Below are 72,089 nucleotides of genomic sequence, written 5' to 3'. Positions count from 1 at the left end.
TGCTTTCTGTTCAAGGACAGTGTGGGGTTTTCCTTTCCTTTAAAAAAAAAAAACTCAATAGGCAAATAATTCAAAGAAACTGAAATTGTAGAAGATGTAATAGGTGAAGGAAACACTTGGTCTCTTCCTGAGATCCAGCAAAACCTGGTATTTACCAGGCAACTGATTTTTATTTTAAATCAAAATAATACTTCACATTTCAGCAATTTTCCCCTCTGAAAAATTTTCCATTTCTTTGATCTGAGTAAAAAGAAAGCTTTCCAACCAGAGTTCAGTAGAAGCATACCTAAAATATCTAAATAGACAAGAAACATCTAATTTAACGAATGCTTTGACTCTATTAGGTGGCCTCTTCCTAGGAGACACAAAACAACCCAAAAAGATATACACTCACTAAGTGTGCAGATAAATAATCTATCCACTTACTCATTTAACATGAATTTACTTACCATCCACTGTTAAGTGTCCAGGATAAAAAAAAAAATAAAGACCAGTGCTGCACTACGGGAATTTCCTTCTGTTGTTCCAGAGCACTGGAAGAGAATAGATAGAGCCGTTGAAAAAGAAGATTTGTTAAAGTAAAGCAGATAAGGAAATCCTGTTTTCAACACAATGTATTAAATGCTTTAATAGATTAATGCACAGCATGAATGCTATAGAAGACCAGGGGACAGCTACTTTTAAAATACCCAACAGAAAGAGGCATTAGTGAGGCTTCCAGAGGAAGAAAGACTTGCTGAATCTTGAAAGGATGGAAAATTAACCCAAGAGATAAGTGGGGCACACTTCTAAGGGCTCACTGGCAAGGATCATTAGCTAGATTTGGAAGTTGTAAATGATATGGCAGTAAAAATGGGCAGAAGTCAATAATATTAGGAGATAGGCTCAGCTGTTCTAACAATGACATCAAAATATCAGTGGCTTTAACATGATAGACATTCATTTTCCCTCTTGTAACTCAAGTCATAAATCATCCAGGGAGATAAGACAGATTTACAGTGTGGGATACCCAGGCCCTTTCCATCTTGTTACTCTGTAATCTCCAACCCATGGCTTCCATCTCGTGATCTGAATGGCCACTCCAACTCCCACCAGCCTGTCTGTATTCCAGGAAGAGTGTAGAAGGCATGCTCCTTTCCTTTAATGTGAATGAACCAGATATTTCACTCATCACTTCTGCTCATACCCTTTTGGCCGGCACCAAGTAATATGACTCCAAGAGAGAATGGAAATGCAGTCTTTATCTGGTCAGTCATGTGCACAGCAAAAACTCAGGGATATTATTACTAAAGTTCAAAGGGAAGAATGGATAGTGGGGGAATTAGCAGTTTCAGACACAATTATCCAGTTGGTAAATGAGTTGGATTGTGGGATCTGGCTGGAAAGTAGGAGGAATGGCATTATCACATTTATATTTTTGAAAAATCACTTAAGGTATGAAATTTGGATTTGAGGGGATCAAGTCAGGAATTATGGCGGAGAAGGCCATGGCACCCCACTCCAGTACTCTTGCCTGGAAAATCCCATGGACGGAGGAGCCTGGTAGGCTGCAGTCCATGAAGTCGCGAAGAGTCAGACACAACTGAGCAACTTCACTTTCATGCACTGGGGAAGGAAATGGCAGCCCACTCCAGTGTTCTTGCCTGGAGAATCCCAGGGACGGTGGAGCCTGATGGGCTGCTGTCTATGGGGTCGCACAGAGTCGGACACAACTGAAGCGACTTAGCAGCAGCAGCAGCAGCAGTCAGGAATTATGGAGATTAGGAGGCAAGTGCAATAGACAGATGAAAAATGAGGGAAGCCTGAACTCTGAAAAGAAGTGGTCTGATTTGAGGGAATTTTAGGAGCAATAATCCATAGCACCTGGGGATTGATTGAGTATAAGGAGTGACTGAAAGAAGGAAATAATCGTCAAGAATGTTTCCTAGACTTCTGCTTGGAGATTTGGATGGACCATTCTCAGAGACTGGGGAGAGTAGGGAGGGAGTCGTTTTGGTCAGCTTGGAGTTGTGGTGAACTGATGCTGTAAGAATGGACAAGACTAATACAGTGAATTCTGGACTCATAAGAGAGCATGTTACTCTCTTGTGAAGTGTGGCCTGGATAAGTATGACAAAAGAATTCTTAGGGCAGCATAAACATACCTGTTAATTTCTGTTGTTTGACTGAAACAGAATGTGATTATATGTTGACAGTTAACAAACCAATATGGTTTAAGAACTTGTAAGATTTCCCAACTGTGGTGTATGAAGTTATTGGGTTGTTTTTTTTTAATTTATTTATTTATTGGCTGTACTGTGTCTTTGTTGTTGCGTGTGGACTTTCTCTAGTTACACCGAGCGGGGACTCCTCTTCACTGCAGAGTGTGGGCTTCTCGTTGCGGTGGCTGCTCTTGTTGCAGAGCACAGGCTTTAGGGCGCGTGGGCTTCAGCAGTTGCAGCTCCCAGGCTCTAGAGCTCAGGCTTTGTAGTTGTGGCACACACACAACTACAGGAGTTTAGTTGCTTCTCAGCATGTGGGATCTTCCTGGACCAGGGATTGAACTTGTGTCCCCTTGCATTGCAAGGTGGATTCTTAACCACTGGACCACCAGGGAAGCCCTGAAGTTATTATTAAAAATTATTTACTGACCCCTTCTCCATTTTTATGAGTGGAGTACACTTGCCCATCCCTTGACTAGGGGTTTGTCCATTTACTTGCATTAGACAGTGGGATGTCAGAAGACATGAGACCTAAAAACAAGTGAGAGGCTGGGCTCTCTCAATTGCACCTCTGCTATCACCATGAGAAGAACTTACTATCTGCTTGTTCCTGGGAAGAAAATAAGCCACAGAGAGCACAATCTCCCCATCCCAGTCCTTCCCAGATCAGTCATCCTGAAGTTCCTCTTCAAATTTGTGTGGTTATTGCTGTTTGCATCTGAGATTTCATGGTTGTTTGTTATGCAGCAGTACTGTGATCATAGTTACTGATACATCAATTAAAAATATTTCCTGATATCGTGCCTACAATTTCAAACATAGCTAATATTTCTTAAATGAAAAACTTATCACAGTTTTATATTGTGTTACTGTGTGATATGTGAGTTTTGATTGGAGAGAATTAATACAGAGTTTAGTTAAGATGAATGCCCAGACACCTTAAAGAAATTCACGAAATTCCTGGGCTTTGGGTGGTATGAAAGGAGAGATAAGACAAAAAAAGAGAGAGAGAGTAGGAATGCAACATATTTACCTTCCTTACATATTTTTTTCAGGATATATCTGGCATTCAACTAAGTGTTTGGTTTAGCAGAGGAGGGGGTAGACAGATTTTTTGAACTTTAATCCTGTTCCTATATACTATATATACTATATTCATGGATTAGAAGACTCAGTACTGTAAAGGTAGTATTTATCTCCAAATGGATGCAAAGATTTGATGCCATTTCAGTCATTGTGAAAATCCACAAACCGACTATAACATTTATATGGAAATGCAAAGGCCAGGATATCTGTGGCAATTATCTTCTCATAATTTTATTTATTTATTTGTGGCTATGCTGGGTCTTCTGTGGTGGCTTCTCTCGTTTCAGAGTGTGGGCTCTAGGGCTCATGGGCTCAGTAGTTGTGGCCCACAGGCTTAATTGCTCTGCAACATATGGGATCTTCCTGGACCAGGGATTGAACCCATGTCTCCCGTGTTAGCAGGCAGACTGTCCACCGGGGAGCCACCAGGAAAGCCCTGTGGCAATCTTGAAGAAGTACAGAGCTGGAAAACATTGCCAGATGTCAAGATTTGTTAAAAAGCTAAAGGGATGAAGCCCATGTGCTGTTGGTGCAGAGAAAGACAAATAGACCTATTGGACCAAAATAGAGAGTCAAAAAACAGACCCATCCATATACAGTCACATGATTTATGACAAAGTTGACTCTGCTGTGCAATGGGAGAAAGGATATTGTCGATAAGTGGTCCTGGATTATTTAAATACCCAAATGGAAAAAAACAGTGAATCTTGATCACTATCCCACATCATCCCCCAAATTAATTTCAGACAGAAGATAGACGTAAATGTAAAACTAGAGGAATGAAGAAAATATAGGACACTATTTTCCTGACTTATGAATAGGCAAAAAGTTCTTGTATAGGATCATAAACAAAATAAATGACAATTTGGATTATAATTCTAATCATCCAATTTTGAAGTGACTCTACCAGTACCATTTCAAAGGTGAAATGTGGACCAGAAGGCATTACTTCATTTATGAAATAGTAAATGTATTATTAAATGTATTAAATGTATTAAATGTATTATTGCCACTTCAGGCCTCACTGTATAATATCCCCAATCTCTGATAGAAAAGATAAAAACTTTCCTTACTAGTGATACGGATGGTGAGTATGAAATGGAATGAGTGTCCTTTCTAGTATCAGATATTATTCACTGGTATGCAGGAGCAATCCTAAAGAACTCATTTTTTTTCCTTCTCCAGTATTAGTATGCTCACCACAGAGAGACATCACAAAGAGATAATGCCTCCTAACCCCCAGAGTATTGCATTAAAGGCCCGTGTGAATAGCAGACTTCCTTAGTGCATTGAGGGTCTGCAGATCACTGACTACTTGACTGACTGGTGGTGGCAAATCACAAGTGTTGGATCAATCTGAAATGAAAAGAAAACATCACACATGACGATCTGAGTCAAGGGGAAAGAAGATTAAACCTGTATAAGCAATACTTAAGAGCATCCATCAGATACAAGAAGGTAAACATATTCAGTTTCAGGCATTTCAAGAGCTGAGAGGTTCTTTGGAAAGGGAGACTCAAAAGATTAACTGCCAAAGAAGCATGGAAATGAGCCCAGGAGAGAACAGCTAGCGCGGGAGCCTGGTGCTCTCTGTGCTCTGTGATGTTCCCAACAGGCAGGGTGCAGACCTCACCTGAAGTGGCCCAGAGGCTGCGAGAAAAGGCTGTGCCTGAGTGAATGCAACGGTGAGCTATTTTTTTCCCCTGCAGATGTGTGTCACGATGGATCTGTAGTCCCAACGGGGGAAGTCAGAGCATCAGCACTGAAGTCATTCCATAGCAAGACGTCAGCACACCCCACACGCATGCTCACTGGCGTCACACAGCCGACCTTGATGATTCCAAATGAGGCCTGGCAGAATCCAAAAGTTCTGATTGCAAAGGGGTGTGTGTGTGTGTGTGTGTGTGTGTGTGTGTGTGTGTGTGTGTGTGTGTGTGTGTGTGTGTGTGTGTGTGTGTGTGTGTGTGTGTGTGTGTGTGTGTGTGTGTGTGTGTGTTTCTATCACTTACAACAGGACAGGAGGTGTTTTACAGACTACTGCATGGCAGTACTCAGACACAACAGTATTTTTTTTACTGAAATATGGTTGGTTTACAGTGTTGTGTTCATTTCTGCTGTACAGCCAGATGTTTCAGTCATACATGTATGCACATTCTTTTTTATATTCTTTTATGATTTATTATAGGATATGGAATATAGTTCCCTGTGCTATACAGTAGGATCTTATTGTTTATCCATCCTATATATAATAGTTTACAGCTTCTCACCGCAAACTCTCACTCCATGCCTCCCCCAGCCCCTCCAGCTTGGCAACCACAAGTTTGTCCTCGATGACTGCAGATACAACAGTACTGAGAAACATAACCAAAAGCTACCTATCAACGATTGCTCTTTTATTTCTATGGGAAAAGAAAGAGACATAGACCTCCCAGGAGAGAAAGCAATATATATTATCAACATTAAAGAAATACTGTCAAGAGGTCATTTTTAAAACATCATTCCCCCCTCGCCTGCCCCAATTAAGCCACTACACTGACAGGTACCACCAAACAGTAGCTTCTCCCCTGTCCATTTAACCTGCTCAGATCTTGGGTTAAATTAGTTAACCTCTTCTGGATTTCTTTACCTGAAAAATTAAAATATAAAGTATTTGTTAATTGCCTGCCTCAAGGTCTCCCCCCAAATTAAGAACCTATGAACATTTAAACTTGGCCGATGGCTTTCTGTTCTGCCAACTCACTGTATTATGCAATAACGTGCTAATACTCAAATGTACTTAACCTTGGCAAAGACTAATTGAGGGACTTAAATGACTTCAGATTTTATTGTAAAAGTGCACAGGTGCAAAATATTTACAACGTTTTCTGAGAGAGCCTTGGTGATTTATTTCTGTATAGCAGAACCAAAAGAAATTTCATTTAAAAAGGAACTGCTTCTTAATCAGAAAATGACTTTTCTTTTTAATAAAAAAAATCAGCCTCTCATAGGAGACTCATGCATAAGTGGCTATGTGTTAAATACACTAAATAAACTTAGAGGATGAATAATATATTTAGAGATTTTAGCACAATTAAAAGGACCTCCCATTCCCTTTAAACATTTCCTGCAACTCAAATCCCAAATGGACTCAGAAATAGGCATTTTGTCAGTTCTGAAATATTGTGTAATATGGATAATCTTCAGAAACAGAGACTCTGTGAAGCTAACATGTCAATCTGTGTGTCTAGAAGACAACCCTGCAATGGATTTAGCAAAACACGTTGATTCTAGCATTGCTAGTTCTAAAACGATGTGAGCAGAACATGGCTTTTTGTTTTGTCTGATCGGAGTAAGTTACAGTGGTCATCAGCCTTCCAATCTCTCCCCGCAGTCACTGTCTCTGTCCTGCTTCTTCTCTTGATCAAATGGAGTTGGCTGCATTCTGATGGGCCATGGAGATTAATTCCGGATATGTGCAGAATCCACCTGGCAAACCCGATAAAGGCAGCTTCCAAGAGTAGAAACAGAACAAAGGCATGAATAATAACACAGGGGATTTACAAAGGACAAAAATATGGGTCACCATTTGAAAGTGACAGTAGTTATTGAAGTAAATGTCAAAACTCTTGAAAGAAACAAGAGGAAGACAAGTCATGAATATTTAAAGTTGAAACATGCCATTCTATTGATGTGCTATTTAGAAAGAGATCCTTTTTCTTACATTAGCTCAGGTAGTGTTTTTTGGAAGTGGTGTACAGCCTATCTGTCTTTATAATGGGCAAACTGACTCATAAATGATACAAAATCCACAGACATTTTATCCAGTCCCTTAGTGCCTTGCTACACAAAAGGCTAGCAGCCTTGGCCCCAGCTGGGAGCTTGCTAGAAATGCAGAATCTCGTATCCCATCACAGACCTACTGATTCAGAACATGCATCTTAACAAGATCCCCAGGTGGTTTGTGTGTGGTAAAGATTGAAATGCCCAGTCTCAGAACATTTTGAAATGGCATCTTTTCAGTGAGGTGTTGTTCCAGGCTTCTGCATTTAGAATACCTTAGTGGACAGTAAAAGGGTTGCAGTTGCCTCAGAGAATAAAAGGATAAATAATTTGCTAACCTACCTGATCTGGTCATGAATAGGTTCCTAACTGTCCAAACGTGGTAATTAAGAAGAGACCCCCTAAAGAATATGTAATCCCATAGAGGTTCACAGATAGCTTTCAAGAAGAAAAAGCTGCCAACTATTAATTCATTAAGGATAAAATTCCTGCTACATAAAGACAGTCCTTCATCTCCTTGTTTTCTTAAAACATTAGTGTAACATTTTCTTAAATTTAGATTCCAAATACTGATGGAAGGTTATCAAAATATTTATGACCTCAAACAGCAGACCAAGACAAAACAGTACCGAGAAAAGTAGTGTGCCCGGAATCATCAACTGTTTGACCTGGCAATCACTTTAGGAATCAGCTAGCACACCACCACCCTATTTTGACCATGCAGAAAATAATTTCCCACATGGGGAAATGACATGTTCAGGACTTCACAAATAATTGATGACAGAGCCAGAATTACAGGTCCAGTCTTATGAATCAAATCAGGGCTGTTTCTCTGCTCAACATGCGTGGATGTGATCTGCATCATGACTGAGTCCTGCAAGTGGAAAAAAGCCCCAGTTTTTCTTTCTCCAATCACATCACCCAGGGCTTCAACAGTGCCTTTACCTGCTCATTTGGAAAGAGTTATTTTTAAGTGAATTTCAAAAGCAGCGTCCAAAAATAAAAAAGAGGGTGTAGCCCTTAAAAAATAGAACTGTTTCAAAAGGAGCCAGGTGCCTGTTTGAATGGTTAATGGATAATCTTGAGCATCTGATTGAAGTTAGCATTTATAACAATTATGTGTGCCGACATAAGCTTCTTTGAAGAAAAGAAGAGGTGGTATGAGTGAAGTACTTTCTCAACCTGTGACCTGAAAAGTCACAACGAGTTCTGTGATTTCTCCCCTTGCTTTTGCCACATGGATAAGAGGACCCAAGGAAGTTAGAAGGGCAGGCAAGTTCTCCTCCCTGAGCAGGGGAGAGTCTCTGTACAGAATGCTCAGCTAGCAGAGTGAGATGAGAAAGCCAACGTGCCGCTCCTCTGAGACCTCCAGAGGCCTGGGCTGGTCCCAGAAACACTGACTGTCACAAAAGGATCATGGTAAACCGCTTTTTTCAACTTCGATTAATTACTTTATTCAACTTTAGAAGACTCCTTAATTTAGGAGTTGGATTAAGCCATAGTTACATTTGGTGATAGATTTGGTTTTGCATTTATTTCCCTAATCACCAGTGAGTGTTTCATTAGTATGTCTCATTCCTTTCAAATATTTTATGTCCTTTACACAAGTAAATAAATTAAGTGCTAGTTTATAATACCCGGTATCTTCCACAAGTGTGAGTCCTAATCACATCAGCCAGTCACTGTTTTTATCACTTCCATAGGGTTGGTACTCTTGCCTGGAAAATCCCATGGACGGAGGAGCCTGGTAGGCTTCAGTCCATGGGGTCGCAAAGAGTCAGACACGACTGAGCGACTTCACTTTTACTTTTCACTTTCATGCCTTGGAGAAGGAAATGGCAACCCACTCCAGTGTTCTTGCCTGGAGAATCCCGGGACAGCAGAGCCTGGTGGGCTGCTGTCTATAGGGTCACACAGAGTCGGACACGACTGATGCGACTTAGCAGCAGCAGCATAGGGTTGCAAAGAGTCGGACACAGCTAAGCAAGAGAGCATAAAGGAATATGTAACTTCCTAAGTATTAGTCACTTAATTTTTTTGTATCAGGATATTAAAATGAAACGCTCTCTCAGTTTTGATTGAGAGACTGGAGAACAAAACAATCATTGGCAACAATTCCCACATTCCAGACTGAGGAGCTTTACCATTTCCTCAGGACTTGGAAAGGAGGGATCTGAAAACATCAATGAGTTACCTTCTCACCCAGCACTCCTTGGGAACCGATACTTCACTTTTGCTTTGGTCTCCCACAAGTAAATCCATCATTACTGGAAATGGAATTTGCCACACAGCCCAGTCTTAATCAGGTGGAGTGATTTGATTGTATTGCTCTATGTAGGGAACCAAGCATCTATCTGATTTTGAGAAAATGCCACAATAGTCCTGAAATGAACTCTAGAGAACCACTGCCTTAATCTGATAGAATGAAACTCTGAGCATAGTTTTTCTGGTTAAGTAACAAAGAGATATTTTACAGAGAATGTCTTCATGAAAAGTGAAAGTGAAGTCGCTCAGTCTATCAGGCTCCTCCATCCACGGGATTTTCCAGGCAATAGTACTGGAGAATGTCTTCATAGCACTCCTGAAATCACAGTGTTCTCTCCCACTTTCATCAAATAGACAAGGATTTGTGGTAGATGGTTAAATAATGGTTCCCAATTCATCATACCTCCCAGAGGTCTTGCCCTGTTTCGTCCTCTCCCTCTTGGACTCTGGACTTGGCCATGTGCCTTGCTTTGGCCATCAGAACAATACATGTGATTCAGGCAGAGATTTGATACACGCTTATGCAGTGAGTTTTGCTCTCCTGGAACCCTGAGACCATGGTGGAGAAGCTGACATTGAAAGGCCACATGAAGAGAGAGGCCCGGCCATCCAAGCAGAGTCACCGGCTGACTGCAGTGAGCTCTAGTGAGAGCATAGAACTTCCCAGTCAACCCACAGAACTGTGAGGAGTAATACATTCTTGCTGTTCTAAGCCACTATATCTTGGGATAGCTTATATTGCAGAAATAGATAATTGAAACACAATCTAAGGAAATTGTTTACTACATCCATTTAAAAAAGCAACTAATCAGCAAATGCATGAAATATAAGTTCTAAAGTTGATCTTAGAGGTGAAAATAAGATATCTAAACTTGAGTAAATGTATGCCTCTGCATAATGGATTCAGGGCTTCCCAGGGGACTCCGTGGTAAAGAATCCACCTGCCAATGCAGGAGACACAAGATATGCAGGTTCAACCCCTGGGTTGGAAAGATTCTCTGGAGGAAAAAATGGCAGCCCACTCTAGTATTCTTGCCTGGAGAATCCCCTGGACAGAGGAGCCTAATGGGCTACAGTCCACAGGGTCCCAAAGAGTTGGACATGACTGAGCAACTGAGTGTGTGCCCACACACACATAAACACACACACCTCTCATTCAAGGATTTTCTTATTTCAACCCTTTAGTACCTAAACAAGTCTCTGACTTCCAGTTCCTTTTAAGATTTCAAAATTATACAAAATTTCCATCCTGAATGTTTTTTATAATTTTATACTCTTTTTTTGGCTGTGCTGAGTCTTCATTGCCATGGGGGCTGTTCTCCAGTTGCGGTGCAAAAGCTTTTCATAGTTGTGGCTCCCGGGCTCCAGAGCACAGGCTCAACAGTCACGGTGCACAGGCTGCATTGCTCCACGGCATGTGGGATCTTCCCGGGCCAGGGATCGAACCTGTGTCTCCTGCATTGGCAGGTGGATTCTTTACCACTGAGACACCAGGAAGCCCCATCTTGAATGATTTTAATATGAAAGGTCCCCCAGATATCATTTAGTATGTGTGTGTGTGTGAGCCAGAAAGGTCAAATTATTTACTAAGACAACTTAATTAGTAGCAGAATTATATAAGTCTCAAGTCTGATAATCTTGAGTCAAACCTTTTCTATGCTCATCATGCTTCTTAAACTACTATACTTTTATTCTTGAGGTGTCAGGCAGAGTACCAAAGGACTTGGGAAGCTACAGGAAAGCCATGGTGCATCTTTCTGGCATGTTATTTTTACCTGATAGAATTTAGTTTTATGCTATTTTTTTAAAATAAGAAAGTATTAACATTATATAAATGTAATGTTCACAAAAGACTTAGCTCAAAAAAAATAATAAGCCAGCTAGTTCCTTGAGAATAGATTCTTTTTTTTTTTACCTTAATGAATATTTTGGTGGAATATTTCAGAAGCACTACACTAGGCTGATACTCCTATGCTTCTTGTGATCTCTCATTATCATCATGGTAAAGGAAAGAATTCCATGCTGAGAGGCTTTGGAATTGTGAACTTTTCCTTGATAAGTCACTTCTCTACAAAGCATTCATGTAGAGAAGGGAGCTGAAGACTCATATCAATTAGATGGTCTTTGTTCAACACTGTGTATGCTGCTGCTAAGTCGCTTCAGTCGTGTCCGACTCTGTGCAACCCCATAGATGGCAGCCCACCAGGCTCCCCCGTCCCTGGGATTCTCCAGGCAAGAACACTGGAGTGGGTTGCCATTTCCTTCTCCAATGCAGGAAAGTGAAAAGTGAAAGTGAAGTCGCTCAGTCGTGTCCGACTTAGCAACCCCATGGGCTGCAGCCCACCAGGCTCCTCTGTCCATGGGATTTTCCAGGCAAGAGTACTGGAGTGGGGTGCCATTGCCTTCTCCAAACACTGTGTATAGATTATCACAAATAATAAGTCAAATTGCTATTTCTTTAGAGGACAATCATTTATTTCATACATTCACAGAATATTTACAAAGGACTGGCATGCACTTGGCCACCAAAGTCACTGGTTATTAAATATCCAAATTTGTACCAAACACCTGACAGATATCAGTGGTTTTCAGACTCAGAAATTCTGATGTAATTAGACTTAGATGGGACATAGGCATTGGTATTTTTAAAGTTTCCCAGGCTTGTCTGTTATCAAAGGACAAATTTTTTATGATTATACTAGATACTGGAAACAAGAGCTCTTCAATTTGTTTATTGTCCTAACTAGGGTTGGCAGTATTTTCCAGATCTATTTTTCATACTTCTTCAAGTCTTAAGAATTCCCAGGGTAAAAAGGGAGGCTGAATAGAGTTCATAGTCTCTGACATAATCTCTTTTATGTCAAGAATGTCTTTGTACTAATAGGGGGTGAGGCTTGAAAGTCAAGAAGTTAATTTTTCTTGACCCATCTTAAATTCCAGCCCTATCTTGAAACTGCCCAGATGGTTACCATCTTAATTTTGTTTTCTACAATGCCTTCAATATTATCATTCTAAAAAACACATGCCGTATTGTGATTGCCCTTTTCACCAATGAGGAACGGTTGTCCATTTAAGAAAGCCTCAGATTTCTTCATCTAATATTCAAGACCCTTACTGAGAACCAAACAATTCTTTAAGCCAAATTCCAATGACCCAAGACACCAATCTCTTCTATTGTTATTACTAGACTATATATGACACTTCCGCTATAAATGACTTTGCCAAGAATTTTCTTCTTTCATCTCTCTCCCTTTTCATGCTTCAAAGCCCTAGGCAGATGCTAGCACCTCCATTAAAACATCTCTAACCCAAATCAGAATGAATAGTTCTTCTGCCTGCCCAGAATTGATTTGCATCACAACTAGTATTTGTTGCACAGTGGGTTTTCATTATTAGTATTTATGTGTCTGCCTTTCTCCCTAGATGACAACAGTAGAAAGAAAAAAAAGACAGTAAAAAAGAATATTTATCAACCACTTATTTTTTTGCCAGCTGCTAAGCTAAATGCTGTCTATATTTCATACTTTAATTGTCACAACAATGCCTTCATTGACACCATTATATAGATGTAGACACTGTGGCTTAGAGAGTTTAAGTAGATCACTTCAAAGTCATATAGGCTAGGAAGCTGTAGCTCTCACTTAGCTTTATCTCAGACTGGGATCTAAACTTTTAGCCACTGTGCTATTTTACTTGTAGTCAGGGGCAGTATATAATCCTTTGTGTATCCTTTGCCATCTCCCAATATCTGGGATAATTCCTTAGTCATAGAGACTCCCAAAGGTTTATTAAATTGTAGATTTTGAAAGAGATAAGATTTACTCCATTGGCAATGTAAACAAAGGCAAAATTTTTCCCACAGACAAGTGAATCATTTGTATCTTGTGCTTCAAAATATAATCTTAGTTATCTTGGCTGGCATGGGAATGGCAGAGGGGTAGATTTTCAATAAAGGTATATCATGGACACAAAGAAGTCTAGTGGGGAGAGGAGGCTTGGGAGAGAGTATTCGGTGGCTTTATAAACTCCCCACAGGGCATATTTACGTAGGAGTTTAGTTAAATAGGCTAAGGGACCATGAGTATTTGTGAAGGGCAAACAGTGAGGTCATCCTCTGTTTGGGAAACTCAGTTATCCATGTTTGATGTGACTCCTCTGAGTGCAGCAAGCTAACCCTAATTGGAATTACTAGAATTTACACATTGGCATTCAAAACATGTTGGGCATGCATAACACCTACCATCTCTCTGAGGGAATCAAACTTGGAAGAGAAAATTTCCTAGATACTAGGCAGCTCGTGGTCCCTTCGGCATGTAGAGTTTGAATAATCCATCTGTCGTTTGCAGTCATGACAATGAACCATGACACCTATCCGTGCCAGCTGTGCTAATTCACAAATGGAGGTATAATTACTACTGGAAACTGCCAGGAGGAGGGAAGGAGGGCTTTTGAATAAGTTTTGAGAGGAGAAAATTATCTAAAATCTAGCTGTTTAATCAGTTTGTGGAATCTGTACGTGTGATTATAAACAAATCACCTGAAAACAGGGAGAGACATTTAGCTTTATGGCTTCTCAGTACCTTTGAGCTAAATTCCCCTAAAACCACAGAAATAAACCTTCAAGGTTAGTGCTATCCAGTACATAGCCACCTGTCACATGTAACTTTTGACTATGTGGAAAGTGATTAGCCTGAATGGCGATAAGTTACAAGTGTGAAATACTGATGTCAAAGGCCTTGTATGGAAAAATAATATAAAACAACTCATTAACAATGTTTTATATTGGTTAAAGGTTGAAGTAATAATATTTTGTCTATATTGGGTTAAATGAAAAATTATTTAAATCAATTTCACCTGTTTTCTTTCTTGCTTTTTTACTTTTTTTCATGTGGCTATAGAAAATGTTTAATTTTTTATGGGGTTCACATTATATTTCTATCGGACAGCTGTGGTCTACATAAAGGATCTGACATTGCCTAGGTTTTAATCCTGGCTTCATCACATGCTAGTTGTATGTCCTTGGGAAGATTAATGACCTTCTCCATGCCTCACATTTCTTCATATGGAAATAGCAATAATAATGCTACCTCATAAGGCTTCCTAGGTGGCGCTGGTGGTAAAGAACCTGCCTGGCAATGCAGGAGACGTGAGTTTAATCCCTGGGTCAGGAAGCTCCCCTGCAGTATTGTTACCTGGAGAATTCCACGGACGGAGGCGCCTGGTGGGCTACAGTCCATAGGGTCGCAGAGAGTTAGACATGACTGAAGCAACTTAGCACGCATAAGATTTCTGAGAGGATGAAAGAAGTTCATGACCACAAAATGCTCCACTTGGCACTTGGCTCATGGTTGAAAGTTCAGTAAGGTTAGGAATTTTTTAAGCTTCAAGAGGAGCTTGAACACTGATCATCTCCCTTCCAAGAACTCTTCAGGTGTTTTCCTTCGCCCACAGGACCCTAAGCACCTCAGCATGTCTAAAAGGAAGCACCTACAAAGGCTGACCCAGCCCAGCTCTGCAGCCTCCTGTTCTCAATCCCACCTTGAAATGACCTTCTGCATTCCACTGTTACTTCTTTAACACACCACATTCTTGGTTGCTTTTTGCAGTTTTGACATTATTAGCTCTTCCTCCTAGGTTTAATCATCTTTCCTCTTTTCTCTGCCTGTAGAAGTTAGCTACTTTGTCAAGCTCTCCGTAATTCTCACCCTTACATTGCAATCTCGAAGAGTTGCACAGCATACAAATGTAATCTATATAACTATTATTGTAAATGTCATGCTGCATTATAGCTAGGGGTTTACCTGTTAACCTTCCTCACTCAAGTGGTGTTCATGAAGATAACAACCACATTCTACTTTTGTGTGTGCCCAGCATTTAACACAACTCTTGGCTCATGATAGATTCACAAGAAAGGTTTGCTAAAATTGACACAAACTTGAGCTAATCTATTGGTGGAGGGGGTAATTCTCTGCTAATATGATTTGTAGATTCCTGAAATTCCCTCTGTCTCCCAAACATACTACACTTTGTTCTCTACATCCTGCTTCTTTGCGAGTTATCCTGACCAATGCACCTTGAGTAGAAGTGTTGGGTCACATTCAGTCCCAGGAAATTAAGAATGGGTTACCTCTTCCAGTCTTTCTCACTCTTATGTCCACACAACTAGAAGCAAAAGACTCTATGATGGCAGAGTCGCAAATTAAGTCACTAGTCCCTGCGCGGGTATTTGGAAGAAAGGCATGCAAGAGAAGCCCCCAATCCACGTGAATCTGTGCTCTAAATGTCTTTACTGTGTCAATCCATTGAAATTTGGAGGTCTGTTACTACAGCAGAGCTTTCCCTATCCTAATAAACTCACCATGGTAAATAGAGTTAGAAAATCTCATCTGCATGATAGTCTCTTAATTGCCAGTGCTCTTGGGAAGTGGAATAACACATGAACATTATCTACTCTGATAACCACAGATTTTTCCTCCTTCCGAGGGAAATCCAAGAAACAGAAGATGTCTTAGGGTCTTAGGGAGCTTATGAGGGGATCTGTGAAAGGAGAAGATTGAGCAGAGAACTTAGGAAGCAGTATTTTGGGGTTTCAGGACACCAGAGACAGTCCTCGTCTTTAGATAATTAAAAATGATACCAAAGGAAAATAAATTAAAAAGGAATTATTATGTACTACCCAGCTCACTCATGCCACTGCTTCCTTTTATTTTATTTTATGCTAGGTAAAACTGAGCGGTTGTATAAATAGAAATGACTGGAGCCTTTACGTCTAATAGCAGAACTCATTTTTATTTCTTTTTTGGCCTCTTGATAAAGCTAAAGGATAAAGTCTTTTTTAGAAAGCTTTTATTTTGGATCTGTTAGGCTGTTCTGTTCTAAAATGTCATCAATATTCTTTAAGGTATCAAAACTAATTTTAGCAAAAAGCCCCAGGAGTTGACTGTTGCTGGTCTGATAATGGATGTCAATTTTTAAAACTTAAAACAACTAAGAGCTCCTAAAAAAAAACCTCCATAAACCAAGCAGACTTTCCTCCTCAAACAATGAGCTCTGTGCTTTTATCACTTTCCACAGTTGCACCTCTTCCTATAAGCTACAGGAGCCATATCTGAACCATGACAATGATATAATCCCTTTCATCTTGGACTTTTCACATTTCCCAGTTCATTTGATTTTCTGGCCAGAGGAGACTGACCAAACCAAGATTCCAATTTTTATTTCAACAAGCCATATTGTCGTATGTTTAGATACACATACAGTTACCAGCTGTCTTCATTTTCTACATGTTTTTATTCTGTTCCCAGCTCTTTCCCCAACATGGTTGTGTAGTGAAGAATTTGACCCAAAGAGAATATTTGGCATTTGCCCTGTTTCTGAGTGGTAATCTCTGAGCTCTTGTAATGTTCTGCCTGATAGGAGTGTCCTTGTATTCCTGGGTGCCTTGAGTCATACTAGGTAGTCTAACAAAGTGGTTTAGGGTGGGATATGGCCACTCCCATAGACTCTTTTTTTTTTTAGATAAGAAAGTTAGTGGCATCTTTATTCACAAGAGCAAACGATTATAAACCACTCAAATTTTCAAAAAATTAACAGAATGGAAAACAAAGTATGGCAAAATCAAACAATGGAAGAATTTTAAACAATTGAAAGAATAAACTATTGATAAATGCAACTGCAGAGATAAATCTCAAAACATACTGAGTGAAAGAAGCCCTGCAAAAAGAACTACAGATGGTGTACTTTTATTAAATTCTAGAAATCATATACCAAATTTATTTGATAGAAGTCAGATGATTATTTGCCCGGGGCTGGGTTTCTGGAGGCACATCCATATAGTCTTAAAGTGGGGGCTGGCCATGCCAGAAAGATGAACAATGTAATTTAGGATGTGGGCTTTGGGTTGTGTGGCATCAGTTGGCCTGGAGACTTAGATCAACCATGTAAGGAACTGATCAATCTGCTTACACAATGGATCCCCAATCAAAACTGAATGCTGAGGCTTGAGTTAGCTTCCCCAGTTGGCAATACTACATACGTGTTGTCACATACTGATATCTGGAAAGCAACATATTTTGACTTCACCAGGAGAGGTTAATGAAAGTTTTGTGTTTGGAACCTTCCTGTACTCTGCCCTTTGCATGTCTTCCCCTGACTGACTTTAATCTGTCTCCTTTTCCTATAATAAACCATAAGCATGAATATAAGAAATGGACATGGGTTTGTGTAAACTCCGGGAGTTGGTGACGGACAGGGAGGCCTGGCGTGCTGCAGTCCCTGGGGTTACAGAGTTGGACACGACTGAGCAACTGAACTGAACTGATGAATATGAGAGCTTTCTGTGAGTTCAGTGAGTTGAACCTGAGAGTGCTTTGGGGAACCCCTTTCAAACTTCCAGTTGGTGTCAGGAGTGAAAGTAATCTTGGGCACTATACCCTCCGATTTCATATGCTGACCTAAACTCTTCACACTGGTATAATGTAACTGGCAAAGATTCAGGGGCAGAAAATCCAGATTCAGTGGCAGGCTCTGTGATTCACTAGCTGTGTGGATTTGGGCAATTTTTTTACTCTCTCTCTGCCTCAGTGTCCTCATCTGAGAAATAGCTGTTTAATTGTTTAGAGTCCCAGATTAGTAGAAGCACGTACAGGGTTCAGAGTTGGAAAGTTGCGGAGTCATTGCTTATGTGAACCAAGTTAAGATATAAAGTGGGGATATATCCCAACCAACTTGGGATATAAAGTTAGTTAAGAAAATTATGGACTCTAACATTAATAACATTATAGTGTAGCCAAAGATGTGTTTTCCCCCCAAATTAGGCATTCTTTATCTTTACCTAAAATAAATTTGGTAACTCCTACCAAAGTTATATATAGTAAATTAATTAAAGTATTAATTCACCCATTCATCAGTTATTTAGGGAGCATCTGTTATGTGCCAGCAGTGGTGCTGGGACCGCGAATGCCATAGTATATGAATCAGGAGCAGCCCCTACCCTCTTGAGCCCTGCAGTAAAAATCAGTAAGATAAAAAATGCCCCCTAAAGGGAAGGAAAGCATATGAGGGAGGCAGGTGAATGGGTTGAGAAGAGATGGGTGTGGGGAGAGAATAATCCGTGTGAGGTCACAGAAGCGCTGGTGCAAGCAAGATGGCTCAGAAAGGCTGAGCAGAGTGGGCGAAGGGAAAGGTGAGTGAAGCAGAACAGTCAGGCTGCAGCCAAATCGTGGAAGACTCCATGAGCTGAGTTAAGGCATCTGGCCTTTGTTGTAAAGGCTTTAGGATGCATCAGAAGGTTGCAAAGAAAGGTGATATGACTGTATTTGTGTTTAGATAACCAGAGAATGGAGAATGTACTAGAGGAAAGTGAAAATTTCAGGGAGGGGACCAATTAGGAAGTCATGACAGTGGTCCCTGTCCCCAAAAGAATCCTGTTCTGAACCAGAGTGGTGGTGTCTCTGGAGAGAAGATAAACTTGAGAGACGGGGAAGTAGAAAAGAATGCAGATTCAGCAATCAGTTGAACGTGGAGTGTGGCTGATTCAGTTGAGCGGGTGGCGGTTCCTTTATAGGGCTGTGAAACACTGGAAGAGAAATGTTTCTGTGTGTGTGCATATGTGTCAGAATTTGATGACTCGGTTTGGGATTTATGTTTGAGACATCCATGGAGAGATGACATGACTAATGGGAATATGCTGATTTGTAGCTCAAAGGAGAGATATAAAAATATTCAAACTGCCCAAAGAAAGGAAAGTATTATATCCATTAAACAAACTAAAATGTTCCATGTTCCTTTATCACTTGAATTATTTGTCCTCTACCCTCTTCCTGTTCTGGTAATTGGATACAAATAATTAACTCAAATTGGTAGGCAATAGGAATGTTCTCTTGAATGCATATTTATTATTTGCCTTTTATGACTCAATATGAATAGAATGCCATCCACAGGCTCAGCTGGTCCCAATTTAGTAATTATTGCTTACTTTTGGATGTTCAGTTTGTTTCAGCATGCCTGAGAGGGGCCCTTTTAAGGGCCTTCAACAAGATATTCCAGATTTATTTTGAGTTCTCTTATCCCCAAAGAGACAAATATGTGGGTACCAGGGAGAGTACATTGTATTATTCACAAGAGAGCTCAAAGCAAAACAACACGACATGGGACTTTCAAACCACCTCAAATATCAGATATATTTTTTACCTTTCTCTAATATGAAAGTTTATTAACCCAGTTTATTTATTCCTTCCATTAACTCCTGAAGGGAAAGTGTTAGTTGCTCAATCGTGTCCGACTCTTTGCGACCCCATGGACTGTAGCCCACCAGGTTCCTCTGTCCATGGAGCTCCTGGTGTACCAGGCCATATTTTGTTACTGCAAACAATGCTCTTGATTTATATTGTTGTTCCAGATTTAAGAGTCTTTATTTTTTCTTCTTTCTCTTTTGCTCAAGCGTGATGAAATTGACCCCGAAGTATGAGAATCTAGAGGAGGAGCCAGCAAACTACAGCCCATAAGCCATATCTGGCCCACGGCCTCATGTTTCAAATGAAATTTTATTGGAATGCAGCCATGCCCATTTGTTTACATGTTGTCTCTGGTGGTTTTTGCACTTGAAGAGCAGAATTGAATGGTCATGATAGAGATTATCTAGCCCACAAAACCAGAGATGTTTCCCACCTTGCCTTTTGCAGAAAACATCTAACCCTTAGTCTGAATGAACTCCCTTGTCTGTACTTGTCAATCACCAGTTGTCTAAAACAAGAAATGAATCCAAACATTCACCATTCTTCCCAGAGAACACCAGAGAATACAGAAACACGGGCTACCCAGTGTCTCAGCCAGATTCTCATAACTTTGCCAGCAATAACAAGGAATAGGTCAATACAGCTAATTATAAACCATTAAGGTTTTCCCCAAAACTCTTTAACTTTTTATTGTTATGGGTCATAGTGTCATGATTTCTTATTTATCACTGGAACCTTAATATTGAATGGCAACGTTTTAAAGGCCTTTGTGTTTATCTATTAATATATTTAGCGGATTGATTCTATTCAGAGTCCTAACTTTTCACTTGCATTCCCTTTCTCGTGTCCATACCCTTTCATTGTCGTCACTCAGCCCCCAAGTCCTGTCCAGCTCTTTGGGACCCCATGGACTGCAGCACGCCCAGCTTCCCTCTCCCTCACCATCTCCTGCCGTTTGCCCACATTCATATGCATTGAATCAGTGATGCCATCCAACCATCTCATCCTCTGTTGTCCATACCCTTTGCCATGTTACTTTGCAGTTTCGCTAGAGAGGCATAATGTGTTTTCCCATCTTGTTTTAATCTGAGTTGGCCTTGTGACATGCTTTTGCCACTAGGATTTGGTGAAGATGATGGTGTGTCATTTCTGAATCTAGTTCTCAAGAAGCCTTGTATATTTCTGCTGTCTCCCTTGCATCTCTGCCCCTGTCATAAAAACATACCCAGGAGGGTGAAAGCTACGTGTAACATATTTGAGTTGCCCCATTTACACAAGCCACAGGCAGACAAGATCAACCAGTAGGGAACAATACCCACATGTGTAGGCAAGCCTTGGCGAGAATGGCAGAGCCTATTTAACCAGCCACTCGAGATGTGTAAACAATAAACACTGTTTTATGCTACTGAGGGTTTTTGTTTGTTTGTCATGCAACATTACTGCAGCAATAGATAACTGGTACAAAAAATATTGAAATTATTTATCTGGTTGTTATACCAGTCTATTTTTTCAAAAACTACTTACAAGTGTTCCAGAATACAACCAAACTGATATTGAGAAGTTTGAGATACTTACAAAACTTAATCCCAAGACTTCAGGTAGAATAGTTTTTATGAATTGTCAAAATACTACAAGAGTCAACCAGAAAACACTAGCACATTTGGATTGTGGCAAATTTCACTTGTAATTCTATAATCACATTACATTTAAATACCCCCAAATCCCTGTACAATCAACTCCCAACATTTTTGGATATATCCCAGAAGTTTTAATCCAAATACAAAACAAATGAGAATTCAGCAAATTGTAACTATAGAATATTGTGATGTAATTATCCATATTTTACAGGGATTTTGGCCCATCTAATGCTTAATTCTGTGTACAACTACTACACATGAGGACTATCAGTCACTTTTTTCTAGAGAACTTGGTGAGTAGAGTGTCATAAGATTTCCAAATGTGGTTTACAGCTTTGCCAAAATCCAAACAGCTCCATTGCATGTTGGAATTCCTACTTGGACCTAGAAGAGATGAGGAGAAAGTAATTTATTTTAATAGTTTGATGTCTATGTACTTCAGACTTTATGATCTCCAGTAATTTAACTGACTTGAATGCAGCTTGCTTGGGATCTGGTGAGGGACTCTCCACATGTGTAATTAGCATCTGGCTTCAGGTAGGGGTAACATACCTAACAGCCATGTGGTTTCACTTACAGATATCCTATTGTATGTCTTGTTATATCACTTACAGATATCTGCTAATGGCACTGCTCTGCTGGGGTGGGGGAATGTCTCCATCTTGAGCCTATCACATTTTGAAAGACTAAATCTCTCTTCCCTTTGGAGATCCAATGTGCTCAAAAAATTTCTTATTTGAGCTGTATTTCCTCCCTGGTCACCCTACCTTCTCTCAGAATTCTTTTTCATTGCCTAAGGAAGAACTTTTCTTTCCAAATAATTTACAATCTAATCTCATTTAGCCAAACTTCTTTTGGGGAACTTCCCCAACTTTGAATCATCTTTTATTGAAAATGTAGAGGTGAGTAGAGAAGCCCTCACCTATCCCCCATGCACCTTCTTAGTTTCAAGTCAAAAATTCTAAATATTCCAGACAGGAAGAAGTAGTTGGTCTTTTTCCAAGACTGAAAAGATCTGGAATTTGATCCAGTGTCTCTTTGTTTATTTTAATTTGTTCTAACCCAAGAAGATCGTCTTTTCTTAAACAAAATTTTGTCTACAAGTATTAGTTGTGTGACACTTTGGTTGCATTGTTTTGAGTCAATTTCAAATCAGTATACTTAGGAACCATGTCTCACCTTGGATGTAATGATGAATATAGTTTGTGACTTCTCAGGCATTCTTAGTACTGTATTTCACCAGGTTACCTGCACGTCTCTTAAACAGCGTTTTCAAAAAGAGATTACTTTTGTTAAAAAAGATTGCTTTTTTATTGAAAAGATTACTTTTTTAACCATTGGCAGTTTTGTGTTTTAATGAAATACATCTGATTTTTCCATTTAAAATGTATCTAGTTCACATAGAAAATTATTTCTGATACCCAAGCTTTTGTATGCCATTAAAAATATATGTATGCTTGAATCATCCAAAGTTGGAGTTCCAAGTCCATAACTCTTTTTCAAATGAGGAGATTTTTAAAGACCTGATACATAGATAAGCTACATATGATAAACTCAGCATGCTGCTGCTGCTGCTAAGTTGCTTCAGTCGTGTCTGACTCTGTGCGACCCCATAGATGGCAGCCCACTAGGCTCCTCTGTCTCTGGGATTCTCCAGGCAAGAATACTGGAGTGGGCTGCCATTTCCTTCTCCAATGCATGAAAGTGAAAAGTCAAAACGAAGTCGCTCAGTTGTGTCCGACTCTTAGCAATAGCTTACAGTAATAACAAAATTTTGATGTTATTTTTTCCCATGAGCTCTTCCTCCTTGGGTTTGTGACAGTAAGCATATTCCACCTCTTTTTTTCCCCCTCTAACACTTAAACCCAAATTTGCCCCATAAAGTTCAGTTTTATTACTGACTGGAAGAGGTCAGTTTCCATTCCAATCCCAAAGAAAAGCAACGCCAAAGAATGTTCAGACTACTGCACAATTGCACTCATCTCACATGCTAACAAAATAATGCTCAAATTCTCCAAGCCAGGCTTCAACAGTACATGTGCCATAAACTTCTAGATGTTCAAGCTGGATTTAGAAAAGGCAGAGGAACAAGAGATCAAATTGCCAACATCTGTTGGGTCATCGAAAAAGCCAGAGAGTTCCAGAAAAACATCCACTTATGCTCTATTGACTATGCCAAAGCCTTTGACTGTGTGTTTCACCACAAACTGGAAAATCCTTAAAAAGATGGGAATACCAGACGACCTTACCTGTCTCCTGAGAAATCTGTATGCAGGTCAAGAAGAAAGTTAGAACTGTACATGGAACAACAGATTGGCTCCAAATCAGGAAAGAAGTACGTCAAGGCTGTATATTGTCACCTTGCCTATTTAACTTCTTTGCAGAATGCATCATGTGAAATGCTGGACTGGATGAAGCAAAGCTGGACTCAAGATTGCTGGGAATAATATCAGTAACCACAGATATACAGATGACATCACCTTTATGGCAGAAAGTGAAGAAGAACTAAATAGCCTCTTGATGAAAGTGAAAGAGGAGAGTGAAAAAGTTGGCTTAAAACTCAACATCCAGAAAACTAAGATCATGGCATCCAGTCCCATCACTTCATGGCAAATAGATGGGGAAACAGTGGAAACAGTATCAGACTTTATTTTGGGGGGCTCCAAAATCACTGCAGATGGTGACTGCAGCCATGAAATTAAAAGACGCTTAATTCTTGGAAGGAAAGTTATGACCAACCTAGATAGCATATTGAAAAGCAGAGACATTACTTTGCCAACAAAGGTCTGTCTAGTCAAGGCTATAGTTTTTCCAGTAGTCAAGTATGGATGTGAGAGTTGGACTGTGAAGAAAGCTGAGTGCTGAAGAACTGATGCTTTTGAACTGTGGTGTTGGAGAAGACTCTTGAGAGTCCCTTGGACTGCAAGGAGATCCAACCAAGTCCATTCTGAAGGAGATCAGCCCTGGGATTTCTTTGGAAGGAATGATGCTGAAGCTGAAACTCCAGTACTTTGGCCACCTCATGCAAAGAGTTGACTCATTGGAAAAGAAAAGACTCTGATGCTGGGAGGGATTGAGGGCAGGAGGAGAAGGGGATGACAGAGGATGAGATGGCTGGATGGCATCACTGACTCGATGGACGTGAGTCTGAGTGAACTCTGGGAGATGGTGATGGACAGGGAGGCCTGGCATGCTGCCATTTATGGGGTTGCAAAGAGTTAGACACGACTGAGCAACTGAACTGAACTGAGCACTGAAGAATTGATGCTTTTGAACTGTGATGTTGGAGAAGACTCTTGAGAGTCCTTTGGACTGCAAAGAGATCCAACCAGTCCATCCTAAAGGAAATCAGCCCTGAATATTCATTGGAAGGACTGATGCTGAAGCTGAAACTCCAATACTTTGGCCACCTGATGCAAAGAACTGACTCATTGGAAAAGACCCTGATGCTGGGAAAGATTGAAGTCAAGAGGAGAAGGGGACGACAGAGGATGAGATGATTGGATGACATCACTGACTCGATGGACATGAATTTGAGTAAGCGCTGGGAGTTAGTGATGGACAGGGAAACCTGGCGTGCTGCAGTCCATGGGGTCACAAAGAGTCAGATACGACTGAGCAACTGAACTGAACTTGCCTAATAAACAACAACTGGCCAGAGTGCCCTGACCGGCAAGGAACGAGAGACTTTATTGACCTCTCTCCCCTTCCCTCTCTCTTTCCTCTCCTTAACCCTTCCTATCCTTCTCTGTTTTTCTAGTCCCCTGGTCCTGGACATGGGAATCTGGTCGAAGTGCCCTCAGCCTGAGCTGAGGATTGGAGACTGATCACCTCCTCTTGGCAGAGAACTCGAATTCTGGTTCTGGTCTGGTCTGATTTCTGGTAGGGCCGAGTTCCAGTCCTCCCTTCTCTGGAGGCCCAGGGAAAAGTCCCATAATGCCTGGGCATCTGCAGGTGGCAGGAGACGTCTGTAAGGTCACCCCTTTCACACCTCCTCTCCTGCCTCCTCCCCGTTCTTTCAACCTGGCTTCCTTTCCTCCCTTGAAATCTTTGATGTTAGTACTTGGAGTCTTGTATTTAAGGGCTTCCCTGGTGGTGCAGAGGTTAAAGCATTTGCATGCAATATGGGAGACCTGGGTTCGATCCCTGGGTCAAGAAGATCCCCTGGAGAAGGAAATGGCAACCCACTCCAGTACTCTTGCCTGGAGAATCCCATGGACGGAGGAGCGTGGTGGGCTACATTCCACGGGTCACAAAGAATCGGACACGACTGAGCGACTTCACTTTCACTTTCACTTTATCAGTCTACAGGATGTTGTTTCAGAGGTATTTCCTCCTATACTATCTTATATATTCCTGATGGATCTATTCTAGGATCAGCACCATTAATTTAATGTCAGTTTTCCTTGACAGTCAGACATTAATCCATGTTACATTTCCCCATTTCCTCCCAATTCCCTCAGCCCTAGGGAACCACTAGTCTTTCTATATCTACGTATTTGCCTGTTTTAGATATTCCATGTAAGTGGATTCATAAACTATGTGATTTTCTGTGCCTGCATTCTTCTATCAGTATAATGTTTTTTTTGTTTGTTTGTTTTTGGCCATGCTGTGTAGCACGTGGGATTCCCCACCCCGGGATAAAACCCATGCCCACTGCAGTGGAAGCACAGAGCCTTAACCACTGGACTGCCAGAGAAGTCCAAAAGAATGTTTTTAAGATTCATGCAAGTTGTAGCACAGATTAATCCTGCATTTCTCCTCTTATTTTTTTGGCAGAGCCATAATCCATTGTATAGATGTACCATGTTTTGTTTATACATTCAGTCAATGCTGAACATTTGGGTTGGTTCCACTTTGGGCTATTATGAACAATGTTACTATGCGGACATAAAGAACAGACTTTTGGATACAGTGGGAAAGCCGAGGGTGGGATGATTTGAAAGAATAGCCCTGAAACATATATACATTACCATGTGTAAAACCAATGGAGGGAACCCAAAGCTGGTGCTCTGTGACAGCCTAGAGGGGTGGGACGGGAGTTCAAGAGGGAGGGGACATATGTATACCTATGGCCAATTCCTCAGAGGTTAAAGCGTCTGCCTGCAATGTGGGAGACCTGGGTTCGATCCCTGGGTCGGGAAGATCCCCTGGAGAAGGAAATGGCAACCCACTCCAGTATTCTTGCCTGGAGAATCCCATGGACGGAGGAGCCTGGTGGGCTACAGTCCATGGGGTCGCAAAGAGTCGGACACGACTGACCAAGAGACTTAGCTAAACTAAAACTAAAGACTTAACTAAATGGCCAGTTCATGTTAATGTATGGCAAAAACAATCACAATATTGTTAAGTAATTATGCTCTAATTGAAAATAGAAAATAAAGAGGATAAAAATGATGTCACTATGAGCATTAATGTACAAGTTTCATGTGCACATATGTTTTCATTCCTCTTGGGTATATACCTAGCGTAGATTGCTGAGTCATATGGTAACTAAGAAATTGACAGACTGGTTTCCACCAGTGGCTTCTGTTCCCACCTGCAATGTGTGAGGATTCCAATTTCTCTACAACCTCCTCAACACTTACTGTTTTGTTTTCTTTTTGATTATAGCCATCCTAGTGGATGTGAAAGTGGTATCTCATTATGGTTTTGATTCTGCAATGCAATTTTAATGTTCTTATCAGTTAAAAGCTACAATGCAGGTGCTGAAATGGATGCAGAAACTTAATACTTAAAACCTCTTTCACTTTGTGTGGTCATTAGTGCAGCTTACTTGGGGCTCTAATGCCTTCCAAGTCCTAAGGCAGATTGCATTTACTGAATGGCTTGCAGTGAGTTGCAGCCAAGTGACTTGCTCTGGCTGATGAGTTGTGAGAATGGAAGCAGTCAGGACCTGTCACTTCTATGCCAAAGCACTGAATTGCTGATGCAGGACCATCCAGAACTCTTCCCTTCTACTTTGAGAGAACCAACAGTTTTCAAGACAGTTTTGATAGTCATGGGGTATGAGGACATCCAATGGAACTGACCTATGATGCACATGTCATGTGAGTGGGAAACAAGCATTTGTTATTAAGAGATAGGTTTTGTTGGTTACTGGGCTTCCCTAGTAGTTCAGTTGGTAAAGAATCTGCCTGCAATGCAGGAGACCCCGGTTCAATTCCTGGGTCAGGAAGATCCGCTGGAGAGGGGATAGGCTAATTCTTGGGCTTCCCTGGTGGCTCAGCTGGTAAAGGATCTGCTTGCAATATGGGAGACCTGGGTTCGATCCCTGGATTGGAAAGATCCGCTGGAGAAGGGAAAGGCTACCCATTCCAGTATCCTGGCCTGGAGAATTCCATGGACTGTATAGTCCATGGTGTTGCAAAGAGTTGAACACGACTGAGCGACTTTCACTTTAACTTTGTTGGTTACTGCAGCATAAAGGCAATGGCAACCCACTCCAGTATCCTTGCCTGGAAAATCCCATGGACAGAGGAGCCTGGTAGGCTTCAGTCCATGGGGTCGAGAAGAGTCGGACATGACTGAGTGACTTCACTTTCACTTTTCACCTTCATGCATTGGAGAAGGAAATGGCAACCCACTCCAGTGTTCTTGCCTGGAGAATCCCAGGGACAGGGGAGCCTGGTGGGCTGCCGTCTATGGGGTCGCACAGAGTCAGACACGACTGAAGTGACTTAGCAGCAGCAGCAGCAGCATAACTGTTTGAATCCCATGTGATAAAATAATCTTTATTTCATTAAGATATTAGAGTTCAACAGATGTGGGAAATAATTTAGCATCTCTAAGCCTTAGCTTCCTCTAAACATGGGTGTCATAATACTACTTCACACAGTTGCTTAAAGTTAAGCAAGAAAATGTGTTGTTCAATAATGCTTAGCACAGTGCATAATACATAGCAGGTTCTTAAGAAATTATTGTTATTAATAGAAGGGTAGTGAAGTGAGTACTATGATATTGGAGCTAATTTTATGCACAAGATGATGAGCTAGCCTTTGCAGGACCAACCCATAGAAGCAAGGAGGCAGGGGAAAGGATAGTAGTTTTTCTTGGGTAGTTTGTTTGAGCCTAACAGCAAGCCTGCCTGGCAAACATTCTCATTCGTGTATATATGCATAAAATTATTGCAGGTGGGAAGACCTTCTTTTGGTCTTGATTTTTCTCCCCAGAAGAGAAGAAATGGCCACAGTATTCTGACTCATTTCACGGAATGAGAAGCACACAATTTAAAATGTAATTACATTTAAAATATGCTGGAAAGTGATTTCATGAATCCAAAATTATTAATCACTCTTCAGAATGACAGGCAAAGGGGAAAATGCCAAAACAATCCCCTTGAGAACATTTAGATCAATATAAACTATTTTTTCTTTATATGCATGCCTTCCTTGAGACGTAATGAAGCCGGAACCTGGTTCAGTCTGGCAAAAGATAATTAACAGAATTAGTTAATAACATGCAAATATTACCATACAGGGTGAGAGGAAAGAGAATTCAAAAACCCCAGTCGTTTCTGTCCACTGAGCATTGGTGTCCATGAATGTTCTCTTTTCTTGCTCTGTCTCTACTTTCGCCTCTTCTCTTCTTAGATGCTTGACTGTCCCTCCTTGTTCTTTGACTGATTTGCTGTCCTCCTCTGCCTGTGTTTTCAGTGCTAGCACTCCACAGATCAAGCGTAAGTCTTGTTCTCTCTCATCCTACAAACCCTCCCCCAAAGTTCTCACTTTCTTCCTTGGTGTTGCCTGTCTCTGTCGGTTGATAACTTCTACAAGGCCTTGTTTCTGGGTGCATGTTTCTGCCTGCTTACTAGAAACCTTCACCTGGGTGTCTTATAATATTTAACCTGCCTTATTCCTTCTTTTTGAAACATTATTATTTTATGTTCACCAGTCTCACTCCTTTAGATATCCTTTTAAACTTTACCTCAAGCTATTGTTTCTTGAGATCTGAGTACAGTATCCAGGCACTCCATTATTTTTTCTTAAGAAATTCAGAGCTAGTTGTTTTAAATTACAAATTTATGAGGTTATTCTGTTTTCTCTTTCATGCTAGACTTTTTGCTCTGTGAAGACAAACACAGTATCTGCTTTGATTTCCATTAGATTCCCAGTTCCTAGAACATGGTAGCCACTCAGTAAAACTTTGTCAAAGAAATGAATCAATGAGGTAATCTAGACCCGTAAGACTCCATGCGTCTCCTGTTTCTATTTATATAATCCTGGACATAGTGAATATGTTCTCAAGTTATGCAGTTAGTCCAACCAGAATCTGGGAGTCATCTTGTATACCCCTATCTGCTTCACTTGTAACATCTAAACGTATACTATTCCTCTTAAAGAACTTGTGAATCCATTCCTTCATTTTTTTTTTCTCTCTCTCTCTCTCTGTATAGCAGTTGTTTTGTTTAGGCTCTTGTCATTTTTACGAATTCATTTCCTTCTAATCCTTCACCATCAATGTAGAACATTTGATTAAAATATTAATCTGACCATTTACTCTGATACTTAAAGCCCTTCATCAGACTCTCTATTGCTTTGAAGGTAAAGTTCATATTCTTAAGCCTAATCTACATAACCTTCCACAGTCTGACAATCTGGTCTTAGTCTTCCTTGCCTTACCTCTTTTATCCTCTCCCACTCCTACTCATCCAGAATGAATGATTCCCAAATCTACCCTCCTGCCTTTACACAACTTATCCTTGCCTGCAACGTTCCTTAACAGATGTTCTGTACCTACTCTTCACATTTCAGAACAAAGCTTTCAGTTCCCTTCCTCTGGGAAATCCTTCCAAGTGTTTGCAGGCAGAGTTTAGTGCATTTTCCTCTGCACTCCGTGGCACTTTGCAAGAGTCTCAATTGTAACCCCCCAAATCTTCAGTGATTATTTTTGTTCACTTATTATTATTTTATTATTTATTGTCCTGACCCCTTCATTGAACTCTGAGCTCCTAGAAGCAGGATCTAGCTCTTACTCACCTCCATCCACTGGAATCCTAGGTCTATATTTGTAAACTATTTCTCTGATAAAAGACTTGGACCCAGAATATATAAAGAACTCTCAAGCACAATAAAAAATAAATAAGTTTCCCAGTATAAAATAAGCAAAAGATTGAACACACTTCGTCAAAGAAGATATACACATGACAAATAAGCAATAAAAATATGTTCAGTATCATTTGTCATTGGAGAAATGAAAATGAAAACCTCAGTGAGGTACTACCATACTTATTCAAAGGTCTAAACTAACAAAAACTGAGCATACCAAGTGTTGACAAGGATGTGGAGGAACAGGATTTTCATAGCCTGCTGGTGGGAATGTACAATGGTGCAGCCGCTTTGGAGAACAACTTGTGGCAATTTCTTAAAAGTTAAACACCTACCGTATGATTTGACCATTCTACTCCTAGATATTTATCCTATGACAGTGAAAACATATGCATGCCCACACAAGACTATCATGTGTGCTAAATCATTTCAGTCGTGTCTAACTCCACGACCCTATGGGCATAGCCCTCCGGGCTCCTCTGTCCATGGGATTCTCCAGGCAAGAATATTGGAGTTGACTGCCATGCCCTCCTCCAGGGAATCTTCCCACCCAGGGATGTAACCCAAATCTCTTATGTCTGCTGCATTGGCAGACAGGTTTTTAACCACTAGTACCACCTAGGAAGCTCCAAAGACTATCATAGAAGCTTTATTTGTGATAGGCCCAAATTGGAATCAACCCAAATGTCTATCAACATGAATAAGCAAACTAAGATATACCCATAAATGGAATATTACTCAGCAATGAAAAGAATGAACACACAGCAACATGGATGAATCTCAAAATAATTATGCTGAGTGAAGTCAATCCAAAAAAAGTACATACTTTTAGACTCTATTGATGTAAGATTCAGTAGAATGCAAATTAATCTATAGTGACAGAAAGCAAAGCAAATATTTCCTGGGCTTGGGAGATGTGATGGGGAGGGCATGAAGAGGTATTAGAAAGGGTCACAAGGAACCTTGGGAATGATGAATATGTTTATTATTTTGATTGTGGTAATGTTTTTACTAGTATATACGTATGTCAAAATTTAAATTGCACTCCTTAAATATATGATATTTATATGCCGATTTTAATTCCAATAAATGTGTCTTAAAATAACCCTTAATTTTGTAACCATGTTGTCAAGAATTCCCTTTTTAAATTTTCAAAGGCTCTTCTATTACAATTTTTAATTCATTTTACAGACTCATTAAATCCTACCTTCACTTTGTACATGAGATACCTACTTGTCTACCCATCTAGGCTAAGTTCTCCTGCCTCCCTGCCCTTTACCTCCTTCACATTCTCTTCTCCATCCTGACAGAAGGGAATGTGGCTGTTTTTTCATAGCTCCTATTATCTTCTCTGCAATGTCTTATGCATGACTAGTACTCGACATGGTGCTTCACAGTGTTTGTCAACAATGTGTGCATAGACGTGGGGAGATCATATTGCCCTGGATGGAACAGTTCCGCTTTCCCAGATGATTAAAATTAACCAACCCTAGGTCAAGAGGCTGGCTTTAGTCTCATGCATAGAAACATGCTATGTTTTTCAGCTCCAGGATAATTTAGCCTGTAAATAAGGGAACTAACGTTAATGATGTGGCTACAATTGATATTGGAATAAGTTCCTCAAGAATGTACATTTTACCATCATTAAGGTGAGACAAATAGAAAGGATGAAGTAAGTGTAGGACAGGAACAATTCTGAGAGGAGAAAGGAGCCCCCTTCGGAAGCAAACGTTTAGAAATCGAGTGCACTCATGTTTATAGCTGCTGCTGCTGCTGCTAAGTCGCTTCAGTCGTGTCCGACTCTGTGCGACCCCATAGACGGCAGCCCCCCAGGCTCCCCCGTCCCTGGGATTCTCCAGGCAAGAACACTGGAGTGGGGTGCCAGTGCCTTCTCCAATGCATGAAAGTGAAAAGTGAAAGTGAAATCGCTCAGTCGTGTCCGATGCTTCACGGCCCCATGGACTGCAGCCCACCAGACTCCTCCATCCATGGGATTGTTCAGGCAAGAGTGCTGGAGTGGGGTGCCATTGCCTTCTCCGCATGTTTATAGCAATGGAATACAAGTGTGAGAATACTGAAACTAAGGGATTATTTTTCTGAAGAGAGACATCAATCATGTTTACAATGAATGAAGAAGGAGCAAACGAAAAGCAACTCAACTTGGCAGCAATGGAACTAAGCAGCCTCCATTGGAGACACAGGCAGCATTGCTTGGCACTTGGAGGAGCAAAAACCATAATGCAGTCGATCTCCCCTCAAGCAACCCTGGCCAGGAGATTCCTGAGCAGTTACTTTCAAGATTTAAAAAGAAAAAAAATACCACTTTCAGCCTTTTTGCTTCAGTAGTAGCTCCCTCCCCAAACCCTGGTAGCAATTTTTTTTTTTTCTCTACATTTCTCCAGCCTCCACTCACCTTTATTCTTATCACTGGGAGCAAGCCAAGGGTGAGAAATGATCTCTTCCCACTAAATTGTCTGGGAAGAAAGCCCACTTTATCATTAATTACATTACCTAGCAGCCTCTTGTTCATCAAGATGTGGTCCTTGGATCAGCAGCAGTGGCACCATCTGAGAGCTCATTAGAAATGCAGAAACTCGGGCCTCATTCTAGAGCTCCAGAATCAGAATCTGTATTTAAATAAGATGCCCAAGTGGTTTGTGTGCACATTCAGTTTCAGAAGTGCTTGTCTACTAACTCTCAGAACATCCTGTGTAAGGTAAGGATTACTCATTTTAGAAAATGAGAACAGGGAGGTAAAATCACCTGACAAGGACTAAATGACTAAAAAGGGCCAGTGTTGAGATTTTTACAGTAGTTCCCACAATTCTAAATGCCAAGGCCTCCTTCTTTCCACTATGCATCTCTCCATATGAAATGAATTCAGTAGTTCCAGTCATAACCACCCCACTCTCAACCTCATCCACTGATTTATTGCTAAAACACAAACTCTTACTCTCAGATGTGTATGATTTAGATTAAACATTGCCCATAAACCAATACAATATTGTAAAGTAATTAACCTCCTTTGAAATATTTTAAACACCAGTATCTATGGAGAGAGGGACTTAGTAAATCCCTTAAGTCTGGTGGCTCAGACGGTAAAGCATCTGCCTGCAATGCAGGAGACCCAGGTTCAATCCATGGAGAAAGAAAAGGCACCTCACTCCAGTACTCTTGCCTGGAAAATTTCCATGGACTGAGGAGCCTGGTAGGCTAAAGTCCATGAGGTTGCAAAGAGTCAAACATGACTGAGCGACTTCCCTTTCTTTCGTTTCTGAAGTCTTAATGCCTAGGAACTCGATCAGACTGCTGCCTTCACCCACTGATGGGAAGAGCAAAGCAGCTAGAGGTCGACACTGTACCCTAAGGCAAAGAAAGAAGGAAAAGGACTGAAGGAGAAGGAGGAAGGAAAAGTGCCCCCGGGCTTATAATTCAGCCCTTCCAAGGACGTTGGCTGTCCTTGAAGGTTTCTGTAGCTGCTGACTTGAACTTGTTCCATTGCTTCTGAGTATTCTGAGCTTTGTGTCCTTTCTCTATGCTATTTCCAGGGAGATGTATGCAGAAATCCTTGCAGATGTTTGCTACTGCTACCCAGGGTAATGGAGAAGAAATATGAAGCAGTTATGCTTACCACTGCTCAAGGCAGCAGTGTCATTTAAAAAATTACTCCAAGATTCTATGGTTACCAATAGTAGCTATAATTTTTGAGATTCTACTATATGCCAGACACTGTGCTAGATACTTAACAAATATTCCCCACAATAGACTTGAAAGTATGTATTATTTAGTAAATGGAGCTGGTGAGGAATGGAACCTGGCTTCTAACCAGTCTTGTTTGAGACGAGTGAGTGTTCTTTCTGTCATAACACGCTTACTCTGACATGCTTCAGCTAACTTCCTAAAGAAAAGAAAGTGAAGTCACTCAGTCGTGTCTGACTCCTTGTGACCCCATGGACTGTAGCCCACCAGGCTCCTCCATCCATGGAATTTTCCAAGCAAGAATACTGGAGTAGGTTGCCATTTCCTTCTCCAGGGGTTCTTCCCTACTCAACCGTTAATGCCTGGCTTAAATAACCCCTTCACTAGGCAACTCTCTCTCAGTGACTTTGGTGAGATCTTTTCTCTGTAACCCTGATTTGGCACTTTTCATATGATACCTTGAAGTCTTGCTTCCTCTTTTATATACATTCATTCTCCCCCAAGTTGCAATTATATTTATACCCATGTCTCCCCACCCTCATTCCAAAATCTTGAGCCCTTAAATGTATTTTGGGGTCACCAGCCCCAGCATCATAAGAGGAGTTCAGTGATATCATCAGTTGGCATGTAAAGTGAGTTAGGCACAAAGTCCACTGTCTAGAAATGTCTGGAAGTCAAACATTTGCTGTTAGTTGAGCCACTCCATGTTATTTACATGTGGCCTCTGCTCAGACGGTAAAGTGTCTGCCTACAATGCAGGAGACCTGGGTTCGATCCCTGGGTCTGGAAGATTCTCTGGAGAAGGAAATGGCAACCCACTCCAGTACTCTTGCTTGGAAAACTCCATGGATGGAGGAGCCTGGCAGGCTACAGTCCATGGGGTCACAAAGAGTCGGACACGACTGAGCGAGTTCACTTCATTTCTAATAGCCTCAATATTCGTTGGAAGGACTGTTGCTGAAGCAGAAGTCCCAATACTTTGGCCACCTTATGTGAAGAGCCAATTCATTGGAAAAGACTCTCATGCTGGGAAAGATTGAGAGCAGGAGGAGAAAGGGACAACAGAGGATGAGATGGTTGGATGGCATCAGCGACTCAATGGACATGAGTTTGAGCAAGCTCCTGGAGATAGTGAAGAATAGGGGAGCCCGATGTGCACGACTTCATGACAACAGCAACAACAACTCTAATAGCCAGCAGCACACCTCCTTGTAGTAATGACTTACCCTTGGGAATTTTGTACCCATTTATGAGTTGCTTTTACACTGGTTTTGTGCTGCTTTTCTCTCCTCTCATTCTCTCCCAAGAGGAGACCATGACTTGGGTTCTCTTTATACATGACTACTCCTCCCTCTGATAGTCTTCACACTTTGGTTGTTGTTGCTTACTCACTAAGTCATGCCCAATTCTTTTGCAACCCCATGGACTGTAGCCCGCCAGGCTCCTCCGTCCATGGGATTCTCCAGGCAAGAATACTGGATTGGGTTGCTGTTGCCTTCTCCAGGGGATCTTCCCAACCCAGGGATCAAACCTGCATCTCCTACATTGCAGGTGGATTCTTTACTCCTGAGCCACCAGGGAAACCCTTACACTTTGGACTCTAGGAGAATAAAGGAAGGAAACAGAGCTTCCAGTGGATCTCTTCCTCTCTTGTGCATTTGCATTTACTTATTCTTTCTTGAACATTTGAGGGACTTTCTTGGTGGTCCAGTGGTTAAGACTTTGCCTTCCTATGCAGGGGTGAAGGTTCAATCCCTGGTCAAAGAGCTAAGATCTCACATGCCTCATGGCCCCCCAGAAACAAAACATAAAACAGAAGCAATATTGGAACAAATTCAATAAAGACTTAAAAATGGTCCACATCAAAAAAATCTTTTAAAAAAATTTGAGGATTTACTATATCTGAGACATTGTGCCAAGCATTTTGCATATATCATTTAACTCTAATACAAACAACCCTGTGAAATATGCACTATCATTCTCCACATTTTTCCCAAGAGGACTCTCAAGTGTAGAGAAGTTAGGTTAAGTTGCACATGATCACACAGCCAGGAAATGTGAAGGGAGGCCACGTGCTGCTGTTAGTCACTCATCAACTGATGTCAATGAGAAACACAAGTGAAATATGGCAAGTGCAGAAGCATAGATCAGTATGATTGTGGGTAGCATGTGGAGTACCAAGGAAACGGGATCTCTAGACTTATAACCATTCCTTGACTGGGCCCTGCCTTCCCACCTTCTGTTAAGGTGCTCAGACAATATAGATACATTTTTATTAGTTTGAGTGAAGCTCTGAAAAGTATAGCATCATCAACCTAGTGAGTGTTGATGTTACTATTATTTTTTTATAAATAATTTGCTAGGGAAAGAATGTAGCTGCCAGTAATATCTTCCCAAATTCAATATAAATGATTTCTGAATAATTCAAATGTTGGATTATTCATACCCACTTGACCTTCTCCAGTAGCAGAAATCTGTAAGAGTTGATGGTTTGCAAGTATTTGAAGAAGCCATTATGCAAATGAAAATATCATGTCCACTAAAGATACTTGTGGTAGGCATTATGACAAATACAAAAAAGCATAATGTATTTTCTCAAAAGTTCACCATCTTTTTTGAGAAAATATACCTGATACATTTTTCTCATTAAATGACAATAAAACTTTTAAATGGCTCTTTGATGAGTTGATGACAATCACAGGATAATGCGTGATTATACCAATAGCAATTCAGAGAAGAGATATGTACCTTTTAGCTGAAATAAGTGATCTAGACAAGTTTGGTGGAACAGATGGATTTAAAACTAAACTTTAAAAGGTCAATAGAATTAAAGAAAAGAACAATGAAAGGGAGGACAAAATGGGTTGAGTAGAACAGCATGGGAGACTAAACAATCCATAATAGAGAATGTCTTTATGCGTAAACAAATTAGCATCATTATTACACTTAGTTTGGACTTTGGATTTGAGTGAATAGAGTATCTGTGATCCAGTTTGAACTCTGTGACTCTCAGCCCAGGGATTTTCCCCCAGTTCTTTTAGTAACAAAGTTCAGCACTGCAGAGGAAACAAACAACTGTTGCTTGGTGCGCTCTCTGGGGTCTTTGCAGGACTAGACTTCAGGTTGCATCAGATGGAGTATCAGCTTTGGAGAAACACTGCCCAGTATCACCCAGACTTACTCCAGTAGGCCTCTGGAAGGACCTTGTATTTTTCACTTAAAAGTAAGATGTTTGATCCAGCAATCCCAATCCTAGGCATGTATCTGGACAAAACTATAATTCAAAAGATACATGCTCCCCAGTGTTCATTGCAACACCATTCACAATAGCCAAGACATGGAAACAGCGTAAATGTCCATCGACAGATGAATGGATAAAGACAATGTGGTACATACATACAGTGGAATGTTACTCAGCCATTAAAGAATGAAGTAATGCCATCTGCAGCAGCATGGATGCAACTAGAGATGATCATACTAAGCAAAGTAAGTCAGAAAGAGAAATACCATATGATATCACTTATTTGTAGAATCTAAACTATGACATAAACAAACATGTCTATGAAACAGAAACAGACTCATAGACATAGTGAACAGACTTGTGGTTGCCAAGGGGGAGGGGATAAAGGAGGGAAAAAATGGGAGTTTGGGGCCAGCAGAAGCAAACTATTATATACAGGATGGATAAACAACAAGGTCCTACTCTGTAGCACAGGAAACTATATTCAATATCCTGTGACAAACCATAAGGGAAAAGAATATGAAAAAGAATATGTGTGTGTGTGTGTGTGTGTGTGTGTGTGTGTGTGTAGCACTGAGTCGCTTTGCTGTACAGAAGAAATTAATGCAGCATTGTAAATCAAATATGTGTCAATAAAACTTTTTTTAAAAAAGAATCAAGGTCATCTAGGGGAAGCTGTCCATAATGGGCACAGAGGAGAATATAGAACTTAATTGGGCCTCAGACAAAGGAATGTGCTAATGGTTCTCTGAACCTTTGATTTGGGATAAAAATCTTTTGTGATCATGAAAAGAGGATTCATTAACACATAGTCTTAGACATTCATGCTCTGAATATTTGTATTTGAGGAGGGAATACAAGGAAAACCTGTGAGGTCAAATTCACATGGTAGAGAAACACAGAAAGAAATTTTTTTCTGATGAAATAATATCCATCAAGTACAGTAGTGTGGTTCCCAAGGATGCAAGATGGAGGTGGATTGGAGTCTCTGCTTTTGCCTTTCTGTTATCAAAAGTTATTACTCTCTCTCCTTCCTTAGTTGTTTTTTTTTTAACAAAGGAATTCCAAACATGGGTGCATTTTATTTTTTATTTTTGATTGATTGTTGGTTGCTTTACGATTTTTGCAGAGCTCTTCTTCAATGTGTTTTGTGCCCCTCCATTTTAGGTAATCATAGGGAAAGTATAGAGTCCGATATAGAACCGTGGAAATGCTAAGTTTCAAGCATCAGCTGTATCAGTAGGAAAAAAGGTATCACTTGCCTTGAAAAGAAAACTGAAAATGTATAGGCATTCTTTTAAAACCCGACTGAAGTATACTATCTTGTTTCAGAGACTTATGTTGTGTTTTGTGTTTCTAAAATCTTGTACCTCTGCATATATGAAAATAATGGGAAATCTTTACATTTCTAGGCTTCCCTGGTGACTCAGATGGTAAAGAATCCACCTGCAATGCTGGAGACCTGGGTTCGATCCCTGGGTCAGGAAGATCCCCTGGAGAAGGGAATGGCAACCCACTCCAGTCTTCTTGCCTGGAGAACTCCATGGAAAGATGACCCTGGCAGGCTACAGCCCATGGAGTCAGAATCGGACACGACTGAGCAATTAATACTTTACCCCTTTACAATATTGGTTTGATTTCTGCCATATAGCAACATGAATTAGCCATAGATGTACATATGTCCCCTCCCTCTAAAACCTCCCTCCCACCTCCACCCTTTCCCACCCCTCTAGGTTGTTACAGAGCCTGGTCCTTTCTTAGTATTTTATTAATGATTTTTTAAAACTTTTTTTCAGATGACCAAATGACTAGGTCTCACACTATCCGTGGAACTTCCACAATCAAAAAAAAAAAAAATGTGATGATCATTAATAAGGAGACAAGTGCAATCTTAATCACCAAACCTAATCATCATTTCAATAAAGGTAAAGAGTGGCCAGATTTTGGTCTGTTAATAAACAGGAAAGCAGCTAAAAATTTCTGGAGTATTAGACACCTCCAGAGTGGAGCAGGCACTACATTTACAGAAGTCCTAAGGCTGCCCAAGCCTACCAGAGGCAGGTGATAAGCAGTCCTTCAGCCAGGCAGCACCCCATTCAAGAAACATCATATTTGGCCCACAGGGAAGACTGTTTTCTCTAGGGCTTCACTTGGCCTCCTCCTGGGTCACTTTCTTGAACCTCAGACACAACACCAGTGGGCCCACACTCCTCTTTTTCTAAAACTTGTCTCACTAGCTAATTTGTGTGAGTCTAATTCCTCACTCTGTAAATGAATGAATGATCTCCCTAAACAAGGTAGAGATGAGTTAAAAATTTCATATACTCCTTTGGGGTTTTTTTTTTTAAGAGCAGTAATAGATTAAATCAGTTCACATTCTATTGGCTCTTCTCACTAAGATTCAAAACAGCTCTACTCTCTCATCCATGCCTACCTCTCCTTTGATATCTAGTTTTTCACTAACGAAATACAGTAACTGGCATGGCATTCTCAAGGGCTATTTATAAAGCTCATGCATACAAATAAAAATTTCCAATCACCAGTTTTGGCTGTGACACATGATAAAGTAGAGGTATTAGTGGAAGGCTTCAGCTGGTACTATGACCAGTTGCTCCCTTATTTCACAGTGAAGGTCATGGCTTTCTTGAGAAAACTCCTCTCTGGGTAGACTTAACCATTAGCTTTATTCATTCCAACACTAACCCAAAACCTGCTAACCTAGAGTACACTTCACTAAAAATTAGAATCAAACCCTCCAGGAGTGAAAAGAAACTAAAACTGGACTCCAAATGCGTGAATTTTAGTCGTGTCTGACTCTTTGCAACCCTATTGGCTATAGCCCGCCAGGCTCCTCTGTCCATGGGATTCTTCAGGCAAGAATACTGGAGTGGGTTGCCATGCCCTCCTCCAGGGGATCGTCCCAACCCAGGGGTCAAACCCACATCTCTCATGTCTCCTGCATTGGCAGGCAGGTTCTTACCACTAGTGCCACCTGGGAAACCCAGACTCCAAATCAACCTAATCTAATTCTTTACATATGGAGAAGGCAATGGCACCCCACTCCAGTACTCTTGCCTGGAAAATCCCATGGACGGGGGCGCCTGGTAGGCTGCAGTCCATGGGGTCACTAAGAGTCAGGCACGACTGAGCGACTTCACTTTCACTTTTCACTATCATGCATTGGAGAAGGAAATGGCAACCCACTCCAGTGTTCTTGCCTGGAGAATCCCAGGGACGGGGGAGCCTGGTGGGCTGCCGTCTATGGGGTCGCATGGAGTCAGACACAACTGAAGTGACTTCACAGCAGCAGCAGCAATTCTTTACATAGACCTAGTGGACTGAATCTTGGAGTTTCTGCATGGGTAAGAGATGACGTGACATCAGTCATGCAGACAACTAAGGGAATTCTGCAATAGATAGATCCTGAGTGAAGAATGTTGTTTTAGTTCTCTAAAAGAATGTTTCTGTGAAAAGCATAACCAGTACAAGAATTAAATTCCCTGCCATAGAAACTGCTCCTATAGATCTGATATGTAAAAAGACAATGGGCTTTGAGGTTTTGTCCCTTTCTCCTCACTCACATGGGCAGAAGGGATGTGAGGTGAAAGTGTACTGTTCAAGAAATAGAATTCCTACCTTATTTATTAGCCACTTAGGAATAATCAGTGATCTGCATGATAACAGGCATGTCATTGATGGTTGGATTCTGAAAGTATTATAAATGCAATATGTAATATTGCTTGATTGGCTAAAATGTAGTGTTAGGGGAATAGAGGGATGGACAGAAATTTGACAGATTTATTGACAATAAAAACAAGGATGATAATTTAATAATATACATTATTATCATAAGCATTTGTTCATATGTTAAATGACTCCACGCTCCTGAGCTTTTGCAGTAGGTTCCTGGATAATGCATTATTTTGTCCTCTTCTTTGAAGCTGATTGTTGCTTATTATAGTCATTAAAATGCCTACTTATAGTATTTTTCAAAGTATAATATTTATGCATTTCATACATGAATGTTTTGACCTTGGTAATTCATGAGTGTACAAGTGAGTATGGGCGTATCTATGCATATGTGTGTGTGCCCATTTGTCTTTATATACAGCTTTTTGCACTTCCTGAAAGTCAGCTTTACTTCTATTAGTTGAGGCTAGAAAGTAATTCAATTCTGGTGAAATGCAATTCTATAGTCACCTTGATGATATCTGTTAGAGAGAATTTTGATGTTGGTGTGGAAGTTTTCATGACTTAGTAGTGGGAAATGGCAACCCACTCCAGTGTTCTTGCCTGGAGAATCCCAGGGACGGGGGAGCCTTGTGGGCTGCCATCTATGGGGTCGCACAGAGTCGGACACGACTGAAGCGACTTAGCAGCAGCAGCAGCAGCAGCAGCAGCAGTGTTTTACATCACTTTATAATCTTTTAATTTACCTTCAAATATTTTACTCAAACCAAAAGGTATTGAAATAATATAACAGAAATATATGAATATCTTCCTTGATTTAAGAAATGATATATTACCAAAAGATAGATACTCCTTTCTGAAACCTCTTTGATCAAAATTCACACCCTTCCATAGGTAATCAGAGCCTATGATTTGGTAGATTTCTTTGGGTTTTTATTATGTATGTATGTTTGATTGAATATTTAATGTTTTAAACTTTATACCAGACCACCTGACCTGCCTCCTGATAAATCTGTATGCAGGTCAAGAAGCAACACTTAGAACTGGACATGGAACAACAGACTGGTTCCAAATAGGGAAAGGAGTATGTCAAGGCTGTATATTGTCATCCTGCTTATTTAATTTATATGCAGAGTACATCATGAGAAACACTGGGCTGGGAGAAGCACAAGCTGGAATCAAGATTGCCGGGAGAAATATCAATAACCTCAGATATGCAGATGACACCACCCTTATGGCAGAAAGTGAAGAGGAACTAAAAAGCCTCTTGATGAAATTGCAAGAGGAGAGTGAAAAAGTTGGCTTAAAGCTCAACATTCAGAAAACGAAGATCATGGCATCTGGTCCCATCACTCCATGGGAAATAGATGGGGAAACAGTGGAAACAGCATCAGACTTTATTTTGGGGGGCTCCAAAATCACTGCAGATGGTGACTGCAGCCATGAAATTAAAAGACGCTTACTCCTTGGAAGAAAAGTTATGACCAACCTAGATAGCATATTGAAAAGCAGAGACGTTACTTTGCCAACAAAGGTCCGTCTAGTCAAGGCTATGGTTTTTCCAGTGGTCATGTATGGATGTGAGTTGGACTGTGAAGAAGGCTGAGCACCGAAGAATTGATACTTTTGAACTGTGGTGTTGGAGAAGACTCTTGAGAGTCCCTTGGACTGCAAGGAGATCCAGTCAGTCCATCCTAAAGGAGACCAGTCCTGAGTGTTCATTGGAAGGACTGATGCTGAGGCTGAAACTCCAATACTTTGGCCACCTCATGCAAAGAGTTGACTCATTGGAAAAGACCCTAATGCTGGGAAGGATTGTGGGCAGGAGGAGAAGGGGACGACAGAGGATGAGATGGCTGGATGGCATCATCGACTTGATGAACATGAGTTTGAGTGAACTCCGGGAGTTGGTGATGGACAGGGAGGCCTGGCGTGCTGCAATTCATGGGGTCATAAGGAGTCAGACACGACTGAGCAACTGAACTGAACTGAACTGAACTGAGACCGCACAATCCAGCTTATTAGAAGTGTGTGTAAAATTAAAAGTAAATAAGTTTTGAGGTTGATCTGAATATATTTCCTATGAGCAAAGAGAAGGGGTATTGGTACTTTGATCACTCAGAGACATTTTTATAACTTATTTTTTGTTCTTGGCTATGTTCCTGATAGGTGACAACTTGAGACCTGAAAAAATGAGAAAATTTCTTTTTTTCTTATAAATATCAGTAGACTTTTAATAGCTTATTCTCCAAAAATAAGCATTAATATGTAAAAGAACTGGAGGGAGCTTTTTCTCTCCCCAATAAGCCAAGAAGCGACTATATTAATACTCTTTTATAAAATCAAAGAAATAATAACCATTGAGCATCCAAGTTGTTATTGTGTATGGCCTCAGATTTTATATTCACAGTGACATGATATGATACACATAACAGCTCAGCAGTAATCTGTGAGACCAAAAGAATGCTTGCACATCCAGATTTGAATCTCAGGATATCCTTGCCATATCTCAGAATGTCTTTTCCAATAAATAAAATATATTTATATTTTAAATTAATTTATTTTTCAATTGAAGGATAATTGCTTTACAGACTTGTGTTGGTTTCTGCCAAACATAAACATGAATGAATCAGCCATAGATATACATATGTCCCCTCCCTCTTGAACTTCCCTCCCACCTCCCTCCCCATCCCACCCCTCTAGGTTGTTACAGATCCCCAGGTTGAGTTCCTTGAGTCATACAGCAAATTGCCATCCAATAAATAAAATATTTTTAAATGACAGCTAGGTCATATAGGTAGTTCTAAAAGACTGTATAAACCATGATTTAGCCAGAACCTAATACTGGATTACTTCAGATGTTAGGAGGAAGACAAAAATGCCCTTTAATGTTAGAATATACCTAACTCTTTATGAATCTTATATTGCCTTTTTTGCTCCTCTCTTAAACACATCTGTATTTTCATGTTGTTCCAAATCCTCCATCCCTTCCCAGTTAAAGCTCTGACTCTCTAAGTTATTCAATGAAACAGAAAATATTAAAACAGTCAGATTGAACTAATTCACACTAACATGAAAATGGCTTCTTAATCCTTCCAAAGGAATTTGAATTATTAAAATATAGCTTTGATAAGCTAATTGAATTTTCAGTATCAGTATTTCAGGCACATTAAGCAAGTAGAAAATTCAATTAATATTTGGTGAGATATTTGGAGTGATGGGAAATGACTTAGATATCATCACTGCCTTAGGAATTGCTGTTCATAATCTCTTCTCTCCCGATAATAGAGATGTTAAAATTTCTCCAATAATATCTACTTCCCATAATAATAATAGGTATATCTAGAGAGGGCTTTTTAAATGGTCATGGTCATATATTTATATCAAAGACTGGTGTATGAGGGCTTCTTTCAGAAGATAAAAATAAACACTTTTGAAATGTTTGTGTTTTGTTATTACCTTTTGAAATTAGTCTTTTGGGGTTTGTTTTGTATCTTCCTGGTGGAGCTGATGGGAAGAAATAGTTTGTAGACTCTGAAAAGAAAACACTTTGTCCTTTATGCTCCCTCTAATTCTGACTCCACCAATAAATAAAGAAAAAAGTGGGAAGGGAAGGATAAAAGAAGCGAAGACAACCCACATATCAGAAGTAATTATTCATCCTAGATCCTGACATAGAAGGAAAGCTTTAAAAAGAGGCTTGTCTCTATGTCTTGCAGTAAAAATGAATATTAGCATGAAAGGATGTTATCTGAAAAAGCAGCGCAAGATTAACCTTAAAGCTAAAAGGAAATAGAATCAAGTTTCATGTGATCATAAAAATATACTGGACGCAATTACAAACCTGGTCTTCTAGTCAATGAATACCTGATTCTTGAAATGAATGGTTTTAGAGACAGCAATGTAAGGAGTATCTTGACATGATGGTTATGAAATCTAAATTGTATTATTGATTCATAGTCCAATGAGTCCATGCTCACTTTGTACTTGATGACAGGACAACCTGTTCTTTGACAAAATGATGACATGTGTCCTAAGCCTTTTCTAAGTCCTGCTGAAGGTCACTGATCCAGAAGAAATAGAAAATGATTCTGGCTCATCTTTTAAAGATTCCTTTGTTTCATCCAAGCATTCTCATTGATTGAATCTCATTACTATGCCTGCACTGATGTCTCGTAAACCAGCCTGTCTTCCTCTTTCTCTTTTCTGGCCTGTTTGGCTCAGACCCTTCTTTGAACGAGGCTGAGTTGAAAGAGAAGTTTGAATTTCTACTTCACTTTTGTTTTCACTTCTCAAAGATCAGAATTTTCCCAAAACACCATTTATTTTTTAAAGGAGAAACATCCTTCAGGAGTTGTTCCGTTCTTAAAACTGATGGCAACAATCTGATGTTAAGCGCAGCTTTAGTCGGAGAATTCCATTAATGAATGAGGTGCTTAATTTGTTCATTCATTTGTTCACAAAGATTTATTAAGCCCCTACATATGCCAAGTACTAGATTAATTGCTAGACGGAAAGCAGTGGGCCAGAGAGACAGTCTCACATCTTAGCAGCCTTAGCACAGAGACAGAAAGACAGAGCTTGAACAATAATTAGGAGATTGAGGATGCTATTTTTTTCCTTCTTCTTTTAAAAAGTGAAATATAGTTGCTTGCATTTCAGGTGTACAGCAGAATGATTCTGATATATATATATATATTTATATATATATATATATTCTGATACATATATATCAGAGAGAGAGAGAGAGAATATGAAAAACACATTCTTCAGTTTATTTTCCATTACAGGTTATTACAAGATGTTGAGTATATTTCCCTGTGCTAAACAGTAGGTCCTTGTTTTTTATCTATTTTATATATACTTGTGTGTATCTGTTAATCCCAAGCTCCTAATTTATCCCTCCTTCCCTTTCCCCTTTGGTAACCATAGTCAAAGTCAAGTTGCTCAGTGGTGTCCGACTCTTCGCAACCCTGTGGACTGTAGCCTACCAGGCTCCTCCATCCATGGGATTCTCCAGGCAAGAATACTGGAGTGGGTTGCCATTTCCTTCTCCAGGGGATCTTCCCAACCCAGGGATCGAACCCAGGTCTCCCACATTGCAGGCAGACACTTTACCCTCTGAGCCACCAGGGAAGGTTAAGGATGTTACAAAGTGAAAAGTGCATGTATCATCAGGGTGTACATAGATAAGGCCTTTTTGAAGAATGCATTTAAGCAGAGACCAGAAGGATCAGTAAAATGGCAAATGCTAAAAGTGTGGAGGGGTTATGCAGAAAGAACAGCTTATATGAATACTTTGAGGCAAAAGAGAATATGACCCATTTATATGCTTAGTCACTCAGTCTTGTCCGACTCTTTGCGACCCCAGGGACTGTAGCCTCCCAGGCTCCTCTGTCCATGGGATTCTCCAGGCAAGAATACTGGAGTGGGTTGCCATGCCCTTCTGTTTTACAAAAAGCAATTCTTTATGGCCAGCACATGGAGAATGAGGTCAAGAGTGCAAGTGTGAGATTTTGGAGATAGGTGTGATTCATATCATGGGGGACCTTGTAGTCATGCCAAGGAGTTGGTCTTTTTCCATAGGGGCCATGACAAAATTTTTTTTTTTTTTTTGAGAAGGGAATGGCAATCTGGAGAATCCCATGGACAGAGGAACCTGGTGGCCTATAGTCCATAAGGTCACACAGGATCAGACACGACTGAAACGACTTAGCATGGCATGAGAAATTTTTAAGTTGGGAAGTAACATTTTCATTTCCAAATTATCTCTCTGGCTGTAATTGTAAAAACAGATCTGAGAATTGTGATATTGGATGTAAGGAATCCAGTTATGAAGTTGTTACAAACCTTTGGTTCTAGAAACATAATAGCCTAAGACAGCAGAAAAAAAAAATTCTTGCTATAAATTGCTAGATGTTCTGAAAAGAATAAATAACTAAGTATGTGTGGTCATAAGAAATATAGATGACAGAAGTAAAGAAGCTAAAATCCCAGAGAACCCAGCAAGTGAGCCAGCACTGTGTGTCTATTTGAGTTGATAACACTTGGTCATTTGCAAGCTTGGGTTTAATACCTAGGAAGGGACAAAGGTGTTGTCCTGAGCATGAATGAGGTAACAAGTTGGAACTAAGATCTCAAAGGGCTGCATCCTCAATGAAAAGGCGAAATAGGAAAAAAGTCCACCCATCAGCAGAGGGATACAAGATGAAACCTTGAGCTCCTGTCTTTCTTAAGCTCGCCTTGAGAAAGGGTGCTCTCATTTGAGAGTTTTATCTCCTGGGCCTTCACCTCACACAGATTTGAGGTTCATGTTTATACTACTATCTTGGACCAAGAACACCCAGGAAACTAAACACAAAATGCTTCTGAGAAATATCCCCATACCACAGTGGTAAAGAATCCGCCTGCAATGCAGGAGACACAAGAGATGCGGGTTTGATCCCTGGGTCAGGAAGATCCCCTGGAGGAGGGCATGGCAACCCACTCCAGTACTCTTGCCTGGAAAATTCCATGGGCAGAGGAGCCTGGAAGGCTACAGTCCATGGGGTCGCAAGAGTCAGACACAACTGAGCGACTGAGCACACACTCACACAGTTTATTATGAATGAGAATCATTAGTGATAACAGTCCACGTATTTAAACTGGAAAGAACTGAGAGAAAGGAATATGAAATTAGTACATATAAATAGCATAAAAGAAGAAACAAACTTAGGACTTTTCTAATTGTCTGGTGGCTAAGACTCTGCACTCCCAATGCAGAGGGCCCAGGTTTAATCCCTGAAGTGACTTAGCACACACGCATGTTAACCAGGTAAGACTTTTTTTTTCACCTTTTAAAAAATTGTGACATAATTTACATACTGTAAAATTCACCCATTGAAATTGTACAACTTAGTAGGTTGTAGCATATCCACAAGGTTATACAGCTCTTCTTGTTGTTGTTTAGTCGCCAAGTCGTGTCCAACTCTTTTGTGACCCCATGGACTGTAGCCCACCAGAGGCTCCTCTTTCCATGGAATTCTCCAGGTAAGAATACTGGGTAGGTTGCCATTTCCTTCTCCAGCGTATCTTCCCAACCCAGGGATTGAACCTGCCTCTCCTACATTGGCAGGCGGATTCTTTACCACTGAGCCACAGGAGAAGTCCATACAACTCTTAGCATTATCTAATTCCAGAGCTCCAGAAAGAACCTCTGTATCCGTTAGCGATCACACTCCATTCCCTGTCTTCCCCCAACCCAGGGCAACCACAAATCTACTTTCTGCCTCTGTGAATTTGCTAATTCTGAACATTTAATACAAATGAATCATATAATGTACAGCCTTTTGTATCTGACTTCTTTCACTTAGCATAATGCTTCAAGATTCATCTGTGTTGTAGCACATACCAGTACTCCATTCCTTTTTATTGCCGAGTAATATTCCATTGTGTGGAAATGCCACATTTTGTTTATCCATTCTTCAGTTGATGGACATTTGGGTTATTTTCACTTTTTGATGATTATGAGTAATGCTTCTATAAACATTTGTGCATAAAGTTTTGTGTGAACACATGCTTTTTATTTTCTTTAATATATTCTTAGGAGTACAACTGTTGGGTCATATGATAACTCTACATTTAGCATTTTAAGAAAACTGCCTAGAAAGATGGTACTGATGAACCTACTTGCAGGGCAGCAGTGGAGAGGCAGGCATAGAGAACAGACTGGCAGACATGAGGCAGAGGAAGGAGAGGATGGGACGAATGAAGAAAGTCATGTGGAAACATACACTACCGGATGTAAAATAGATCAGCAGTGGGAATTTGCTGTATTACTCAGGGAACGCAAACCAGAGCTTTGTGATGACCTAGAGGGGTGGGATGGAGTGGGAGGTGGGAGGGAGGCTTAAGAGGGAGGGGACATAAGTATACCTATGGCTGACACATGTTGATGTATGGCAGAAACCAGCGCAATATTGTAAAGCAATTATCCTTCAGTTAAAAATAAATACATTTTAAAAAGGAAAACTACCAAACTGTTTCCACAGCAGCTGCACCATTTTACCCGTGTGTAGGTATGTGTACGTGCATAAGGGAAGGAGAAATGGTGGGAGAGAAATACTTATATCTACGTGACAGGGGCCAAAGAGAAAAGCAATGGCATTCAAGTCAGAATAGCACGAATAAAACCCCAAAGATGAAACAATTGTACTTTTGCACTGAAGGACATAGAAATTGTTTGGCATTGCTGAAGCAAAAAATTGCAAGGCAGGAGGTCAGAGGATTTAGAGATTTAAGACAAGCAAGATTGTTACCACCTGTTATGTCACCTTGGGCAATTCAAGTAACATCTCTGAGCTCTGGTTTATTCATCTGAAAAGTGGGATTAACGTTTCTTATCCTGTCAGCTTCCCAGGATTATAAGAATCAAATGGCAAAGAGGCTACAAACGTGCTCATAAAATCGAGGCTGTAGTAATAGCAGAAAGCTATTAATAGCTCCAACATAAGCATAACAAGGTTGATGTCCAGGCGCAGCCTCAGTGTAGCTCATATAGTTCTGATCTCCAACAAGGTCATAAATTCCTGCTGTTTTTAACTTCCTAAGTGAAAAACACTGATACACACTAACCATACTTCAGAAAGCAATTCGTGCTGCATGTCCTTCTGACAGTGGGTAAGCATCAGAAATAATTATTTATCAATTTACATCAACTTTACAATCTGTTGAATCATTCTTTTGTGAAGAACTAATATGTAATTTTTCTACCTCAGTTGTTCCACAGTACTTCATTTAGTGTTAAATACAGCAGCACTCTAATAAGCAAACCCAAAATCTCAGAGGTTTAATACAATAATAGCTTATTATTTGTTTATATAATAATACAAGATGCTCAGGCTTCCCTGGTGGGTCAGACGGTAAAGAATCTGCCTGCAATGCAGGAGACCTGGGTTTGATCCCTGGATCAGGAAGATCCCCTGGAGGAGAGCATGGCAACTCACTCCAGTATTCTTGCCTGGGAAATCCCATGGAGAGAGGGGCCTGGTAGGCTACAGTCCATGGGGTCGTAAAGAGTCAGACGCTACTGAACAACAAACACACACACACACAAGATGGTCAACCAGGGTATGAGAAGATGGGGAACACGCGAGAAGGCTCTGTTCCCATTCAGTCATTCTGGGACCTGAGATATAGTTATTTCTTGCTGGGAGCTTCCAATATCATAAGAAAAATGAGACGTAACAATAAATAATGTCAAATAAGTATATGAGCCTCCACATGAAGTTGGGGTCTGGGAGACTGCAATGGAAGGAGCGGGTCAAAGGCTTGGAGTGGTCTGTGATGAATTCCTGTCTAAAGATGAATGCCTTAACATAGTGGAGAGGTATTCCATGAAGGAGACATGAGATGAGCAAAATTTTGGAGATGGGAGAAGTTAAAGTGATTTCAAATGAGACAAACATTTCTCAGTTTTTAGAAGTCTGCCATAGTTGTGTAAGATGTTAACATTAGGGGAAGCTGGGTTAAGTATATACAGGAATTCTCTGTACTGGTTTACAATTCTTGCTGCTGCTACTGCTAAGTCACTTCAGTCGTGTCCAACCCTGTGTCACTCCATAGATGGCAGCCCCCCAGGCTCCCCCGTCCCTGGGATTCTCCAGGCAAGAACACTGGAGTGGGTTGCCATTTCCTTCTCCAACGCATGAGAGTGAAAAGTGAAAGTGAAGTCACTCAGTCGTGTCTGACTCTTAGCGACCCCATGGACTGCGGCCTACCAGGCTCCTCCATCCATGGGGTTTTCCAGGCAAGAGTACCGGAGTGGGGTGCCATTGCAACTCTTATGTAAATATAAAATATTTTAAAAGTTTTAAATAATTGTGTGTGTATTGGGGGGGGGGTGTAGTGCCTGTGAGGAATGCCATGAAGGACACAATTAGGAAGGAGGAAATGGGAGAATCATAGTTGTCCTGTTAAAACTGAGGCAATTGACACAAAGAATAACTGTGTGTCCAAAGTCATATCACCACTTAGAAGCAAAACTGTGACTAGCCCACTCTACTATTTCTTGCATAGAATGAAACAAACTTGCAAATGAGCTTGAAAAATGGGAGAGATCCATGAAAAGATAGTATTTGCAACCAAATACAATGTCAGTAAATTTGTGCTCATTGTGGCTTCAGACTATACAAGTTAAGTCATGGGAAGCAAACTTCCAAAAATGATGGATGTCAAATTTAACAAATTAAGAATTAAAATATGCTCTTCCTCATAAATAACCTACACAATGATTTTCTTCGCCATATGTGACTAATGTTCTGATTTTAATCAGCAGCATATTGCATAGCGAATGCTTACCTTGAACTTGCCCATATTTTTAGAATGTAATTGCAACATTTATTAATGAAGGCATGAAACAGCCTCTTATAGTTTCATGTCTGTTAATGGGAATTTCATAAGGGCATTGGATAATATTATTAGAAGGTCCAGGGTGGAGCCCTGACATTGCATTCTAAATTATGTTATTTTCATAGTTTCTTGAATGGAGATGGGGATGACAGACATTGGGAAAAGTTACTGTAAATATGCAGCAAGGAAAACTATGTGTGTATATATATAGTTATGTATTTAAAATTATACATATATACTATATATTTGATCTGTAGATTTAATCGTCCTTTGTTTGAATCAATTCCGTTTAGTTCAGTCACTCAGTCATGTCCAACTCTTTGCAACCCCATGGACTGCAGCACGCCAGGCTTCCCTGTCCATCACCAACTCCCGGAGTTTACTCAAACTCATGTCCATCGAGTCAGTGATGCCATCCAACCATCTCATCCTCGGTCATCTCCTTCTCCTCCTGCCTTCAATCTTTCCCAGCATCAGGGTCTTTTCCAATGAGTCAGTTCTTTGCATCAGGTGACCAAAGCATTGGAGTTTGAGCATCAGTCCTTCCAATGAATATTCAGGGTTGATTTCCTTTAGAGTTGACTGATTTCATCTCCTTGCAGTCCAAGGGACTCTCAAGAGTCTTCTCCAACATCACAGTTCAAAAGCATCAATTCTTCTGCGCTCAGCTTTCTTTATAGTCCAACTCTTACATCTATACACGACCACTGGAAAAACCATAGCCTTGACTAGACGGACCTTTGTTGGCAAAGTAATGTCTCTACTTTTTAATACGCTGTCTAGTTTGGTCATAGCTTTTCTTCCAAGGAGCAATTGTCTTTTAATTTCATGGCTGCAGTCACCATCTGCAGTGATTTTGGAGCCCTCCCAAATAAACTCTCTCACTGTTTCCACTGTTTCCCCATCTATTTGCCATGAAGTGATGGGACCAGATGCCGTGATCTTAGTTTTCTGAACATTGAGTTTTAAGTCAACTTTTGAATAGTCACTAAAAAATGTTAACAATAATAATTTATTTTATACATTTATATTAAAACTATCACATATAGAACTTTTATATGCCAGGTACAGTTTAAGCCGTTCAGATGCATCAACTCATGAAGTACAGGGAATGCCTGACATACAAATAATTACCCTATAGATGACCTCATTCCCAGTGCACAGGACCCTACACAAGACCATTAGATGACCACTTGCCATGGAAAGAAAGCTACTGGGAAATAAACGGTAAATTTTCTCCAGATTCATGTCTTAGAAGAATAAAAAATATAGGTAACGGCTTCCCAGGTGGCACAGTAGTAAAGAATCCACCTGCCAGTGCAGGAGATGCAAGAGACTCGGGTTCTATCCCTGCATCAGGAAGATCCCCTAGAGGAGGAAATGACAACCCAGTTCAGTATTCCTGCCTGGAAAATTCCATGGACAGAGGAGCCTGGTGAGCTACTGTCCATGGGATCAGCTAAGAGTGGAACATGATTGAGGGATAACACACACACACCCCCACACACACACGAGGGAGTTTAGGAGGCCTGATTAGGATGAAGCTCATAGGTTACTGTGCTGCTGCCATGTCCCTTCCCATCCCTGCATCCCCTGCAGCCACACACACCACATCCCTGTAGACATCTCCTTGCCCCCCAAAGCTGCCTAAATGTTTCTCTTCAGCTATGTATGCTTGAAGACTTGCCAGTAAGAAATTTACCTGTAATAGCAAGAATTCTCTTAAAAAATACTTCCCCAACCTAAGTACGAATCAAATAAAAATTCCTGTGGATTCATTCAAGGGAAATTACCCTTCTTCCTGCTTGGTAGAAGAATGTTTGCTAGAGGGGCTAAGTCCCATAAACAAGGCAGTAAAAGGAAATAATGAGTGAGTGAGGGTGATGGGAAGTAAGATGTCCTAGCATACAACAGAATATTACTCAGCCATGAAAAAAACCAAAATAATGCCATTTGCAGCAACATAAATGGACCTAGAGATTGATGTACTGAATGAAGTGAGGCAGACAGAAAAGGACAAATATCATATATCACTTGTATGTGTACTCTAAAGAAATGGTACAGATGAACTTATTAACGAAACAGAAATAGAGTCACAGATGTAGAAAACAAATTCGTGGTTATGAGGGGTAAGGGGGATAGGAGATTGGGATTGACATATACACACTCATATATATAAAATAAATAACCAGCAAGAACCTACTGTATAGCTCAGGGAACTCTACTTACTACTCTGTAATGATTTATATGAAAAAAAGAATTTAAAAAAGAGTGGATTATATATATATATAAAATATATACGTATAACTGCTTCACTTTACTGTACACTTGAAACTAACACAGCATTGTAAATCAACTATATTCCAATAAAAATTTTAATAAATAAAAAATTTGAAATCAGATAAAAGTAAGATAAATGCAATAAAAAACAAAAAATAGGCTTCTCAAGAAAGACCTCACCAAGATGAGACTTGTAGTTGGTAGAGAGCAAGCCTTGTACATACTGGGGAAAGAAAGTTTTCAGGCAAAGGGAATAAGACAGGAGTTGGTTTAGCATACAGGTAAGTTACACTGCGGCAAGCAACGACAAGAATCTTGTAGGAGAGGCTTGTGGTTCTATCAAAGTAGCAACGCATAGGTGGAAGTGGTTGTATTTGCTGAAGGATCAGATGTGAGGTGTGAGAGAAAGAAGCATCACCAATAACACCAAGATGGTTGACCTGAGAAACCAGAACCATTAAGTTACTATTATCTGAGATGTGGTAAGAGAAGGTAGTGGGGGAAAGCTCAGGAGCCCAGCTGTGTACATGGAGAGTTTGAGATGTCAGTTATTTAGGGGGAAACTGAGGAAAGAGTGGAACAGGAGAGCAATAGTAGCTATAAAAGTATGTGCAATCTTAAAAACTTGCAGGAGTATCAGGCTATCCCAAGGAAAGTTGCTTTTCCTTATATATTATCAAACCAGTGGAATACGAGCATTTGGAGATCATGTATGACAGTCTTGAATAGTCTACTAAAGAAGAGCTGAAAGCTTCACTAAGACAAAGGCAAGAAATTGAAGATAGACAAGCATCAGAGACAAACTTCAACCATTTTAAATATTGTTCTGAAAGAAAAAAAAATCAATCCCTGTCTTGCATGTTCCCTCTGCATGCCATGGACTCCTGTGCTACCCACTTTCCAGAATTCATACTAATGCCACTAGCTTCTGGGGCTCCCTCATCTCCCAGGAAACCAGTATTTTTTTTTTTTTTTTGGTAACATTGTTTCTATGGATGATTTCAAACGATGCCCACTTCACTTGCAAATACCACACTGCCTGGATTTTAAAAGTAAAAGCATCCCTGACTAGGTGATTCAGTTCACATCTCAGATTGTCTGGGCTCCTTTACTTGCAGTTTTCTCCTCATATAGCTGCCGGTCATCCTTAGAGGGCACGTGTGTGCTGCAAACAGAAAGGTGACAGGGCTTCCCCATCTGGCTTTAGAGGTTAGACTGTCATTCGCAGCAACTCCCCACCTTCTGGGAATAGAATGCTCTGCCATTGCTAGATTTAGTGACGGCTCAAAGTCCTACACCAACCCCCCCCCACCCACCCAACCAACCATACTGTCTCCAAACTTCTTCTTTTCCATTAATGAATTAATTAGAATTTTGTTTGGGGAGAATGTTGTGACATCTCTTGAGATAATTGGAGACGTCCTGGGGAGTTGCAGAGCCAGAGTCAGAAATCACTTCTCTGAGCTATTTTCGTGTAAAATGGAGGAAACTGACAAGAAAACTAGGCAACTGGGGAAATAAAGGGTCTCTAACCCAGAAGCTGAGTGAAAGGACAGATACTTAATGATACAGAATGATCAACCCAGTTCTGATGATCAGCTGAACAAGTTGAGATGGAGGTTCTGCTCTCAGAGTTGTTTGTGGGCTGAACACATAAGACACGGGATCCAAGATAGATGCAGTTGCCTTGCCCTGAATATGTAAGTGCTAAGAAGGCACAGTAGGAAAGCCCCCGATTTTCCAGTAGAGATGATGGAAGGATCGTTATTATCAGCCTAGTGCTGCTTCACTTCTCAAATGTAAATATGGCTCTCCATTATTCATGGAAGTCTATTAGGGCTTAGATTTCACTCCCTGCACCTCCAGTCCAGCACCAGCAAGAACCCCATACAGAATGAATAATTGCTAAACTGGAACATGATTTGCAATGTTGTAGACTTTTATTTTGATGGCTTCTGGCAAATGTCAAAAATGTTAACAATTTAGATTGTTTTGAGGGTTTCTTTTGCTCTGACCTCCACTTTGTACTTGGTCTACCAGATTTTCAGTCTAGGCCAAAAATCGAATAACGTAAGTCATGCAGTGAAGCTAATTTTGATACTAAGGGGGAAGGGAAAGGGTGCCATGATTTAAACTCAGCGTTAGCCCCCAAAGTCATTCATTAGATATAAAATCCATGAGTTCACATAATCAGAAGCTCAGCTCACTTCTAATGCTGGCAAAACTCCCACTTCCTGCCCTGTTCCCCTCAGCTACAGGACTGGCTATTCATACCTTTAGCCTGGGAGCTGGTTAAATGAAAGAAGAGACTGAGGCATGTTGTATAGTCATCAAAGAACATCTAAAAGGAGATATGAACTCATAAAATAATAATTTCACAGTTGAAAAAAATTTTTAGTGTCCTCTAATCCAACCCCCTTATTTTACAGATGAGAAAGTGAAGTTGGGAGAGGCAGAGCGACTTGTCTAAGATGTAAAAGCTGGTTAGATGGAATGCCACTAAGCGATAGAAAGGAGGGAACTATTGATATCTGCAACAAGGTGGATGGATCTCCAGGGAATTATACTCAGTGAAAGAAGTCAATCCTCAAAGGTTATATACTATATAATTTCATGTAAAGGACTTTCTTCAAATGACAAAATTATAGAGCTGAAGAAGAGATTAGTGGTTGTCAGGAGATGAGGGCAGTAAGGTGTTGCTATAAAAGGTCATGGGGAAATCCTTGTGGTGATGGAAATACTCTGTAGTTTGACTGCATCATCATTGTCAGCATCCTTATGATATTGTACTATAGTTTTACAAGGTTTTATTAGTGGTAGAAACTGGGTAAAGGGTATATAAAGGATATGTGAGATTTCTCTGTGTTATTTCTTAAAAGTGCTTGTAAAAATGCAGTGCTTTCCAAAATTAAAATTTTAATGTAAAAAAGCACAGTTCAAAGCAGCGCTGCTACACTCACAACCATTCATGAAAATGTTTCCTGAATCTTGATTAGGTGATAATTGCAATATTGTATAGGTTTGTCAGTCTTCTCAAACTATATACTTAATATCTGGGCATTTATTGTATGCAAATTGTATCTCAGTAAAAAAAGAAAAATCAACTATGCAGCATGATTGTTGCTCCAATATTTGGACTTGAAAGGAAAGCTGTACAAACCTTTCATGAAAAGATATTTTCCTCTAACTTGTCTTCTCATTCAGGACCAGTAGATATCCTGTTTGCATACTACCGCCACTTCTTTAAAAAAGAAAAGGCAAATCAGAGACAGAGCAGGGATGGCATCGTGGATAGTATGACTCTTCATAGAGAGTGCCCATTCTAGGGCTAGGATGAGATGTCTCAAAAATGGCCTCAATTCATGAGTTACACTCTACAGGGTTACAGATTCTGAGTAAAAGGATGGTGAAGTGGCTCTGGGATTAAAAAAAAAAAAAACAGGATGATGCAATGTAAATATAAGGCCAGATGTGAGTTGCTAGCTACAGAAATAGACTTTTTGGTGAGTCTGAAGTTTGAGACTGCTAAGAGGGCAATTTGCAAGTGAAATTGACTTGAGAAAATCACCTTCACTTCAACCAGGCTTGCCACTATGTTAGTTGCCATTACCAATTATTTGCACCAATGCCTTGGGTAGACATGTGGTCAGAGGCACTAGAGCAGTCAGGAGAATGAGAACAGAGAGCTTTGAAAGGACATGAAGGAGTTTTACCTCACTCTGATCTTGCTGGGGGTCTGTAAGCCACGGAAGATGGCCCCTTTGCCTGGACAGCTGCTGGATCCCCTGCTCTATGTGTCACATGTCGCCATCTGTAGGCAATGTCTCCTTTTCCCCCTGCACCTCACATCACCACCTCTTCATGACAACTGTGCCAGAATCACTGCTGCAGTTCAAACAAAAAGGTGCTGGTAGGGTGATGAATTCATTTTGGTTTGCCTAAAACTGGTTCAGCTTTAGTACTGAGTATTCTATGTCCAGAAAGCCCGTGTAATCCTAGGCATTTCAGGGACAGCTTGTTACCCTAGGAGTTGGTCAAGGCTGAAGGTCACCAGAGAAAGTTGCTTGTCACTAAAAGGTTTCCCACCATGTCATTTAAGCTGACGAACTCACCCCAGTCCAGGCTTAGAAACTTGATTTTTATTCCCTGCACTGAAAGTAGATCCATCTCACGGGAAGACTCACATCCTTTATTGAAACTGACACAGAAATCCAAATACCACTGGAAAGCTGACCTGGCGGATCAGGGCTTTCTCTCATAGGGAAACTTCATGCAAAGACAAATGATTGACAGAAATTTTTCAGGTGAGCAGGGAATCAGACGAAGGGGCCTAAACTTTATGATCCATGACAGATTATGCTGAAACAGAGAGAAAAGGGCTGGAGTTCAGGGACAGATACACGTACCCAAGGACACACGCACATGTACCTCAACTGAAAGAAAAGTTTCACTGAACATTTCTCACCTTTGCAACACATGATACCTTCAGATATTTTTGTTCTATTGTATTTGATTTTTAAAATCTTGGTAGTTTTAAAATGTCTGAGAAGCACTATGATGGTGGACTTCCCCACTGGCTCAGTGGATAAAGAATCCATATGATCAGACATGACATTCATATGATCATAGCTTTCCTCCAAACAGGTTAAGTAACAATGGATTGGGTTTCTGCCACTTAAATGGCACTCACTTTCCCACTCAGCCTACATGTATGCTCAAGTCATTGTGACTGAACTTGTGTGTCAAACTCTGCTGTCTGACATTTCAGATGCAGGTTTCCCCCCTAGCTGTACCCCTGTACATTCTCTGTGTGTGATTGTATATATGTGTGTGTGTTATTAGATTAATGCTCATTGAAACACATTCTTTCCAGCTTCCTGGGGAACATCTCACTCTTGCCCCCAAGGCACATCCTACAATACATTACTCATTTTCTAGAACTTGACAATTAACAAAATACATTGCTATATAATATTACTTGTGGTGGTTTAATCGCTAAGTCATGACTGACTCTTGTGACCCCCTGGACTGTAACCCACCAGGCTCCCCTGTCCATGGGATTCTCCGGGTAAGAATAATGGAGTGGGTTGCCATTTCCTTCTCTAGGGAATCCTCCTAACCCGGGAATTGAACCTGGGTCTCCTGCATTGCAGGCAGATTTCTTACCAACTGAGCTATGAGGGAAGCGCATATGTTATTACTTGAGTATTCATGAAATAGATAAATCAAGTATTATTGGCTGCAAATTTTACAGATATAGAAACTACGGCTTAAAGAGAGTAAGTGATTTTCCCAAAGAGCATAGCCAGTAAATGATAGAAATTCTCCCCACTCATAGGATCAGTGCTAAGATCTCAGGCAGAAGACTTGATAAGACTTTGTATTATTTCACCTCCCTGTGGGTGTCCTGGCACCCACTTCTGTACACCCTCTTCACTTTTCTCCGAAGAAGGCACCCTTGTGTATCAGCCTTGTTCTGAGGAGAGACCAAGGAGAAGCCAACAGATGTGTATTCTCATGTTCCAGACTCTGCTTCCGTGTCTGTCGTCCTCTTCATTATCTTGCCTTGATCTCCTCTTCATCATCTGGCACACTACCTCAGTTCTCTCCCTCTTCCCCCTCATCGGTCTCTTTTTTTCCATTTTATAAAATCTTTTTTCATCAATCTGCTTTATTTCTGGAACCATGGTCCGGAGCAGCACTTTCTGGTTCCAAAGATAGTTCAAGCTCACCATAGACCATCGTTGATTTATAATTTATGTGTCAAGGGCCACATGGAATTAACATGTCCCAGAAATAAGAAATGCTGGGCTTAATAATGGCCAGCCACGATGGCAGGCAAACCATTTTGTAAATTATCCTGGCATACTCTCCCCCTCACCCATACTCTCGTCTGTGATACCTGGTTATATTCACTGCTTTCCAAGTTTGTTTTGCGCTGGACCTTCAGATTTCTAGTTTTCTCCATCAGTCGTGTCCGACTCTTTGCGACCCCATGGACTGTATATAGCCCACCAGGCTCCTCCATCCATGGAATTTTCTAGGCAAGAGTACTGGAGGGGGTTGCCATTTCTTCTCCAGGGGATCTTCCCGACCCAGGGATCGAACCCAGCCAGGTCTCCCACACTGTAGCCAGATGCTTTACTGTCTAAGCCACCAGGGAAGCCCTGGGGAGAGTTTGTTACTGCCCATTCCACCACCACTTCCAGGAGGTAAAAAAAAAAAAAAAAAACAAAAAAAAACCTGGTGTTCACCTCCTATGGTTAACTGAATACTTCCTAGAATTTAATTTTTGAAAATTCTCTGCTTACCACTCTGGCTTTATAGTACCACAGTGTGTCTCCAGTTAACTTGAAGAGAAAGAAGAAATCTACAAATGAATATTAGCTTTAGTATATGAAATCATAGGGCATTTTTAGAGGAGAAGAACTGTGTCATCAAATCAAATTGTATTAATAGTTTGTGACTTCAAATTGGTTAGGAACCACTCTTTCAGGGAACTGTTACTACAGCATTTGCAGACTAGGGAATGTTGCATGGTGAATTTGAACATATATTCATAATAATTAATAATAAAATTTAAAAGTATATGTGTGGAAATACATAGCTGAGTACTAATATATATGGGGTTCTTTTGAGGGGTGAGAAACTTTATCATGTGCACATTTGCATTGTTAAGGGATTGATTGATTGATAACGTTTTTAATGCCTGAAGCAGAAAAAAAATGTACCCCAAAGCTCTAAACACTAGTAAAGTAATGCTGAAAATTTTCCAGTCAAGTCTTCAACAGTACGTGAACCGAGACCTTCCAGGTGTTCAAGCTGGACTTAGAAAAAGCAGAGGAACCAGAGATCAAATTGCCAACATCCCCTGGATCATAGGAAAAGCACGAGAGTTCCACAAAAACGTCTATTTCTGCTTTATTGGCTACGCCAAAGCCTTTGACTGTGTGGATCACAACAGACTGTGGAAAATTCTTAAAGAGATGGAAATACCAGACCACCTTACCTGCCTCCTGATAAATCTGTGTGCAGGTTAAAAAGTAACAGAACTGGACATGGAACAACAGACTGGTTCCAAATTGGAAAAGGAGTACGTCAAGGCTGTATATTGTCACCCTGCTTATTTAACTTATATGCAGAGTACATCATGAGAAATGCTGGGCTGGAAGAAGCACAAGCTGGAATCAAGATTGCCGGGAGAAATATCAATAACCTCAGATATGCAGATGACACCACCCTTATGGCAGAAAGTGAAGAAGAACTGAAGAGCCTCTTGATGAAAGTGAAAGAGGAGAGTGAAAAACCTGGCTTAAAACTCAACATTCAAAAAACTAAGATCATGGCATCTGGTCCCATCACTTCATGGCAAATAGATCGGGGAACAATGGAAACAGTGAGAGGCTATTTTCTTGGGCTCCAAAATCACTGCAGATGGTGACTGCAGACATGAAATTAAAAGACCCTTGCTCCTTGGAAGAAAAGCGTTTTCATGCTATGGCCCCGGGTTCATTCCCTGCTTGGGGAACTAAGATCCGGCAAGCCATGCAGTGTTGCCAAAACAAAAGAAAAACATTGATGATAAATTCCAATTTGAGAACTACTGTAAAATGAAATGAGTTAATATATTTGTGACTCCTGGCATATATAAGATGCTCAGTAAATGGAAGTTACAATTCTTTTCCTCTGTAGAAGAAAAAGATTTATAAAAAGAGTTTTCATTCAACTCTTAAAATAGTGAAAGATAAGATAGTAATCATTCTACATCATATAATCTTCAGTCTTTTTTTTCCCCTCTATTCTCTTCAAACCAAACCTGTTTGGCTTCTTTAATTTTTCTCATACAGTTTACATCCTTGCTAACATTTGGGGGTATACTGGCTCCTAATTCTGGTAAAGCAGAAGTGAGTAGTTTACAGAAGATTAATCCTGGACCTGCCACTAAATAGAGTATAAACTTAGGCAAGCCTCTTTAATTCTTTAATCCTCTTATCTATTAAATAAAAGGTGGATAATTGTAGAGAGGAGTAAAATGGGAAAGTATGTAAAAGTGATTTGTTTAGCGCCAATGGCTCTCTAACACTTAGAAAGAATTGATATGATATTACCATTGACTTAATAGAATTTTCAACTCTAGAAACGTATTCATAGCTATAGTAACGCTTTCTTAAAATGCTGTTCACAAACCTTATTTGCCTTGTAGTCCTCTTTCATAAAAACATATAATAATCATGTAAACTTCCTTTGGACATTTTAAAAATCACTTAGGCTCTTTTCCTGTAAGAGGCAGAGAAATAGTTTTAAGTAAAATTGTGCACATAGGGTTTACTTAAGATCATTATACTGTTAAATAATAGAAAGTTTAATTGAAATACAGTAATAGTCATAATTCATAAAGACAAATATTACTTTTTCCCATTTAAGGGTGATGCAAGCATTTGATTGATTTTAAATACATTCTTTTTTTTAAAATTTATTTATTTATTTATTTTTGCCTCTATTTCTTCTCTTTTTTTAATTCTTTTATTTTTTTTTTTACTTTACAATACTGTATTGGTTTTGCCATGTATAATTTATTAACAAATTAAATTCAGAAATTATATAAATACTTGATTTGGTGATTGAAGAGACAAACCATGGATTAATATTGAACAATGTGTTATTGTATTTAAAATTGTTAAGAATCATTTAAATGGCATGATATTTAGAATGCTTGCATTTTGTCTTTAAATACTCAATTGGCTTATTTGTATAATTTGAAGGTTTGTGGCTAAGGACATCAAGTAGAGGTAGCCATTACTTTTTGCAGTTGTAAGTGTGCAAATAATACCTGGCAGCTGTGGAGGGTCTTCATTTTCAATGAATGAAAAGTGACAGTTATGCAATTTTCACCACTTAATTTTTCACACTGTCTTTGAGAGTCCTAGAGTAATCTTCATGTGCAAATTGAGACTTTGGACCAAATAGATGCAGCTCATGGCTCTGATGGAGGTCAACTTTAGGCGTACCCACAGAACTATTATCCTTTCTATGCTCTTCACAAACCAGTTTTCAACAGCAGTATGCTTTATAAATCCTGCCTTACCCGTCAGTCCATTATTACACCAGCTTAAATTAGCTTAATGATAATTGACTCAGGACAGTTTGAAACTTTGGCGTTGTTGTGCCCAACTCTCTCTGAGCCCATGGGCTGCAGCACGTGACTCCCCTGTCCCTCATTTCCCTGTCTCCCATTTGCTCTTCTTATTCTGTTTCCTTGGATGGAAATTCTTTCATTTGCTGCTTTTGTTGTCTCCCCTTCATCACTGACTTTTGTTAAATATGTAGGAATTTGGGCTTCAAGACTTAACTTTGTAATCAAGATCTCTTCATAGACAAGAGATGCTATAGTGACTTATATTTTCAGTGCATTTAAAGTAAGACTAGTGGATGGACAGCTGAGCTGCCAGGCACTGAACCTCACCAGTTTGTCCCCCATGATTGATTTTCCTGTCCCTCTCAGGGGTACCACTTTATTCTTTCATTCAAGCTACCACAAGAGACTGATAGACCTTCCGCTTTGCTAGTGTGTGGCTCAGTTCACGCAGGAATAATCTCCGACTACTCGTGCTGTTGCCTTACACTAAGTAACATGTAGGAGCCAGCCCTTTCCTGCACCCAGGATCATGGACACATAGGAAGGAGGATTTCTTAGTATCGTTCTCTCCTTTTGATATGGGCCTCTCTTCCAAGTATCTGGGTCTGCCATTTCCTTTTTCAGTATAATTCTCTTGGTTTTCCATGTTTCAGAGCTTTCTCAGTTTCTGATTTGCCAATGTTCTTTTTGTTTGTTTGTTTTTGTGATTGACTATGCATTCATTAGTTTGTCTTATGTTTTCTATCATTTCTAGAGATTTATTAAGGAGGGGGATGCTATGTGTTCAGTACAGAATTCTGAAACAGAATTAATCATTACTTTTTTCCTAATACTATTATTATATTTTATTTATATTATTTATATTTATAAATATTGTTTATATTATATTATATAATATTTAATAGTGTATAATAGCTGATATGAAAGTAAGAGTCAATAGAAAATGTTTTACAGAAGGAGTCTATCTGTTGCATCAAAATAGGCATATTAATCATTTCTTCAAATGCCAATATAACACAAGAAGTCATTCCCCTTTCAGGTCACAAGCTAATGCTTCTGCTAACAAATTAATGTAATGAGTTAATGCTACCAGTACAGTAAGAACTACTTAATTGTCATAATTAATTGAAGCTAAACATAATCATTGCATAATCAAGCAAGGAACATATCTAGATGTTGTTTCATTGATTTTTCATGGTGGTTTCTCATTCCCTGAACTTAATGATAAAACTGAGCAATTCACAGGGTGCCTCTCAGCACTTAGTTCCAATTAGTCAAATTTAAATTCTGTCATGAGTCATGTGCCTTGTTTCTTTAGTTATATTTCTCCAGTATGATCTAGAACTCGGGGATATGTACCCGTTAATTAAGAAAATCATATTTAATTGCCAAAATATACTTCTCAATAATTTTAATCTTGTCATTTATTATAAAATATTCGGTAAATACAAATCAGTATGTGTATCATGTGAAATATTAATAAAATAAGCTCTTGTGTACCAATCACCAAGCTAAGAAATGTAACATATCTAAACTTTGAAGCCTTTTATTTGTCCTTTCTTGACTCCTCTCTTATTCCTCCAGGGTAGTCATTATCCAGATTTAGCATTTGTATTGTTATGTTGTTTCTCTTTAAGATTTTTGTGGCACATGTGGACATATTAATACATATGCGTTCTAAAAATTCAAAGAGTTAAACTGGTTTTTAAACTGCCTATAAATGGCATTCCTCTGCCATTTGCTTTTTTAATTTAGTATTGTTTCTATGATTAATCCATGTTGATAAGTTTAGTACTAGGTTGTTAATTTTCCCTGCTGTGAAGAGTTCCATTCTATTATTATTCCAAAATGTTCTTAACCTTTCTCCTAAGACAGGCATTTATATTATTTTTAGTGTTGTTGCTGTTCTTGATTTTTTCTTTGTTTGTGTTTTTTTTTCCTGTTATAAAATGTAGCTAAAAACATTTTTGTTTATGTCTCCTATGTGCACATAGGAGAGATTCTCTAGGGTAATAGCAAGAAGTAGAATATCTGGGTTGTAGGTTACACTATTTTAAAAATTACTGAATAGTGCCAAATTTTCTCAAAGTACTTATTTATGATTCTACTAGGCATCTATAAGCTTTCCCCTCACTCATATGTACACTACCTGGTATTGTCAGACTTTAAAATGTTTTGCCTGTCTTAGTAAGCTTGAGCTACCGTAACAGAATACCATAGGCTGGGTGGCTTAAGCAACAAAAACTTATTTTCTCATAATTCTAGAGCCTGAACCAATGTCAGGTTACCAGCATAGTTGGGTTCTAATGAAGGCACTCTTCCTGGCGTACGTCTTCTCACTCTGTCCTCACTAGGCAGAGAGAGAAGGGAGCAAGAGAGAGAGAACGCTCTTCATGTATTTTCTTATATGAACACTGCATGCTTAATCGTTGAGTTGTGTCCTGATTCTTGTGACCCCATGGACTGTATCCCACCAGGCTCCTCTGTTCATGGGATTCTCCAGGCAGGAATACTGGAGTGGGTTGTCATTTCCTCCTCCAGGGGATCTTCCCAACCCAGGGATCGAACCCACATCTGCATTGCAGGCAGATTGTTTACCTGCTGAGCCATCTGGGAAGCCCCATAAGAACACTAATCCTGTGGAACTAGAGTCCCACCCTTATGATGTCATTTAATCTTAATCTTAATTACTTCCTTACTCCAAATACAGTCATGCTGTGTGACATCAGCATATATATTTTGGAGAAGACAGTTCAGTCTGTAGCACTAGCGAACTGTAAAGACATCTCACTGTAGTTTTCCTTAAAATATCCCTAGTATATAATGAGATCAAGCATATTTTTCTAAGTTTTTTGGTCACTGAGGTTTCTTCTTTCTGTAAATGTCCTTCCTTAGTTTGCTTATCTTTGTATGGACTTATACAGAATTTTCCTGGAGGAGGAAATGGCAACCCACTCCAGTATTCTTGCCTGGGAAATCCCATGGACAGAGGGGCTTGGCGGGCTACAGTCCATGGGGTCCCATAGGGTTGGGCATGACTGAAGTGACTGAGCAATACACAATTTTATACTTTATATGAATCTTTAAATGAATTTTTATAATTTCTTAATGTATTTTAGATAATAATTTTGTTGATGTTATAAGTTTCAAATATTTTCTCCTAGTTTGTGGCTTATATTTTCACTTTCTTTATGGTATATTTTGATTACCAAAGGTTCTTTATTTTTTTTAATGTAGTCACATTTATCAGTTGTTTGTTTCATTAACAGTTTATACTTTTATATGTAGTTTATAAAACTCTTTTCCACCCAGTGCTCATAAAGATAGTCTCTTATTTTTCTTCTAGAAATTTTAAAGTTTTGCTTTCCTCACTTAACTTTTTAAACTACCTGAAACTGATTGTGTGGATGATCTGTAATTAGGATCCTTTTATTTCTTTGTAGATTAATTAATTAGTCAGACCACTGTTCATTGCGAAGCCTATCCATTTTCCACTGATCTGAAATGCTCTCTTGGTGTCTGTTTCTGGGCTCTCCTGTTTCATTGATCTATTTTTTTTTTCTACCCCTGTGTGAATTCTTCTTATAATTATATAATAATATCTTCCATAGTAAATAAGCTCACCCTATTTTTCCTCATGAATGTACAGACACGTTTGACTCCTTTCTCTTCCATATAAACTTTTGAATTAAAAAGAATCTGTTGTGATTTTCATTGAACTTCCATTGATTTCTACAGACCAATTTGAAGAAAGGCAGTATATTTACATTGTTTTGACTTTCTAACCATAAACAATTGTTTGGTGTCCATTAGTAACTTTTAATAAATTCCTAAAAATTTTCATGTATAGCTTTTGCCCAACTTTTATTACATGCATCTGATTCCAGGTCTATAATCTAAAACAGAAGGTCCAGAAATTGAACTGTTCAGTAATACTGTGGTTAAAATAAAATATGGACCTAAGTGGGTGGCATTTGGGGAACCAGCATACAGGATCTCCCCAATAATCTCGCAGTTGCCCCATCCACTAGAAAAATAGAGAAGGGGCTCTAGGCAAAGAAAATTCCAGTCCTGGTTTTGTAATTAAATCACTGTGCCTTTGTTGTTATTGTTCAGTCCCTAAGTTGTGTCCAACGCTTTGCTACCACATGGACTGCAGCACACCAGGCTCCTCTGTCCTCCACTATCTCCCAGAGTTTGCCAAATTCATGTCCATCGAGTCGGTGATGCCATCCAACCATCTCATCCTCTGTCATCCCCTTCTCCTCCTGCCCTCAATCTTTCCCAGCATCAGGGTCTTTTGCAATGAGTCAGCTCTTCGCATCAGGTGGCCAAAATATTGGAGTTTCAGCATCAGTCCTTCCAATGAATATTCAGGGTTGATTTCCTTTAGGATTGATTGATTTAATCTCTTTGCAGTCCAAGGGACTCTCTAAAGAGTCTTCCCCAGCACTACAACTCAAAAGCATCAATTCTTCGGCACTCAGCCTTATTTATGATCCAGCTCTCCCATCCATATGTGACTACTGGAAAAACCATAGCTTTGACTATACAGACCTTTGTCAGCAAAGTGATGTCTCTGCTTTTTAACACACTGTCTAGATTTGTCATAGCTTTTCTTCCAAGGAACAAGTGTCTTTTAATTTCTTGGCTGCAGTCACCGTCCACAGTGATTTTGGAGCTCAAGAAGATAAAATCTGCCATTGTTTCCATTTTCTCCCCATCTATTTGCCAAGAAGTGATGGGACCAGATGCCATGATCTTATTGTTCAGTCCCTAAGTTGACTGAATTTTTAAGACTTTTTCACTCTCCTCTTTCACTTTCATCAAGAGGCTCTTTAGTTCTTCTTTGCATTCTGCCATAAGGGTGGTGTCACCTCTGCATATCTCAGGTTATTGAGATTTCTCCCGGCAATCTTGATTCCAGCTTGTGCTTCTTCCAGCCCAGCATTTTGCACGGTGTGTTCTGCATATAAGTTAAATAAGTAAGGTCATACCCCTTTCCCAATTTGGAACCAGTCCATTGTTCCATGTCCGGTTCTAACTGTTGCTTCTTGACCTGCATACAGATTTCTCAGGAGGCAGGTAAAGTGGTCTGGTATTCCCATCTCTAAGAATTTTCCACAGTTTGTTATGATTCACACAGTCAAAGGCTTCAGTGTAGCCAGTGAAGCAGAAGTAGGTGTTTTTTCTGCAATTCCCTTGCTTGTCCTATGATCCAATGGATGTTGGCAACTTGATCTCTGGTTCCTCTGCCTTTTCTAAATCCAGCTTGTACATCTGAAAGTTCTCGGTTCATGTACTTTTGAAGCCTAGTTTGAAGGATTTTGAGTATTAACTTCCTAGCATGTGAAATGAGAGCAATTGTACAGTAGTTTGAACATTCTTTGGCATTTCCTTTCTTTGGGATTGGAATGAAAACTGACCTTTTCTAGTGCTGCGGCCATTACTGAGTTTTCCAAATTTGCTGGCATATTGAGTGCCTTTTGGTTAGTATTTTGCATGTTTAAAACTCAGCTTACTTATCTGAGAAATGAGAATGTAAAACAAACCCCAGTGTTTCAGTCTAGCATTATATGAATCTTATTAGGAGAACCAGTGTTCTTGCCTGGAGAATCCCAGGGACAGGGGAGCCTGGTGGGCTGCTGTCTCTGGGATCGCACAGAGTCGGACACGACTGAAGCGACTGAGCAGCAGCAGCAATAAAGAGAAGGACTAAGAGGGTCATGAAACTTTGAAATATCTTCTGACTTAACTTTCTTACAATAACAAATAACCTTCATTTACAGTAATTTATAGGAATAAGTCATTAGTTATGGGTTAGCGATGGCTGCCATAGCTCTGATCAGCTGTGCAGCTTTTGCAACTGTACCCTGGAACTCTCCCTGTGAAATATTGTCCCAAAGCACTACTTCCTAACCTAACAGTCTTTCACATGAATTGTCCATATAATTTAAAATTGTTGTAATTGCAGTGTATTTGTTCTGCTTATAAGAGCAATATGTACTTAACAAAGGATATCTGGAATCCATAAAAAAATAGGAAGATAATGCAAGTGATCCATAAATCCAGTAGCTGCATATAATTAATGTTAATTTTTTGATATTTTTTTTCTTTTAGTTTTCACCTTTGGGTAAATATATATATATATATGTGTGTGTGTGTGTATATATATACACACACACATATATACATATATATAAGCTTTAATAAAATCAGAATTATGCTGTGCAAGTCATTCTGTAATCTTATAACAAAACCTAACATATATTGTAATCATATATTTATTTGTCTTTATGAACTTTAAAAACAGGAATTTAAGTGACTGCTTAATATCCCAGAATATACATGGTCCATAACTTAGTTAACCCTTTTTTGCATTTGTTTCCTTTGTTCTTCTACTATAAGTAAGGCTGCAGTTCATGTTATTGTAAATAAATTAGAATATTGGTCATTTATGACATCTTTATGAAAAATTTCTGGAAGAGTAACATGAATTCTGGTCTTGGAGTAAATTTATGTCAAACATCACATAAACCTGACATCTCAGTGTAATGGAGGATAAATGTGCTTGTGGTTTAAGTCACATGACTGTGAGTTATCTAATTGTTGAGAGTAAACCTAAGGGCAGGCCAGGTTTGACTGACTAGGGGTGAAGGGTTTGGTTGTAGGAGGTAGATAATGAAGTAATGTAGGAAAGAGATCTTGCATTAAGAAAGTCCCATTTTTATTCCAGGCACTGTTTTGTTTCTGAGCTGTCTTTTCTGCCTTCCTGCTAGCATTAAATCCTCCTCTTGCCTTGGTCTTCGCATTATTATTAAGAGTATCTGACCAGCCAGTCACATATCCTTAATGGGCATACACTTACAACTTATCTTCCATACACACACAGCACATTTTAATTATTCACATATATCTAAACATCTGAAATATATCTTATGACAACCAGTAGGGACCATATCAGTTTACCTATGCAGGACTAGTTTTTACTACAAGTATTTGTTCTTAGAGTCAAAACTATTTTTAGATCATATGCTATTTGCCTTTTAGAAAGTTTGACAACAAAGATATGGTGCTTCATACGGACACCGTATGTTTTAATAGCACTAGATCTTTAGGAAATGATTAAGTAGCAATCATAATTTAGGGCAATGCAGATGAGAAAGCCTTCTCTCAAGGTCAGATCAGCATAATGAGATAATTATTACTAGAAAGGAAAGAATCCTGATTGGCTTCAACTGGCCAGGTAGAATACATTTATTACAAAATTTTATTTGTTTATATATTTATTTATTTTTAGTTTCTTTTGCTAAAGTATAGTTGATTTACAGTGTTGTATTAATTTCTGCTGTACAGCAAAGTGGTTCAGTAATATATATATATATATATACACACATTCTTTTTCATATTCTTTTCCATTATTGTTTATCACAGGATATTGAATAGCCTGTGCTGTGCAGTAGAATCTTGTTGTTTATCCATTCTATATATAATAGTCTACATCCTCTAATCTTAAACTCCCAACCCATTCCTCCCCCAGCCCTTCCCCCTTGGCAACCATAAGTCTGTTCTCTATGCCTGTAAGTCTGTTCCTGTTTCATAGGTAAGTTTAATTGTATCATATTTTAGATTGCACATAGAAGTGATATCATATAGTATTTGTCTTGGCTGGCTTACCTCACCTAGTATGGCAGTCTCTAGGTCCATCCATGTTGCTGCAAAAGACATTATTTCATTCTTTTTAATGGCTGAGTAATATTCCATTGTATGTGTATACATGTCTATTTGTATATATGTATATACATCACATCTTGTTTATCCATTCATCTGTCAATGGACATTTAGGTTGCTTCCATGTCTTGGCTGTTGTAAATAGTGCTGCTATGAGCATAGAGGGTGCATGTATCTTTTAAAATCATAGTTTGTCTAGATAAATGCTCAAGAGTGGGATTGGGGAATCATATGATCATTTTAGGTTTATCATCTTTCCATCCCATAAAATGAGCAGGAATACACAGTGTAAAAAAGGATCTGTGGAGGAATAGGAAATGGGAGCAGACAGCCTGCCTTGGTCACAGACCAAGAGTATCTGCCTCTGTCTTCTCCCTCCTCCCCAATTTTCCTCTCCCACTCTGGGAGACTTCTCATAAGGAGTTTGCATTTCAGGCAGTTTTTCAAATCAGTGTTCATGCTTAGAGATTTTACACAGGATTCTCTCTTTGGACTCACAGAGAGATGGATAAAACTCCAACCCAGCCTTTTATACACTTTTTTAAACGTTCTGTACATTTGCAATAAGAGATTCTTGGGTAGAGAAGTATATTATCCCAATTTTGAAATGTCTGGAATCAGAGAATGGTCAGCCTTTCCTTAGGTGTTTTGTTCCCATCAGGATATAGTTGCTTTTGAAGCTACGCAGAGAAGGAATGGCAGGAGAAACATTATAGAGGAAAACTACCATGTCTAGTGTCCCTGGAAATATTTACTGAGAGGACCTTCTTAAATTGAAAAATCTGATGAACTAACTCATGTTTGGAGCTAGTTAGCAGAGCAAAAGTGATGTAGGAGCACAATATAGAAAAGTGACAAGGGTGACAACTACAGGTCAAATGTCACGTGAAGATATCATGGAGAACTTCTGAGTGGTGCAGGGCAGGATGAACTGCTGCAAAAATCTTTTAACTGTGCCCTGGAGAATCATGCAAACTGTTGACATGGTTGCAACTTCCATGATATGAGCTAAAGTTTAAACACACTGTTACTTAGAAATGCAAACAAAATATAGCTTTATTAAATTTGTTTAAAAGTATGTGTATATCATACATATATGATCTTATATAGAAGTATGAAGGTGAATATGTATTAATATATGCTTTTTGTAGATCAAGGGTCAGCCATATTTTTCTGTAGAGGGCCAGAGAGTAAATGTTTCCAGCTTCTGGACCCTATGGTCTCTGTTGCAACTACTTAATTGTGCCCTTGTAGGTGAAAGCAGCTACAGACAATACATACATGAATGAGCAGGACTTTTTCAATAAAACTTTATTTGCAAAAACAGATGGTAAACTGCCCATAGGCAGTTACCAAAGAAGAAGGGGGAAAAGGATAAATTAGGAATTTGGGATCAAGAGATATACACACTACTATATATGAAAAGGATAACCAACAAAGACTTAACCATATAGCATAGGGAACTATATTCAGTATCTTATAATAACCTACAATGAAAGAGAATGTTTAAAAAATATATATTTATATATACATATAACTGAATCACTTTGCTATACATCTGAAACTAATACAACATTGTGAATTAACTATATTTCAATAGAAACTTTTAAAAATTAAAATAAATAAAATGATCTCTTGCTCTCACTCTTTCTTTCTCTCTCACACACATCCACACATGAAATGTTCTAACACT

The sequence above is a fragment of the Ovis aries genome, chromosome X (genome assembly GCF_016772045.2).
Source record: "Ovis aries strain OAR_USU_Benz2616 breed Rambouillet chromosome X, ARS-UI_Ramb_v3.0, whole genome shotgun sequence".
NCBI lineage: Eukaryota > Metazoa > Chordata > Mammalia > Artiodactyla > Bovidae > Ovis > Ovis aries.
The sequence above is the reverse complement of the archived record's forward strand: the minus strand, read 5'-3'. Positions refer to the sequence as shown.